The 72,089-nt window shown below is 34.6% G+C and overlaps 1 protein-coding gene across 2 annotated transcripts; it reads left to right on the top strand.

Annotated features, from left to right (window-relative positions):
• Positions 1–41,989: 41,989 nt before the first annotated feature.
• LOC101900493 (rab-3-interacting molecule unc-10) lies at positions 41,990–63,559 on the top strand. Of its 2 annotated transcripts, none has more exons than XM_059129037.1 (5): positions 41,990–43,131; positions 46,445–46,649; positions 59,054–59,179; positions 59,343–59,720; positions 62,573–63,559. In XM_059129037.1, the coding sequence occupies exons 1-5, from the start codon at positions 43,022–43,024 to the stop codon at positions 63,503–63,505; spliced, it is 1,752 nt and encodes a 583-aa protein (XP_058985020.1). In that variant the 5' UTR covers positions 41,990–43,021; the 3' UTR covers positions 63,506–63,559. The 2 variants fall into 2 exon arrangements, with proteins under 2 accessions (XP_058985020.1, XP_058985019.1); XM_059129036.1 differs by having other exon boundaries at positions 41,993–43,131; positions 59,328–59,720; positions 62,573–63,557.
• Positions 63,560–72,089: the final 8,530 nt, after the last annotated feature.

Below are 72,089 nucleotides of genomic sequence, written 5' to 3'. Positions count from 1 at the left end.
ATAAAGCTAAACGAAAGTGAAAGCTAAATCAAGTAGAAACGGAAAAAATCAGCTAGCATATATTAATGTTAAAGGGAGGGGTGTGGAGAGAGGGGGGGTGTGAGGAGGATGGGGGTAGAGCAAGGATAATGTTGGGAAATCCACCACCAGGAGATGAAATTTAGTTATAGACCATGGTTATGGCCATATGTACGAGGTAGTGGTGAATTATGTCGATGTGTGGTGAATTTTCCTCCGAAAAAAAGGGGAGCTCTGGGATACTTAAAGTTAACAGCTCCACCATAAGGTTCAGTAGTCGTTGTCGTGTAGTGGTGTCGCCGTCGTCGTCGTCGTAGAGCGCGTAATAACACAAAAAATACCAACAAAAAAAAAAATATGAAAATCTAAGAACCAACCAAAAAAAAAACCTATAGAACAACAACAAGAAAAAAAATAAAAAAGAAATTCCAGCACAAAAAAGTCACAAAAATTTTCTCAATATTCAAATAACGAAAAAAGTGAAATATTTCCAAAAAAAGAGGATAATTTAAAGAAGTCCGAAATATTGCCATGAAAAAAATGCGAAAAGTCAAGAAAAAATTCCTGTGATACCTGTCAAAGAGATAAAAAATTGAAAATCACAAGGCATTGAGTGAAATGAGTGCGTTCAGTGAAAAAATCTGTATACAATAATGGTCTCGGGCCAATGTGTGAGGAGGCCAGCCAGCCAGCCAGCCAGTCAGTCAGTCAGTCAGCAAGCAAATGTTGTTGTTTTCTGTGAATAACGAAATACACAGATTTTTCCCTCTGCAATAGAATTAATGTATCTCTCGAACCAGAGCCCCCTGCCCCAACCTGCCCTTGTCTCCACCATCAAAGTTTAATAACATATGAAAAATAGTTAGAAAAAGAAAAAAAATGAAATTGAGGGAAATAATTTTAAAAAAATAATAAATAAATAATTTTACAAAAAATTTTCAAAACGACCTCCTCCAAAAAAAAAAAAAATTTGAAGTGAAGAGCTAAAACGAAAAATTGAATATTTCTTTTTCCCTTCCATTTGTATGCAAAAGTTATAAATGTGTGTATAACCATGAACATAAAGAGGAAGAATAATCACTACGAGGAATCTATATGTAAGACAGCAACAACAACATCAGTAAAAGGGCAATTAATTAGAGGAAAACGTAAAAAAACGTATTTGTAAAGCTCCTCGTTTCTCCTTGTTTCGAGTAGTGATAGATAGTGGAATAAAAGAGAGAGTGTGTGTGTGTGTGTGACTGAGTGCGCGCCTAAAAAAGAGAGAAAAAAAAGAGATTACTGTAATTCACCATTTATGTTAAATTAAATTTCCACTCTCTCTCTCTCTCTTCCTATATTTCATAGAGAAAAAAAGGTTATCATATGTTTGGGGCCACAAAGGAAAATCTCCACTGATAACAAAGGAAAAGAGGTGTACAAGCCGTGAGATTAAGAAAAAAAAAAAAACACGATTCACAGATTAAAGTTCAAAAGGAAATTCACCACTACCGACCAACCAACCAACCATCCAACCCAACTGACAACATACCCATAGACCAGACCAGACCTGACCAGAGTATTGCAACAAACAAGTGCTAATCTACACATACACAAGGCAACCTTACGGTGCTCTCTACCGTTAACTCTCTGGCCTCTGTCTCTATGTCTCTCTCATTCAGACATTCACATACACGAAACTTAATAACATACAAATCTCCTGGGCATTGACAGGCCATTCGAACACTGACATTAAGACACAACAAAAAAATGTGCGTGTAGGATCAGGCCAGAACAAAATTGGGCTAAGACAACTAAAGTTGAAAATTCAAAAGAAAAAAAACCAAATAAAAAATAAAAAAAAAACACAAATTCTCAATAAAACAAATATAGTGGCCAAATAAAACAAAAACAACTACAAGACAAATGCAAAATCTTGTAAAAAGTGTAAATAAAATATAAAAAAAAAAAATAATTTATTAAAAATTATGAAAATCATGTAAATTTAAAGAAAATAAATATAAAATAAAAATATTATGTGCCTCTAACCTTAAAAAAAAAAAGTATAAAATAAAAAGAAATATTAAATCAACATTTAATCTCTCTTAAAAAAAATTAAAAAAAAGAAAGAAAAATCGCCAGCAGCTGTAATTTCAGTTTCCACTCGTTGTCCATCAAAAGGCAAAGAAGAAGAAGAAAAAACAACACACAACTCTACGCAACCAACATCTTTTTTGGAGAGATTTTATTCAATAAATTATTAAGCTGTCAACTGTCAAAAAACACAAAAGCCAGCAAAACTTCAAAAACCACCCCTAATTCAATCACAGAAAAAAAGAAACCCTCAACCAAAAAAGGAGATAAAAACGAAATCCAGATAAAAATAAATATTAACTCTTTTTGGATATTGCTCTCTTACTCTCTCTCCATTGATTTCATTAATCTCAACTCTCACATCAAAAAAAAAAAAAAAAAAAAAAAAACAGAAACGAAAAACAAAAAACGAAAGCTTTGGCCTTTATTCTCGAACTCTTCAACTCCAACAACAAAAACAACCACAACAATAATCACATACCTACCAACCAACCAACGCATTAACATACATTGTTGCATGCAACATGTTTTAATTAAAAAAAATAATAATAATAAATATATACGAAATTAAAAAAACAACAATTTCTCCAATTTTCCAACAACAACATAATAATCTGAAATAATTAATAAATAATAACATCTTTCATTTGCTGAATATTTTAATAATAAATTAAAAATATATACATATAGTTAATCGCCAAACATTGCTAGAGAGTCAAATGTCCCTCTAACCCCACTCCGCTCCTTCAGGATTACCATTACTTTTCTTCGGCATCTTAAATTGAATAACAACGAATATTAACACAACGCTCTGTTTTTAGAAAACATTTCCAAAAAAAAGAAAAGTAAACAATACAATATAATTGTAAGTATTGAGAACGCTATGGCGTATACGTAATATATTGTTTAAGTGTAATTCATATTAATCATACGTTAAATGTAATTATTGAATAGGTAGGTGTAGGAACATAATTTTCACCATAGAATCAGAAAAAAATTGAATGAAAAAATTATATCAAACACGTCATGATATATGAATAGAACCGGATGCCTATTTCGGATTTTATGAGAGTTTTGGTTATTTAAATTTTAACCATTTGTGGGGGAGGAAATATAAGGAATGGTCCGATCGCTACCATCTTTATAACAGATTTTACGTTGATGGAAATATTGCGATATGCCAAGTGTGAATGGAATCGGCATAATATATCGGTATGAATATTCAAAATTTTAACACTTTGTGGAGTAGACCGATATTATCCATTTTTGCACCTGAGCTAGTACTGACGCAAATATTAGGATTTTCAAGGTTGGAGCAAACTCGACAAATTGCTTCTCTTTCTGGGCATAACATTTTTATTTATTTATTTATTATTATATGGAGGGTATAATAACTTTGTCATTCCGTTTATAACTCCTCGAAATACTCATGTCAGACCCAACAAAGTATATATATATTCTTGATCAACGTAAAATTCTAAGTCGATTTAGCCATGTCCCTCTGTATGTCTTTCTGTCTGTTGTAATCACGCTATTCGTTCGAAAGAATTGAGATAGAAGGCTAAAATTTTGGACACGTGTTTATGTTTCCAGTAGGCAGGTTAAGTTCGTAAAGGGGCCATGTAGGTCCACGTTTTCATATAGCACCCATATAACGGTACCTCCCGATATTTGGTATTTTGATTATTTTAGCGACATTATTCACCAGAATTGTTTCAAATTTGGTATTTGAGATTCGTAATAGATACTACACCCTAAGACAGAAAATTGTATGTGCAGGTCCACGTCTTCGTATAATTCGGTATTTTGATGATTTTAGCGTTTTTATTCACCGGAATTATTTCAAATTACGTATTTAGAGTTCGTAATGGGAATCACAGTCTGTAACAGAAAATTGTCAGAGCAGGATAAGGACTTCGTAAAGGCCCCATATATCAGTATCTCCCTATATTCGGTATTTCCACGAGTTTAGGTACAATACCCACCGAAATTGTTTAAGACGTCGCATTTGACGTTCGTAATGGATGCTATAGCCTGTGACAGAAAATTGTCTATGCTGGTCCAGGTCTTCGCACAGATCTGATATAACGGTACCTCCCTATATTCGGTGTTTTGATGATTTTAGCAACATTATTCACAGGAATTGTTTCAAATTTGGTATTTGAAGTTCGAAGTGGATACTACAGCCTAAGACAAAAAATTGTCTATGCAGGTCCAGGTCTTCGTATATGCCCCATATATGGGTACCTCCCTATATTCGGTATTTTGACGAGTTTAGGTACAATACCCTCCGAAATTGTTTAAGATGTTGTATTTGATGTTCGAAATAGATACTACAGCCTAAGACAGAAAATTGTCTATGCTGGTCCAGGTCTTCACACAGCTCCGATATAACGGTACCTCCACATATACGATATTTTTATGATTTTAGCTACATTATTCACCGTTTATTTCAAGTTTCGAATTTGAATATAGTAATGGCTTATGACAAACAATGCCTATGTAGGCCCACGTCGTATAGAATCCAATATAACGGCTATAGTCGGTATTTTTAAAATTTTAACAGATTTTTTTAAGGATTTAATTTTTTGAAAATTTCAAAATTCATTCCAAATGGTGGAGGGTATTCCAAGTTCGGCCCGGCCGAACTTACTGCTTTTTAACTTTTTTTTTTTTGAAAATGTCGACTCTTTGTCTTCCATTTTAATAAAAACATTGGGATGTTTGAATAAGAGATATAATTATTCAAAATTTTGACCCTTTTTGGGGGAGGTACTTGATGGAGTAGATCGCACCCAATGTAGCACTAACGCAAATATTAGGATTTGCAAAGTTCGAGCAAAATCGAATTATCGTTTCCCTTTCTATGCAGAAAAAATAGTTTTTTTTGAAAATATCGACCTTTTGTGGGGATGTTACCAGAAGCAATAGACTGATATTGCCCATCTACGAACCCGATATAATTTTGACAGAAATATTACGATGTACCAAGTTTGGACCGAACCGGATTTTCCCGTCGAGAGTTATCGTGAAGACCAGCCAGACAGACGGACGGACGGACGGACATCGCTAAATCGACTCCAAATATCCTGAAACGGACTTGGTCCAAAGAGACCTAGGGTGTAAAACCGTTATTTCGACTAGGCACTTTTTGACGGTATCAAATGATATATACCCCCTCTAGCCATATGGCTGAGGGTATAAAAATGGCGTACATCACATTGGCGCTTGAAATCGTATCAAATTACATCAATTTAAGGGGCGTATAATTAATATATTTAAATAAAACTAGTCAATATTAATCATACGATCGGAAAATGAAATTATTGAAGGTGATCAATGCTTAAAATTCACACAGTTTAGAAAGCGGTTTACCTTCAAAATCTAAATGACCGACCAACAAAAGAATGAATGACTTTATAACTATATAATAAAGCAGAAAGCCCCCTAAAGGTATAAACGCTTTTTGGTCGATTAAGTTTTTGAAATAATGCCATACTGTACTGCAAAAATGTTACATTTGGTTTTTGACTAATGACATTTGTCCTATATTTACGCCCTTTGCCTTGCTGATAGGTATTCAAAACAATTTTATACAAAAGTCGTGGTCAAATTTACCCGTATGCCATTTCGTTTGAAACTCATCGAAATAATAAATTTAGACCTAACAAAGTACATATATACAGGGTGAGATAAAAAACTGCAACAAATTCAATTCAAAATTTTAATTTTTACATTTTTTTTTTTTTTTTTTGAAATTTTAGTGCCAACCTTGCTTTCCAAAATACTCCAGACACAATAGTCCAACGGATTGGTATCCGGAGATTTTGGTGGCCATTGTGCGGTGGAAATGAAGCGAGGAACCTCATTTTGTAGCTATTCTTGGGTGGCGCGTGCTGAGTCCTGTTGGAATGTCCAAGGTCTGCGGCCAAATTTTTGCATGTCCAAAGTCTTAATACACCCTCCAGAATATTTTCGTAATAATATTCGGCATTTATTCCGATGCCATAGTCGATTAATACGGACAGAGATCGACCATCGACTGTTATAACGGCCTACACCATCACCATGGCCGGCGTTTGAGTTCTGGTGGTCAACCAAAGGTGCACATTTTCAGCTGACCTCTTTGCCAAGTAAACACAATCATTTTGTTAGTTTACAAAGTGCTGGACAACGAATATTTTCTCATCGGAGAAAACCAAATTCGGCAGTTCACCGCTTTCGGCGGTGTAAGTTCTTGCACTTTTTGGAATTTCAATGGCTTTTACCCCGGGCTCATTTTTCAATATTTGCCGAATGGAATATTGCGGTATGTTGAGCACGCGAGACCTTTTTCGACCACTGCGACACGGTTTTCGATCAAGTCGCTTCTTTACTTTTCAAACCATTTCTGCTTATGTTGCTGTTTTCTTCCGAAACAACCTAATAGTATAACTAAAACAGTGAGGAGATGGAATAAATCATTGCAATCCGCGTGGTACCTTCCTCACAAAGGTTTAAAAGTTTTCCAAAAATGACCGCACGCAAATTTGAAGCATTCTGGATTTTTTGTCATACCAGAACAGGTTGGCCTATATATTCCATGTTCACACCAAATCTTGTGTTAATAGAAATATTCCGAAGTTTAAAATTTTGACAGAAACGAATGCTTAGAGCGATTTGGTTATTCAAAATTTTGTGCCCTTGTGGCAAGGTACCAGAGGGAGTGGGCCTACAAATTCCATATTCACATCAGATAAAGTACTGAAATATGCAAAGTTTGGAGGAAATCCTCTATTGGTTTTCATTTTATGAAATTTATAATTATTTAAAATGTTGACCCGTTGTGGGGGAGGTACAGAATTGGTCCCATAAGAAAATTTTGGGATTTAACAGGTTTGAAAGGAATGGAACAAGTAATTTGAATTTTATGAGCTTCATGGTTTTTCATAATTTTGACCCGTTGTGCGGGAAGTACCATAAAGGAGTGGTCCGTTCTTCCCGTTCTTCATACCAGATTTTGTGTTGGTGGAAATATTGGGATGTGCGATCTTTAAAAGCAATTGGACTCTTATTTCACATTTTAGAAATTTTATTATTATTCAAAATTTTGACCCCTTGTGGGAGGAGGTACTTGATGGAGGGAGCCGATATTTTCCGTTTTCGCCTCTGGCCTAGTACTGAGAAAAATATTGGGATTTGTAAAGTCTGCACAAAATTGGAAGATCCTTTTTTGTCATAAGGTAAATTATGTCTTCTGAAAATGTTGACCTTTTGGGGGGCAGGTACCAGTAGGAGTGGTTTGATATTGCCCATCTCCGAACTCGATCTAAGTTTAATAATAATATTACTTTGAACCAAGTTTGAACTATATCGTGAGCACCAGACAGACGAACGGATGGACACCTCTAGATCGACTCCAAATATCCCTGAGACCTAGATGGTCCAAAGAGACCTAGAGTCTAAAACCGTTACTTCAATGAGGAACGTTTTAATCATATCACAGAGGGCATAAAATTACAGAAATATCAAATATGTTGCGAATGATTTTAATGCTGAAAAATTTTAGACCAGTCGATGATTTGCAGATTGTCCAAAAATGAAAAAAATATAGTAGATGTCTAATAATTTACATATTTGACTATCATTCTGGCAAGCAAGCAAAATGTTGAGGATCCAAAAAGATGAGATAACAATTTCATTTTGTTTGAAATTCTTTGCCTTTTTAATTTCGATTTAATCTATTTTTGGAATCAAAAGTTCGCATTTCACAAAAAAAAAAAGTTTCTATTCTCAACAATAATCAATGTTCCACTCACAGGTTGTGAACAGATTTACGTTTATACCACCTGCATAAAGCGTTGATTAAGGCAACAAAAACATAGTTCTATACACGAACCCAACCGACACCAACACTTGCAACAAATCTTTTGCTTCTTTTGAAAAAGCATTTCTGAAGTGGAACACTTTAACTATTTTTTTTCGCTCGCTCGCTTTCTCACTCTCTCTCCTCTCTCCTCCTCATATAAAATATTCACTTTGATGAGGCGGCATCTTTTGAAAGCAGGCGAAACGTTTGGAAACCGTTGGCTAAGGTCACTTTAAGCGAAAAACAACAGCAACAACAACAACAAAAAGGAGATGAAATTAAATAAAATATACATTGCATGAGAAATATTTGTTGCTGTTGTTGTTGTTTGTAGCACTTTTTGTTGTTATTTTTTAAATTTACATAAAAACGCACGACAATGCAAAATTGTTGCTATTGTGGCTGTTGTTGTTGTTGTTGTTGTTGTTTTATTAGCACTAGAGTGACTAAATTTGAAAAATTGTTAAACAAAACAAGTAAAAAACATTAAGTTCGGCCGGGCCAAACTTTTAATACCCTCCACCTTAGGGTAAAAGAAACGTTAGAAGAAATGTGGCAAAAACCATTAAAATGCCGAATATCGGGAGGTACCGTTATATGCGGGCTACACCAAAACGTGGACCTATAATTACAATGTTTCGCCACACGAACTAGGACCCATTATGACCCACAAATACCAATTTTTAGACAAATTAGTGAAAAAATGTGGCAAAAACCATCAAAATACCGAATACCGGGAGGTACCGTTATATGGGGGCTATATCAAATCATGGACCCACACATGCAATGTTTCGCCACCGAAGCTGGAACCCATTATGACCAACAAATACCAATTTTTAGACAAATCCGTGAAAAAATGTGGCAAAAAAAAAACTAAAATACCGAATATCGGGAGGTACCTTTATATGGGGGCTATACCACAACGTGGACCTATACATGCAATGTTTTGCCACACGCTCAGGGACCCGTTATGACCTACAAATACCAATTTCCAGACAAATCCGTGAAAAAATGTGGCATAAATCATTAAAATACCGAATATCGGGAGGTACCGTTATATGGGGACTATAACAGAACCTGAACCGATATATCTCATTTTCAATACCAACCATCCTAGACACAATGCAAATAGCTCTGCTAAATTTTGGCGCTTTACGTCAAATATTGTGGGCTGTATCGTAATTTCAACAGACAGACAGACAAACGGACAGACAGACGGACAGACGGACATCGTTAAATCGACTTAGAATTTTATGCTGATTATGAATATATATACTTTATGGGGTCTAAGACGAATATTTAAGGATGTTACAAACGGAATGACAAAGTTAATTTTCACTCCTTTCCAAGGTGGAGGGTATAATAAATGCAATTAAGGGGAGATGGAAGTCTGGGGTATTTTTTGCGTTTTTTGTAAGAGGTTTTTTTGCCAAAAGAAGATCGTAAAAGGGACATCAACTGATCATTGATACGTGGTGTTCTGTCTATAGAAGAGGTCTCCTGTCTCTTGAAGACCTGTGAGAAATTCTCTGTTGATCATCGGTACGTGGTGTTCTGCCTATAGAAGTGGTCTCCTGTCTCTTGAAGACCTGTGAGAAATTCTCTGCCTATGGAATATCTCTAAGATGTCTTCTGTCTATAGAAGATTTATTCTGCATTGAATTTTTCTGTCCATATAATAGCAGTAAAACCTTAACACGTCTACGTTATATAGAAGACCTATGAGAAGGCCTCTTGCCATAAAAGACCTGTAATAGGTCTTATGTCTATAGAAGACCTGTAAGGGGTCTTCGGTGTATGGAAGATTTATAGAAGACTCTGAGGGATATTTTGTCTATAGAAGACCTTTGAGAGGTCTTCTGTCTATTGAGGACATTTGAGAGGTATTTCTGCCTCTTGAGGACTTTTGAAAGGTCTTCTGTCTATAGAAGACTTCTGAGAGGTCTTTCTGTCTATTGAGGACCTCTGAGGGGTCTTTCTGTCTATTGAGGACCTTTCAGAGGTCTTTTGTCTATAGAAGACTTCTGAGAGGTCTTTCTGTCTATTGAAGACCTCTGAGAGGTCTTTTGTCTATAGAAGACTTCTGAGAGGTCTTCTGTCTGTAGAAGATATCTAAGAGTTCTTTTGCCTATGGAAGACTTCTGAGAAGACTTCCGTCTCTAGAAAACCCATGTGAGGTCTTCTGTCTATAGAATACTTCTTTCTGTCTATTGAGGACCTCTGAGAGGTCTTTCTGTCTATTGAGGACCTTTCAGAGGTCTTCTGTCTATAGAGGACCTTTCAGAGGTCTTCTGTCTATAGAGGACTTCTGAGAGATCTCCGGTCTACTGAAGCCATCTGAGAGGTCTTCTGTCTGTAGAAGATATCTAAGAGTTCTTTTGTCTATGGGAGACTTCTGAGAGGACTTCCGTCTCAAGAAAACCCATGTGAGGTCTTCTGTCTATAGAAGATCTCTGAGAGGTCTTCTATCTATCTATTATAGAAGACCTGTAAGAGGTTTTCTGTCTATGGAAGACTTTTGAGAGGTATTTTGTCTATAGAATACCTCTGAGAAGTCTTCTGTTTGTAGAAGACCTCGGAGAAGTCTTCTATCTATAGAAGTTCTCTGAGAGGTCTTTTATCTATAAAAGTCCTCCGAGAGGTCTTCTCTGAGATGTATTCTGTGAGATGTATTCTGTGTATAGAAGACCCCCGAGAGGTCTTCTGTCTTTTGAAGACCTCTGTCTATAAAATATCTCTGAGTGGTCTTCTGTTCTATAGAAGACCTCTGAGTGGTCTTCTGGCTATGGAGGACTTCTTCAAAGACAAAAACCACCTCTTTTTTGACTGACCAGACGAACGGGGAAAAAAATCTTGGTCAGGGGACTGTGGTTATGTTCAGTCTTGATGCGTTGGCGTGTGTTATGGTTGTTTTTTTTGTTTTTTTTGAAAAATCGTACTAAAAGAGTACGAAAAGTACTAAAATGTACTAAAAATTGATTACTTTGTAATGGACTAACGGAATGAGCTAGATTTCTGGCGGAGTAAAAAGGGATTTTGGCTATTCGAACTTTAAGATAACGACAAGTTCTAGAATGGTACTAAACTTCTAAAATGGTACCATTTGGTATTATGCGAACGGATGTAGTTAAATACTCTATATTTAACAAATTTCAGGAAAAAAGGTTGAGAAGTGTGCAAACTGTACTAAATTGTACTAATTTGGAACAATTGAACGAATGAAGCTGGAATTTTGAAATTATGCGTTGGGTTCCCTTTTTGTGCTAGGTTTTTGATGAAGAGTTGGTTTTGTAAATGTATACAACAAGTTCACGAAAAGTACTAAATAGTACCATATTTGGTACAATTTGGTATTGAGTGACATATAGGACTTAAAATGTGTAATTTGGTATTAAAGACGCTGTTCATATGTAGCCTGGACATATGGAGGTGGTTTAGGAAATGTGTGTTATAATTGTACGAAAAGTACTGAATGGTACAAAATTTGTTCTTAGGTAAAAATATGGAGATAAAATTCTGAAATTTTATATATAGCTTACTGATAGTAATTATGTTTGAAAACCACCTCCACGGTTTAGAAATGTGTCCTATATTTATACGAAAAGTACTAAATGGTACTAAATTTGATATTGGATAAAGGGATATGGTTGGAATAAGCAAATTTAATATTGAACTCGCCGTTGGTATCTGATATTGAAATATGGAGGTGGTTTTGGGAATGTGTACTATGATTGTACGAAAAGTTTTAAATGGTACTAAATTTGGTCTTGGGTGAAGGGATAGAGATAAAGTTCTGAAATTTTATATTTAGATTACTGTGAGATTTGGGAGTGGTTTGGAAATATATGTACTACAATTGTACGAAACAGTACTAAATAGTTCTATTTTTTTATTTATTTATTTTTATTTTTTTTTTTTTTTTTTTTTTTTTGGTGAAGGAATGGAGATGAAATTCTGAAATTTGATATTTGGATGACTTATTGTATCTGGAATTGAGATTTGGCAGTGGTTTGAAAATGCGTCCTACATTTAAACGAAAAGTACTAAATGGTACTAAATTTGGTATTGGGTGAAGGGGTAGAGATAAAAATCTGAAATTTATTATTTATATTACTGATGGTATCTGGAATTGAGATTTGGCAGTGGTTTGAAAATGTGTCCTATATTTGTACGAAAAGTACTATATGGTACTAAATTTGGTTTGGGTGAAGGGATAGGCTGGACTCATCAAATTTGATATTGAGGTCTCTATTGGTTTCAGGAATCGCGATATGGAGCTGATTTTAAAATTGAGTACCGAAATTGTGCGAAAAGTACTAAACAGTACTAAATTTAGTCTTGGGTGAAGAGACAGAGATAAAATTCTGAAATTTTGTATTTTGATTACTGACTCTGAGATTTGGCAGTTGTTTGGAAATGTGTCCTATAATTGAACAAAAAGAAATAAATTTGGTTTTGGGTGAAAGGATTGGCCTGGAATCCTGACATTTGCTATTGAGGTCTCTGTTGGTATCACATACCATTGATGTGGTATACACATACCACAAGATATTGAGGTGGTTTTGGAAATATGTTATATAATGGTACGAAAAGTACTAAATGGTACTAAATGTGGTTTTGAGTGAAGGGATGGAGATGAAATTCTGAAATTTGATCATTAAAATACTAATGGTATGTGAGTTTGAAATTTGGGTGTGGTTTGGAAGTGCATACTTAGTTGTTCGAAAAGTCCTAAATAGCAATCAATTTGGTGTTGGGTGAAGGGGTAGGTCAGAAATCCTCGAATTTAATATTGTGCCAACTGTTGGAACCTGGAACAGAGGTATGAAGGTGGTTTTGGGTCAATCGTCGATTTCGATCTATTACAGAAAAGTACAAAATAGTACAAAATTTGGTAAAGGGATGGAAATATAATTTTTAAATTTGAGATTATAAAACTGTTGGTATCTGAGATTGTTTTGAAAATGCGTAACTACAATTGTACAAAAGCCACTTAGTGGTACTAAATTTGATATAGGGTGAAGCGATAAAGCTGGGTTCCTGAAATTTAATATTTAGATCTCTGATGGTATCTGGTGGTTATTTTGAAGTGCGTACTATCATTTTTTGAAAGGTACAAAATGGCCTTAATTTTGGACCACTGTTGGAGGCTAGAATGGGGAGATGTGGATTATTTGGATGTGAATAAATATGCTATTGTGTGAAGGGATGAAGTTAAAATTCTGAATTTAAGTAGTCGTATAAAGCAGTCTTCATACGAGAATTTCAAAAAAAAAAAAAAAAAAAAAAAAACAAAAAAAAAAAAACAATAAAGAAAGTCTTTAAGTCGTGCGGGGCCGACTTTATGATAACCTACACCACTTTGCTAATTACGTAGAGCTCCACATAACAATTAAAAGTTTTTATGGGAGAATTAAATCATACACGCTATGATTATAATTATAATTTAGAGTTCAAAGGACTAAATATCCCGAAGCATTTGTATCTTTTAAATTCGGACTTGTATTGCCCAGTTGGTGCAAAATTAATTTGAAATCGGATAAAGATATATATGGGAGCTATATTCAAATCTGAACTGATCTCAATAAAATTTTGCAAAGATATTTCTGAGCTGTATTTGATATATTTCCCTGAATATCGTTGTTACGGAGTGCATACTACGGCTGTGGGTAACAAATATGACAAATCGGATGAATAATATACATGGAAGCTATAGCTATATCTGAACCGATCTTCACCAAATTTGACATACTAGCTTCTAGACTCAATTCGGTCGTAAGTGCCAAATTCCATCCCATTTGGACAAATATTAGACGTTTGGTGCACACAATAAAAAGTAAATCGGACGAAGTTATATATGGGAGCTATATCCAAATCTGAACCGATCTCGATAAAATTTAGCAAATGTATTTCTGAGCCGTATTTGATATATTTCCCCAAATATTGTTGTTGTAGAGTGCATATTACGGCTGCGGAGGACAAAAATAACAAATCGGATGAACAATATATATGGGAGCTATATCTATATCTGAACCGATTTCGATCAAATTTGGCATACTTATTTTCAGGCCAAATTTGGTTGTATGTGCAAAATTCCATACAATTCGGGCTGATATTACACGTTTGGTGCACAATAAAAGGCAAATCGGACGAAGATATATATGGGAGCTATATCTAAATTTTTACCGATCATCTCCAATTTCAATAGGGTTCGTCCTTGGGCCAAACAAAAGATCTTCGCAAAATTTCATCTGGATCGGGCAATAAATGCGACCTGTACTTTGTTTCCAAAAATACATGGACAGACGGACGGACGGACATGCATAAATCGACTCAGAATGTGATTCTATGCAGATCATCGTTTCCTTCTGCCTGTTACAAACAAATGCACAAAGACACAATACCCTGACCACCTTGTAGTGTAGGGTATAACGAGGAAGAGGTAATAACTTTCCCCTCCCTATTTAGGTTACTTTGCAATGTCAACTTGTAGAACATCCAGACATAGGTCTTCCATTTTTAGCTCCACTTTTATAATATCCTGAATTATTTCCTGTAATTATTTTCTGTATTGCCCAGAGTTAAAACGTCACCTCAACTTCGTACATTAACTTAACTTCCCATCCAACATGTGGGGGGGGGGGGGTGATTGGCCTTTTGTCATTGTTAATAAAGTGTTGAGGGGTTAGGGTGCCGGAAATATATTTACAAATTAAGTTAAACAAAAATTATCATTTGGCAAGTTCAATTATTCGTTTTTTTTTTCAAAAGAGGAAGAGGAAGCACCTCGGATGGGAAATTCAAAAAAGCAGCGTATTTGCATGAAGCTCGGTGAGAACAGCGAACCCCACACCCCACATCTAATGTGGGTGCAAGGTGAACAACAAGTACAATGTACCGTCGTTGTCATTGTACGCACAAACTAAGTTACCCATCAGCCATTTGTATAAAGACTTTGAGAATCAGTTGGAACTGTTGTTGTTGTTGTTATTGCTGTTGTTGTAATTTGGAGCGAAAGGCAACCGTATTGAAGGTTGCATTACTAGCAAAAGGTTATTGCGGTATTTCTTGTTTCAGTTCCACTTTTTCTTTTGTGGCTTTTGGCTTGATGGCTGTTACAAGGGCAAGTAATGTGCTTGGGGGGTGGTGATGGGGAGTGGGAAATTACAATGTAGCATGACAAATCATTTGACATTCTTTTCTTTTTGGTTTGTGAATGGAATGCATGTCAATAAACTGAGGTCAATATAACATTCAAAACGGTGATTATGAACAAAGTCAGTTTCTAGTAGTCAAGGTAAATGTGTATTTGTCTGTATGAGTGTGTGTGTGTGAGCAACACTGTTGATTGGTAGAAGAAGGGAGGGAATTTTAATTGAAACTTCAGAGAGTGCTGCTGAAAAGACTACCGATTTTGAAAACATTAGTATGGAAATAAATATACAGACAATTTTTAGGAGGGCTCTTATTAAAAACGCAAAACGGTCTAAGTACCCTTAGACCAAGAAACGTGGATTTTTTAAAGAATATTTTTTCAAGGACCATCCAACCAATAAAACGTGGATTTTTTAAAGAATATTTTTTCAAGGACCATCCAACCAATAAAACGTGGATTTTTTAAAGAATATTTTTTCAAGGACCATCCAACCAATAAAACGTGGATTTTTTAAGAATATTTTTTCAAGGACCATCCAACCAATAAAACGTGGATTTTTTAAAAGAATATTTTTTCAAGGACCATCCAACCAATAAAACGTGGATTTTTTAAAGAATATTTTTTCAAGGACCATCCAACCAATAAAACGTGGATTTTTTAAAGAATATTTTTCAAGGACCATCCAACCAATAAAACTTGGATTTTTAAAAGAATATTTTTCAAGGACCATCCAACCAATAAAACGTGGATTTTTAAAGAATATTTTTTCAAGGACCATCCAACCAATAAAACGTGGATTTTTTAAAGAATATTTTTTCAAGGACCATCCAACCAATAAAACGTGGATTTTTAAAGAATATTTTTCAAGGACCATCCAACCAATAAAACGTGGATTTTTAAAGAATATTTTTCAAGGACCATCCAACCAATAAAACGTGGATTTTTTAAAGAATATTTTTTCAAGGACCATCCAACCAATAAAACGTGGATTTTTAAAGAATATTTTTTCAAGGACCATCCAACCAATAAAACGTGGATTTTTTAAAGAATATTTTTTCAAGGACCATCCAACCAATAAACGTGGATTTTTTAAAGAATATTTTTTCAAGGACCATCCAACCAATAAAACGTGGATTTTTTAAAGAATATTTTTTCAAGGACCAAAAGACCAAGAAACGTGGATTTTTTTTGCGTTTTTTGCGAATATATTTTTTAATTTTTTTTTTTAATATTTTATTGGGGTATAGGGTACAAGTGTTCGCTACTTCGTCAGTCCACTTTCAAATTTTAAAACCGGTCCAACAGTTTGTGTGAGGCATTTTTATACCCTCCACCATAGTATGGAGGGTATATTAAGTTTGTCATTCCGTTTGTAACACATCGAAATACACATTTTAGACCCCACAAAGTATATATATATTCTTGATCAGCATAAAATTCTATGACGATATAGCGATGTCCGTCCGTCTATCCGTCTGTGGAAATCACTCTAGCTTCCGAACAAATTGAAGTAGATTGATAAAATTTTGCTCAAATGTATGTTATGTCTGCAGAACTTTTGGTATTGAAAATGGGCCATGCAGGTCCACGTTTTGGTATAGCCCCCATATAACGGTACCTCCCGATATTCGGTATTTTGATGATTTTAGCGAATTTATTCACCGGAATTGTTTCAAATTGGGTATTTGAAGTTCGTAATGGATACTACAGCCTAAGACAGAAAATTGTCTGTGCAGGTCTACGTCTTCGCATAGCCCCCATATAACGGTACCTCTCGATATTCGGTATTTTGATGATTTTAGCCACATTTTTCACCGGAACAGTTTCAAATTAGGTATTTAAAGTTCGTAATAGATACTACAGCCTATCACAGAAAATTGTCCGTACAGGTCTACGTCTTCGTATAGCTCTCATATAACGCTACCTCCCGATATTCGATATTTTAATGATTTTAGGGACATTTTTCACCAGAATTGTTTTAAATTTGATATTTGAAGTTGGTAATGGATACTACATCCTACGACAGAAAATTGTCTGTGCAGGTCTACGTCTTCGTATAGCCCTCATATAATGGTACCTCCCGATATTCGGTATTTTGATGATTTTTAGCGAGTTTATTCGCAGGAATTGTTTCAAATTTTGGTATTTAAAGTTCGTAATAAATACTACAGCCTAAGGCAGAAAATTGTTTGTGCAGATCCACGTCTTCGTATAGCTCCCATATAACGGTACTTTCCGATGTTCGGTATTTTGTTCTTATCGACATTATAACTGATTTTGTTAAGTTTCGCATTTGAATATTGTAATAGCTTATGACAAATGTTACCTACGCAGGTTCATGTCGTCGCATAGACCCTAATATAATAGCTACATTCGGCATTTTTAAGATTTTGGAAAGGGTAGATAGGAAATGTTTAAGTCTTCACTGAGGTACACAATGCTCAATGGAACCACATCAATTTTTTCCGTCCAAAACTATTTCAGTGTCTCCATATGTAAACTCCAGAAACCAACCATTAACTCAATATCAAATTTATTGCCCCATTCTTTCACCAAATATCAAATTTATTACCATTTAGTACTTTTCGTACAAATATAGGATGCATTACCAAATCACCGCCAAACACAGGTACCTACAGTAATTATAGAATCAAATATCAGAATTTTATCTCTATCCCTTCACCCAAGGCCAAATTTAGTAATTTCCGTACAATTATGGTACACATTTTCAAAATCTCGTTTCCTGATACCAATAGAGACCTCAATATCAAATTTCAGGATTCCGGTGCTATTCTTTCACCCATACCAAATTTAATATCATTTAGTACTTTTCGTACAAATTAGGATATATTTCCAAACCACTGCCAAATCTCAGAGTCAGTAACCTAAATATAAATTTTCAGAATTATATCTCCGTCCTTTCACGCAAGACCAAATTTAGTACTTTTTAGTACTCCTCGTACAATTATGGTACACATTTTCATATCTCCATATCTCGATTTCCTGATACCAATAGTTACCTCAATATGAAATTTGAGGATTCCAGTCCCATCCTTTCACCCAAAACCAAATTTAGTACTATTTAGTACTTTTCGTACAATTATAGTACACATTTCCAAAATCGGCAATCGAGATATGGAAATTCTCGATACCAACAGAGGCCTCAATATCAAATTTGAGTATTCCAGGCCAGAACAGAACAATTATTGTACGCATTTCCTATACACCTCCAAATTTCGAACTCAGATACCATCAATATTCTAATTAACGAATTTCAGAATTTTATCTCCATCCTTTCACCCAAAACCAAATTTTTTACCATTTAGTACTATTTAGTATTTTTCGTACAAATAGAGGACATATTTTTAGACCACTGCCAAATCTTAGAGACTAAACATAAAATTTCAGAAGTTTATTTCCGTTCCTTCTCCCAAGACCATATAATACCAATAAAGACCTCAATATCAAATTTGAGAATTCCAGTACATCCCTTTACCCAAACTAAATTTAGTATAATTCAGTACTTTTCGTACAAATATAGGACCCATCTCCAAAGCACCATCAAATCTGAAATATAGCTACCAACAGTAATGTATATATCAAATATCAAAATTTTATCTCTATCGCTTCACCCAATACCAAATTTAGTACCACTTAGTACTTTTCGTACAAATATAGGGAGCATTTTCAATTTATCGCCAAATTCCAAACACAGATACCGCCAGTAATTTAAATATCAAATATCAGAATTTTACCTTTATCCCTTCACTCAATACCAAATATAGTACCACTTTGTACGTTTCGTACACTCATAGTACACATTTCCGAAACCAAATCCATATTTACAGGCTACACATGAATAGCGTCCCCAATACCAAATTTAAGATTCCACCAAATATAGTACTACTGAGAACTTTTCATTCACTTGGAGTACACAAGTACCATTCTCGTATGAATTTCAAAAAACGAGCCACATCTGACCTCTTCGGGACACCTAAAATTTCAGGATTATAGCTTCAGCCGCTTCGTCTGGGGGTTGATGAATCGTTTAGTCAGTCAATTACTTTACTCTTTTGTTGGTATAGATTGAAGATATCTTATGAGCTCATATGTCTGGGAGTCCTTCCAAAGGCCTACAAAATGTCCTTTATTTATAAAAAAAAAAAAACTATAACAGCTCCAGAATTTTCTTGAAGCCAACGTTCCTTGTATTCGATTTATGCAAGGCCAAACTGCTTCGGTAACAAACTGTTGAGCTAATTTACCAAAGGTATATGCCCTGATTTTCAATAACACGAGACACCTGTTGTTTTCCGTTTTTTGTTTTTTTCTTTAGCATTTTTGTCACCCTTCTCTGATGATAAATTTTCACATGGCGTCACTTATCAGCAAATTTATTTTATCCAACAACGACCGCTGCCACCTCTTGCTTTGATATAAGTTGTCTGGCCAGCCGCTGCATAGTTCAATGACGATGAGGATGATGATGATGATGCCGATGACAATAGCCGATGAGGTACCAAACAAAGAGACACTAATTACAATGGAATCAATAGAATGGGGTCAATACGTCACAAACGGCAGGACATCAACAGCATCGGCAGACAAACTAATAATTGCAAAAGGGTCGCCGTTTATTTGTGTGTGCGTGTGTATCGATAATGGAAAATACAAGATGCTAGCTATTGCAAAGGGGGTTCCTTTCGGTGTTGAGGGGGACGTTTTACTATAAATGGAAACCAACTGATTGGTATTTCCCGGGCAGACAACTTATATACATTAAATCATTACTGTTTAAAGGACTTTCAAGAAGCCTCGTAGAACACCAATGATAGGGGATCGTTAAATTGGTGACCTTTCGCAAGGTCTCAGTAGATAGAAAGTCTATAAAAGGATTTCTTAAGATATAAGACCTTGAAATATATTTTACAGGTCCTTCCGGAATAGATGAACCACTTATAGATATAAGGATATTCGCAATCCTTCTTAATGAAGATCCTTTCACAGGTCTACTTCCTTCACTTGTAACATATGGAGAGATTATAAGGCCTTCCATCAATAAATCACAAATCTTTCATAGGTCTCACGGAAAACTAGGAATTTGCAGAAGATCTTAAACAGGTACCGATTAGATAGAAGATCAATAATAGGTCTACCATATACAGAAGAGCTTCCACATGTATCTTATGTGTAGGTAAGCTTGAAAAATGTAATTGGTCTTATATATAAAATACCTTTTGTATGTCTCATAAAGAAGGGAGAGTTTTCAAAAGCCTTTACAATATGGAAAACCTTCACAGGAGCTTTAAAGATCTTTCTGGAAGACCTATCCTAAGATAGAAGAACTTTCATATACGGCCACATGATTCTTTTAGAAAAAGAGCGCTCTCTGATAGATTTAATATCTTACACATGTCTCTTAAAGGGAGAACAGCTCTTAGAAGTATCCAATATACAAAAGAACTTTAACAAATTTACATTGATTGAAGGGTTTCCACAGGTCTCCCGTAGGCAGCGCTTTCATAGGTCTGTCGTATATGGTAGAGCCTTCACAGATCATGTAAACATATATAACAGCTTTCAGAGGTCTTTTTTATACTGCAGAGCTTTCATGGCCTCCATTATATAAATGACCTCTAAAAAGGCTTTCAATTCAGATATTATCCATATATAGACAGATTATCCATATATAGAAGAGCTTTCATAGGTCTTCTGTAGATAAAAAGCTTTCTCGTGTAGGATAAACCTTTCACATTTCTTCAAAAGATATTTGAGCTTTTACAGGTCTTCAATATGTATAATATCATTAGTATATAGAGTATATAGAGCTGCCACATCTTTTCTGGGGATACAAAACTAAAGAGCTAATAGAGGTCTTCCACAGGTAAAAGAGCTTTTACATGTCTTCAATATATTGAAGACCTACAATAAGACTTCAATACATAGAAGACATTTAAGAGATATCACATAAATATAAGAGCTTTCATAGGTATTTAATGGATGGAAAAACTTTAACAAGTTTCCTATAAGTAGACGAGAGGTTTCACATTTATCGTCAGTCTCTTTAGGTAGAGGAGAGATCTTCTGTAGAAATAAGCGTTTTCTCATTATAATATAGGAGAAAACCATTCACATGTCTTCACAGGTCTCCATTATATGGAAGATCTTTATTAGGGTTTTTATTTTCTAGACATATTCCCCATAGATAGAAGTGTTTTCATAGGGTTTCAATAGATAGAAAAGCGTTTAAAAGTTTCCTATAAATAGACGAGCTTCCACATGCCTGTTAAAAGTAGAAGAGCTTTCATAGATCTCGTATATTTAGAAGAGCTTTCAGAGGTTTTTCCATTTCTCATATTTTCTAAAGATAGAAAAGCTTTTAAATGCCTCCTATAGATGGAATACCATTTACAAGACTGCTACATAGAGAACAGCTTACAAACGTCTTCTACAGATAGAAGAACTTTTACAGGACTCTTTTAGATTTAACAGCTTTTAGAGGTCTTCTATAGACAGAAAAGCTTTAACATATTTTCTTTAGATGTAAAAGATTTCACAGATCTGCTATAAATATAAGAGCTTACCAAAGTACCTTTTGTATATTAAAGAGCTATTACAAGTCCCTTTTAGATTTAAGAGCTCTCAGAGATCTTCTACAGATATACGAGTTTTTACATGTTTCTTATAGATATGAAAGCTTTCACATATCGCCAAATAACTCAATGTATCAAGAGAAGTTTTTCTCTATAGGTTAAAGAGCTTTCACAGTTCTTTGAAGAGCTTTCACAGGTCTCTTGTATATATAGGAGATTTTTATCCTATGGAAGACTTTTAAGGGTCTTTCAGAGATAGGAGAGTCTTATAGCCCCCCTTTTAGACGCTGATCTCCTACAGATCACACATATTTTAGCTTTAAGTAGTCTTCAGGCATAGTAAAAAGCATTCAACAAGTCTGCTTTTATAAACCTACTTTTACGAGAGGAGCTTTCAAATGTTTCCTATATAAGGCTTTTAAGCCGTCTCCTATAAAAAAGAAGAGCCTTCACAGGTCTGCTATAAAAAGAAATCCTTTCAAGTAGGGCTTTCACAGGGCACATATCCTCTATTCTATCAATAAAATATTTTTTATAAAATATATGCCATTTTACAGATGGAAGGAGAACCTACCACGGGGTTTCCTTTTAAAAATCTCACAGGAAACCTCTCACAGTTCTGCGAAGAATAGAAAGCTTTCATGTTAAGTTAGGCAAATAATTCGCTATCGCCGCAGATGGCAGCAACTTAAATTAAAGACACTACGGTCCATTGTGTTCATCCTTCGTTAGAGTGAGAATAAGTTCTCTGCAGAGACCAATCTGTAAATAATGACGAAGAGCGAAAGCTTTGGAATAAAGAAATATGATAATGTTAAGATATTAAATAATTTTCGATTTTTTTCTCAAAGTATATCTTGGATCGCAGACACAGGTGGTTGGGCTCGTTTGTATTTCAATTCAGCCCCAACTCTTGGTCAAATATTCTGTAACTCTGGTAAACACCTGCAAATGTCCAAATTGTTATGCGTTAGACCTGGAAGATCTCCACTTACTCCATATCCAGGGCTTTAGCTCTCACATTTGTATGTCAGATTATTTTTTCTCTCTTTCCAATTCTCGGACACGAAACCTGTATCCGTAGTCAACTGCTGCAAAGGTCTAAGACGTCTACATAGTAAAACTACCCAACTACTCCATTTTCCGAGCACTACCTTCTACAGTTGTATGTCAGCCTCTTATCTCTCACTCTCTCCTTCTTTCACTCTCTCTCCATTGATTTTCCACAGTATCCTTTCTTTATATACCCTCCACCATAGTATGGAGGGTATATTAAGTTTGTCATTCCGTTTGTAACACCTCGAATTATACATTTAAGACCCCACAAGGTATGTATAATCTTCATCAGTATAAAATTCTATGTCGATTTAGCGAGGTCCGTCCGTCTATCCATCTGTCTGTCTGTTTGTGGAAATCACTCTAGCTTCCGAACGAAATTAAGTATGTTCATAATATTTTACTCAAACGTGTATTATGTCTGCAGGATTTTTGGTATTGAAAATGGGTCATGTAGGTTCACGTTTTGGTATAGCCCCCATATAATGGTACCTCCCGATATTCGGTATTTTGATGATTTTAGCAACACTATTCACCGGAATTGTTTCTAATTTGGTATTTGTAGTTCGTAATAGGTGCTACAGCCTATGACAGACAATTGTCTGTGCAGGTCCAAGTCTTCGTATAGCCCCAATACAACGGTACCCCCCGATATTCGGTATTTTGATGATTTTAGCAACATTATTCACCGGTATTGTTTCAAATTTGGTGTTTGAAGTTCATAATGGATACTACAGCCTTAGACAGAAAATTGTCTGTGCAGGTCTCCGTGTTTGATGGCGTTCTAATGGCGTATAGCAAAGGTTGCCTATGCCGGTCCACGCCGCCGTATAGACCCTAATATAACCGCTACATTCGGTATTTTTAAGATTTTACCGGAAATTTTAAAGGATTTTATTTTTTGGAAAATTCACAAATTCGTACCCTATGGTGGAGAGTATCAAAAGATCGATTCGGGCGAACTTACGGCTATTTTACTTGTTAACATTACATTTTTTTAACAAGGCCTTTATGGACTATTCATCTACGAGTGAAGTTGGTGTTAATTACAATAAACATCTAGACATTCAGAACCTGACCCACATGTATATCTTTTCAAAATAACATTTTCAGAACCTTTTTATACGACCCTAAAACGGCTACATTCGACATTTTTTTAAACAGAATTTGTAACGGATTTATTTTTTTGAAAATTGCTAAATTTGCACCAAATGGTGGAGGGTATTCAAGGTTCGGCCCAGCCGAACTTACAGCTATTTTACTTGTTAACATTACATTTTTAACAAGGCCTCTATTGGCTGTTCGTCTACGAGCTATGCTGCTGTCAACTACAATAGACATCTAAGCATTCAGAACTTAGCTCACCTGTAGATCTTTTCAAAATAACATTTTGAGATCATTTTGAAATATTTTCGTCTAAAATATACATTGAAAACATATTTAGAAGATAAATAGTTCAGATTCAAGGCCTTTGTACACCTCTTCTCCCGATAATATAATCTCATGACAATTTTCACAAGTCCTTGTTCGAAGTGACTTCATCGCCAAATAATTGCAATTTAAAATTTTGTCACATCGCTTCGCTGTTTCATCACGCATCAGTAAAATTTATTCATGACTTCATTTTGTCATAACGTCATACACTCACACACACATGCACACACATATGTAATGAATCTTCTTCCTCTCTTCCCACCGCACCATTGGCGGGCAAGTAAATTGCAATATTTATTAGAGAAATATCCCATATTTCATATGAAACGCCTACGTGAAAGGCAACGGTAGTTATTTACTCATCCAATCGTTTTTTGCTGTATTCTTTGGCTCTTTCGCCCGCTCATACGATGGCAAAAGTCACAATGAATTAGTAAATAAGAGAGTGTGTTGGAGAGTGTATGGGTGTACATGTGTCGTATGCGTATGGATGACACTCATACGCCTCAGTGTCATATTAAAATATTACAACAATCATTGTTGAATGTTGGATGGACGGGATGATACCTACTATACTAAAGAATAATATCAGATGATGGAAAGAGGAGGAGGAGGTGTTGGCTTTTTTTACCACAGGGACCCTGGACAGACATCAATTTATCATATCTTACATTATTATTACTATGTGTCTCTCTCTCTCCCTCTCTGTGTTTGTGTATGTGTATGTGTGTATATGTAAATTGATAACCCTTTTTTAGCATGATGTTTTACCAGGAAAAAAATAATACGAAGAACCATTTCCAGTTCCATACCTCTGCAATGAACCCTGAACAGCCAGCCAGTCAGTCCATCAAACATTCGCAATGAGATGGCACAATTTCCAAACCCCTGAACCTCCAACACAATAACGAAGTGAATGAATGAAAGCAATATTATTATGGAATTTTATATGTGTATGGCTTTTCTATCGAGCAATGAAAATGAAAATAACTACCAGAATGACGACAATGACAATGACGGCGACAACGACTCAAAACGACACCAATGACAATGCTCTTGCTGGAGATAGTGACAGTCAGACAGCATTGGAAAAAAATTATATATTTTTTTTCTGTTTTGTCCCATACGAGATAGATAGAAATTGCGTCATTATTTTGAAATAATAACAAATGATTACAGACACTTACAGCCGGATGTTGATGGGAGGGGGAGGGGGTGTTTTGTGTTTTCGAGTGGGAGGAGAAGTTTTGGTTTGGGTTTTTATATTTTGTTTGTGGTTTTAAATCAATCTTACTCTTGCAGATCTTATCTTAAAATAAGGTTTTCCCCATGCGACTTCAGGTATTTTTAAAGACTTCTGCCGATTTTAGATGTTTTTAAGGGTATCACTTAATTTTTAACCAGTTCCACTTACAACTTCATACTTAACATGGATGGTACAGTGTAATCCTTATATTACGATATGACCCGACATTCAGTTGCAATCTCATACCGATAGTACCAGGGATTTGCAGTCTATCTCTTGATGTCGAACAATTTTCTTGGAATCGGAATTTTAATAGCTCGACATTGGATAATAACATTTTTATACCCTTCACCTTGGAAAGGAGGGTATATTAACTTTGTCATTCCGTTTGTATATTCGTCGTAGACCCCATAAAGTAAATATATTCATAATCAGCATAAAATTCTAAGTCGATTTAACGATGTCCGTCTGTCTGTCCGTCTGTCTGTCTGTTGAAATCAGGATACAGCCCACATTATTTTACGTAGAGCGCCAAAATTTAGCAGAGCAATTTGTATTGTGTCTAAGATGGTTGGTATTGAAAATGAGATATATCGGTCCACGTTTTGGTATTGTCCCCATATAACGGTACCTCCCGATATTCGGTATTTTGATGATTTATCTCACATTTTTTCATGGATTTGTCTGATAATAGGTATTTGTAGGTCATAACGGGTCCCAGTTCGTGTGGCAAAACATTGCATGTATTGGTCCACGCTTTGGTATAGCCCCCATATAAAGGTACCTCCCGATACTCGGTATTTTGTGATTTTTGACACATTTTTTTTCACGAATTTCTCTGAAAATCTGTAGTTGTTGGTCATAATGGGTCCCAGTTCGTGTGGCGAATCATTGTAATTATAGGTCCACGTTTTGGTATAGTCCCCATATAAAGGTACCTCCCGATATTCGGTATTTTGATTATTTTAGCCACATTTCTTCACAGATTTGTCTAAAAATTGGTATTTGTTGGTCATAATGGGTTCCAGCTACTGTGGCGAAATATTGTGTGTAAGGGATCACGATTTGGTATAGCCCCCATATAAAGGTACCTCCCGATATTCGGTATTTTGATGATTTTTGGCACATTTTTTCCCGAATTTCTCTGAAAAGTGGTATTTGTAGGTCATAATTGGTCCCAGTTCGTGTGGCGAAACATTGTATGTATAGGTCCACGTTTTGGTACAGTCCCCATTTAACGGTACCTCCCGATATTCGGTATTTTGATTATCTTTGGCACATTTTTTCCCGAATTTCTCTGAAAAGTGGTATTTGTAGGTCATAATGGGTTCTAGCTCCTTTGGCGAAATATTGCATGCATAGGTCCACGATTTGGTATAGCCCCCATATAAGGGTACCTTCCGATATTCGGCATTTTAATGGTTTTTGCCACATTTCTTCGCGGATTTGTCTAAAAACTGGTATTTGTTGGTCTTAATGGGTTCTATCTCTTTTGGCGAAACATTACATGCATAGGTCCACGTTTTTGTATAGCCCCATATAGCCGTATTTCCCGATATTCGGTATTTTGATGATTTTTGACACATTTTCCCATGAATATGTCTAAAAATTGTTATATGTGGGTCATAATGGGGTCTAATGTTTCCTTTACCCTAAGGTGGAGGGTATTAAAAGTTTGGCCCGGACGAACTTCATGTTTTTTACCTGTTTATTTTATAATTTCTCCAATTCAATTTAAACATATTTGGTATGGCGAACAAGGTAATGTAGAAACTAATCCAAATATATACCAAATATATTCTTAACATCATCCCCGTATCACGAAGTTCTTTTAATGCACCCTTGCACAGAAGAGATCCTTAAAAGGGTACATTCTTATAATAATACTACTTAAGGACAAGGATCTTCTATAAAATATATTTTTGAAAAGGGTTTCAAGGCAGGGGTTTTTTTGTAGGAAGAGTACCTGAAAGCTATTCTTCTTATACAACATGTCAAGCAGAGCTTCCTTTCTTTATGGAAACTTGCTTAAAAATTATCCTTTTTTTGAAAGGTCTTTCAAGCATTTCTTGTTATGAAGTATTCTTAGAAAAGGTCCACAAACCATCTCTCTGAAAGGAAAGATACTTAAGAACACACCTTCGGAAATAAAGGATACTTACATGCAATCTTCCTGGGAAAGGTGGAACTGAGGGCATATTTTCTAGAAAAGAAGGTTCCTTATTATGGGATAGGAGTCTCCTTTCCTTTTAGAACTCCCTTTTTGGATGAAAGGTTCACTTCGCGAAAAAAAGATAGCTTAATAACACCCTTTTTTGGGAAGAGAATCCTTGTAGAACACACCCTCAGAAATAAAGGATACTGAAAGGCAATCTTCCTGGGAAAGGTGAAACTTAGGGCATATTTTCTACAAAAAAGAGGTTCCTTATTCTGGGATAAGAGCCTCCTTTCTTCTAAGAACTCTTTTTTTGGATGAAAAAATTATTGGTACACTTCGCAGAAAACAGATTGCTTAATAACACCTTTTTTGGGAAGTGGATCCTTGTGAGGACGAAAATATTAGAAAGTCTCATAAAATTCAATCATTCTGAATATAGTAAAAACACGAAATTTGAAACAACTCCGGTCTGTAATGTCGCAAAAATCATCAAAATACCAAAAATAAATTTTTCAGAAAAAAAAACAGTAATTCTTGAGGGAGTTCAAGCGTGATAGTGCGATTTCTTTATATTTGCCTGTAAAACCAAAAGTGGCTATCATTTGGGCATTCCAGCATTTAAATATGAATAAATCTTTTGTGTCTTGCACCATCTTTCGTTACTGTGATGACGACAAGAAAGTGGACGGAAGAAAATAACAAAAATAACAATAACATCAGCAGAAATTGTTCGAAAAGTAAAGAAGCGACTTGATTGAAACCCGCGTTGCAGTGGCCGATAAATGGCTCGCGAGCTGAACATATTGCAATATTCCATTCGGCAAATATTGAAAAATCAGCTCGAGGTAAAAACATTGAAATTTCAAAAAGTGCAAGAACTTACAGCGCAACAGAAAGAAAATAGACTCAAAAGAGCTAAAGAGTGGCTTCGCTTGGCCGAAAGTGGTGAACTGCCGAATTTGGTTTTCTCCGATGAGAAAACAACCGTTGTCCAGCAGTTTGTAAACAAATCAAATGATCATGTTTACTTGCCAAAGAGTCAGCTGAAAATGTGCACCTTCGGTTGGCCACCGGAACTCAAGCGCCGGCCATGGTGATGGTGTGGGCCGCCATAACAGCCGATGGTCGCTCTCCGCTCGTATTAATCGAGCGCGGCATCAGAATAAATGCCGAATATTATGGCGAAAATATTCTGGAGGGTGTATTAAAGCCTTGGGCACGCCAATCTTGGACATTCCAACAGAACTCGGACACAGCACGCGCCACCAAAGAATAGTTACAAAATGAGGTTCCTCGTTTCTAATTTCCTTCGCACAATGGCCTCAAAAATCTCTGGATACCAATCCGTTGGTCTATTGTGTCTGGAGGTTGGCACTAAAAAATACCAAAGTGTCGATCACCTCAAGCAAGCGCTTCGCCGGGAATGGGCCAAAATACATTCGGGCATCGTGTTACGGTTTCATTGGCCGTTTGAAGGCCATAATTGGTGCCAAAGGTGACCAATTCGAGCAAATCTAAACTTGTTCTAAAATTTGATGCTATTTTCGACATTTTTCGCTTTCATTCAATAAAATGAAAAATCATGTAAAAAAATGAAGTTCGGCCTGGCCGAACTTTTTATACCCTCAACCTTTTGGAACGAATTTTAAATTTTTCAAAAAATAAAATTCTTAAAAAATTCCGATAAAATTTTAAAAATACCAAATATAGCCGTCTATTGGGGTATATACGACGTGGACCAACATAGGCATTGTTTGTCATAAACTTGAAACTTGAAATTAACAGTGAATAATGTAGCTAAAATCGTCAAAATATCGCATATAGGGAGGTACCGTTATATCGGAGCTGTGCGAAGACCTGCACCTGCATAGACAATTATCTGTCACAGGCTGTAGCATGCATTACGAACTTCAAATACCACATCTCAAACAATTTCGATGGGTATTGTACCTAAACTCGCGAAAATACCGAATATAGGGAGGTACTGATATATGGGGCCTATACGAAGACCTGGACATGCATAGACAATTTTCTGTTACAGACTTTAGTTCCCATTACGAACTCTAAATACGAAATTTGAAACAATTCCGGAGAATAATGACGCTAAAATCATCAAAATACCGAATATCGGTAGGTACCGTTATATGGGGGCTCTACGAAGACGTGGACCTGCACAAACAATGTTCTGTCTTAGGCTATAGTATCCATTTCGAAGATCAAATACCAAATTTGAAACAATTCCGGGGAATAATGTCGCTAAAATCATTAAAATACCGAATATCGGTAGGCACCGTTATATGGGGGCTACATGAAAACGTGGACCTACATGGCCCATTTACGAATTTAACCTGCCTACTAAAAAAATAATCATGTGTGCAACATTTTAGCCTTCTATCTCAATTCCTTGGAAAGATGGCGTGATTATAACAGACAGACGGACAGACAGTGTTAAAGTCGGGCGGGGCCGACTTTATGATACCCTACACCATTTGGTGCACAATTAATTTGAAATCGGATAAAAATATATATGGGAGCTATATCCAAATCGGAAGTGATCTCGATAAAATTTTGCAAAGATATTTCTGAGCTGTATTTGATATATTTCCCTGAATATCGTTGTTACGGAGTGCATATTACGGCTGTGGGTAACAAATACAAAAAATCGGATGAACAATATATATGGGAGCTATATCTGTATCTGAACCGATTTCGATCAAATGTGGCATACTAGCTTCTAGACTCAATTCGGTCGTAAGTGCCAACTTTCATCCCATTTGGGCAAATATTAGACGTTTGGTGCACAATCAAAAGTAAATCGGACGAAGTTATATACGGGAGCTACATCCAAATCTGAACCGATCTCGATAAAATTTAGCAAATGTATTTCTGAGCTGTATTTGATATATTTCTCCAAATATTGTTGTTACAGAGTGCATATTACGGCTGCGGAGGACAAAAATAACAAATCTGATGAACAATATATATGGGAGCTATAGCTATATCTGAACCGATTTCAAACAAATTTGGCATACTTATTTTCAGGTCTAATCTAATCGTATGTGCAAAGTTCCATACTATTCGGACTTATATTACACGTTTGGTGCACAATAAAAGGCAAATCGGACGAAGATATATATGGGAGCTATATCTAAATTTTGACCGATTATCTCCAATTTCAATAGGGTTCGTCCTTGGGCCAAACAAATGATTTGTGCAAAATTTCATCTGGATAGGGCAATAAATGCGAACTGTACTTTGTTTTCAAAAATATATGGACAGACGGACGGACGGACATGCATAAATCGACTCAGAATGTGATTCTATGGATATCCTCAAAAGTAAATATGGGTCTATCTCGCTTCCTTCTCCATATTACAAACAAATGCACAAAGACATAATACCCTTACCACTATGTGGTGTTGGGTATAATTATGGCGTTTGATTTTGTTGCAGCTTTTTTTTATCTCACCCTGTTTATACAATATTGTGTAAAATTATCACATATCTCATATAAAGTGAAGGAGGTATCCAATATAGTCCAATCCTGGTGCGTCGCAATATCTATATCATATTTATTTAAGTCCGATACGAAATGGGCAACATTGGCACATTCCTTCGGAATCTACTCCATAGAGGTTCAAACATTCAAATAATTACAACAGAAGTCCAAATATATTTAAATAGCCGAACATTGGTATTGAGGGTATACATCTGTTGGCAAAACCGTCTGATACTCTTTAATTTGTTTTAGATAATTTTAGTTTACGAAAAGTGAGTTTAAGGTGTAATTTAAATGGAGTAATTCCTGCTGGCTTGAATAAAGCAATCAAATCTAACCCCTATTTTCATTTCATTCACAAAAACCCCTCCCTCCCATATAATTTTCCACTCTATGTATATGGAGATTGCACCAAAATCCAATTCAATGGCCTTTCAGAAACACAAAGATTTACTTTTACCACGCAAATATGGTCATTTGTTTGAAACACAACACCAAAAAAAAAAATGGAATGCCTTCATTAACAGCTGCTGCCACACAGAATTGCTGTTGTTTGTTTTTCATGCTCCTTTGTTCAATTCATTGCCATTCATGATTTTTGTATAGCATGTTTTTGTTTCCACAATTTACGTGCCATGCAAAGTTGTTGTTGTGGTGGTGTTGGTGTTGCTGTTGTTGGCGTACGAAGGCAGTTATCCTTGATTCACATTTGCCCTATTCCTATGGCACTTGTAACACCATAAAGGTAATGCTCCTAACAGCATTACTCGATGGGAGTGAACTTACCACAACAAAGGGAGGGAGATAACAGAACTGTTAACAGATGCAAGAGAATTTTACATTTTCTGAGAGAGTGAGTGCAAGAGAGTGAGAGGATAGAGAAATCGTCACGACTTTGGTGGTTTCTCATGAGTGTCTTTATTGGGGGATAGTGGTGAATTTGTGAAGTGTTATTCTCTCTGCCAAGTTTTCTCTCTCTCTCCTATAATGGGAGCTTTTTCGTTTCACTGCCATATTTTGAATCGTGTATGTGTATGAGAGTATGTATGCTTTTGTGTGTGTTTTTTTTTCTTTTCTACTCTGTATTAAAGTTCACTTTTCATATCCTTCAACATATTTGACACATAAATAATAAACATGTGATTTCCATTTTTCAAAGGTCCTTTTGATAAGAAACGTTCATTCGTTCATTGTTTCTTTCTTTCATTGCTTTTTTGTTTGGTTTTGTCAAATCTGCAATGAAAGCTGACTTTTCAGTCTTCCATTTTGTCTCAGTATTTATTATTTATTTCGGGCTTTTTGTGCGTGCCTTCTTTTTGTGAATATCTTTTCTTGGATTTCTTTTGTATCATTTTGATATTGTTCGTTCGTTTTTTTTTGCTATGCTACTGCTGTTTAATTGCAATTCTTGCCGGAAACGGATGTGACCTAATTCGGAGGCAAGTGTTAATTTCCTTCAAAAAAAACCGTTCCTCATGTAGTCTTCTTCTTTCCCATGTTGGGCACCATATTCGATCGAAGGAAATAATGACAAGATGAGATTAATGTTCATTTGCCTAATGGTATTTTAAATGGGTGAGTGTGTCTGTGCGTTTGTCAAGTGTTGGGGGTGAAGCAGCAGACGAGTAGCATATCTGTGACATGTCCTTGAACTGAGCGTACAATAATGAAAGTAGTAATGTTGGATATTCCATACGAAACACAGTTGATGAGAGCATTTTTTATGCTACCAGAGTCGTTTAATATATATGCTAGTCAAACGCAATAATTTTTTTTTTTAATTTTATTGAATGAAGGCATAAATGTCGGAAATAGCATCAAATTTTAGAATAAGTTTTGATTTGTTTGAATTGGTCAAGTTTGGCACGAATTGTCGCTTTCAAACTGCCAATGAAACCGCCACACGCTGCCAAATGTGCTCTGCGGTATTTTTGCCCATTTGGCCCAACTCTTCAGCTCTTTTGAGTCTATTTTCTTTCTGTTGCGGTGTAAGTTCTTGCACTTTTTGGAATTTCAATGGCTTTACCCCGAGCTCATGTTTCAATATTTGCCGAATGGAATATTGCAATATTTTCAGCTCACGAGTCATTTTTCGGCCACTGCGACGTAGGTTTCGATCAAGTCGCTACTTTACTTTTCGAACCATTTCTGTTGATGTTGCGGTTTTCTTCCTTGACGTCGGGCTACGCTAGCAGTATCACGGGCGATGGTACGAGACACAAAAGTTTTATTCGTATTTAAATGATGAAGTGCTCTAACGAAAGAAATCACACTATCACGCTTGAATTCCATCACGAATAACTTTTGTTCTTTAAAATTCGCACCAAAATGCTTTTGTACGCAATAAACAATACAATGAGCTGTCACTGGTATAATTTTAACAGCTGTCGGACGAGTGGCTTAAAAATGATAGCAGTCTGAAGTTAGTTGCAGTTTTTTCATCTCACTCTGTATTTTTAAGCCGCCATATTTAATATTTATGCTAGCAAGTGTCTGCTACTTCGTCACCGTGAAGTCCATCGGAATAAAAAAGCGGATATTAGTCGAGTTCAGACATAATCATTTTTTTTTTCTCTCCGATTTCGAACTCTACGCCTCTGCTTGTGTTACTGTTAGGAACTTTTTGTGCCATCATACATAGCCTACAGCAGGAATATATCATCTGATTCGTCCGAAATGTGGCGCATCGAAATACGAGTTTCAGATCCTGGGTCTATTTATACGAAATCTATCTTTCTCTAGGGAAATATCCGATTTGGGACATGTTTAGTACAATTTAATATTTTTATGAAACGTAGATCGAGTTCGGTCTTTCTTAAGTATAAGAGTAATAATATTTAAAGAAAAAGGGGGTATCCTATTTCGTTCAAACTTTGCATATCCTTATTTTGGATTAAGCCTTGGGTCAAATGAGAAAATATATATAATCGCTCACTTCTTCTAGTGATAAATCCAAAACTGAACCGATCTTGATGATTCAGAGGTATTTCTGGAGTATATATGATGTCTTTTACCAAATATCATTATTGTAGATAGCATATAACGTTTATGAGGGAGTTAATCACTAAATCGAATGAAACATATATATGGGACTCATAGCTATATCTGTATCGATTTCCACCAAATTTGGAGTAGTTATTGCAAGGCTGAATTCGATGGGATGTGCTGACATCATATTGGGACGAATATTACACATATAACGCACAATTAAATTTACATCGGGCGAAGATAAATATGGAAGCTATATCTAAATTTGGATCGATTATAACCTTCCTGGGCCAAACAAATGATTTGGTGAAATTTTCATCTCAATCGGACACTAAATGCAGCCTGCATTTTGTTCATAAAAATTCATGGACAGACAGACGGATATCCATGATGAGGATCTTCAAAAGTAACAATGGGGTTTCCTTCTCCATTGCGAATTCTAAATACCAAATTTTAAACAATCCCGGCAAAAACTCTGACACAAATCATTAAAATACAGAAAATCTGGTTACGGTACAGTTATATACGGTTACCCATAGCAAAATTTGGACCTGCAAGTTCCTGCAAGGATGTTTCCTAAATACTGGGAATATATACTCCCAATTTACATAATTCGATTTGAAATTGTGAACAAAACGCCCAAAACAACCTTGAATCTTCCCTTTTTCAATATCAAAAATTCTGCAGACCTAAAACACATCTGAGTAAATGTTTATCGATCTACTTCATTTTGTTCGGAAGCTGAAGTGATTTTCACAGACGGATAGACAGAAAGAAAGGCGGACGGACATATTTGAATCGACATAGAATTTTATGCTGATCAAGAATATATAACTTTGTGAGGTATAAAATGTATTTTTTCAAGGTGTTGCAATGGAATGATGAACTTAATATCCCCTTCATACGATGATGGTCTTTTAGGATGAATTTTGAATTGATTAAGATTTTAACTTTGTTTGAGCAAACTTCCTACCAAATATTAACATTGTATGACTAACAGCACAATATTTAGTGCCTCTTACCCTCTTGGTACAACTTCGAAAACACTCACTTTCATTCAAGATTCGCACCAACAGTGTTTATATGCGAAAGTCTACATTTCTACTCAAAAAAAAAAAATGTCATGCACCCATATCTAATGGCTGGACACTCAAATCGAACTTAATACAAAAATGAACGATTCTACTTCTTTTCCTACAATATATATCGAATTTAGTACCACTTAGTACTTTTCTTACAGAATATACTCTGAATTTCTATGATACCTCCTTATCGAAGATACAGTGATCAAAACTCACAACTTTTTTGTATCTCCTCAAAATACTCATGTCAGGCTAAAATTTTACACACATGTTTATTATTCCAGTAGGTTCGTAAATGGGCCATGTAGGTCCAACGTCTTCATATAGCCCCCATATAACGGTACCTCCCAATATTCGGTATTTCGATGATTTTAGCGACATTATTAACCGGAATGGTTTCAAATTTGGTATTTGAAGTTCGTAATAGATACTACTGTCTGTGACATAAAATTGTCTGTGCAGGTCCACGTCTTCGTATAGGCCCCATATATCAGTACCTCCCTATATTCGGTATTTTGACGATACCCACCGAAATTGTTTGAGATGTCGTATTTGAAGTTCGTAATGGATGCTACAGCCTGTGACAGGAAATTATCTATGCTGGTCCAGGTCTTCGCAGAGCTCCGATATAACGGTACCTCCCAATATTCGGTATTTTGACGATTTTAGGTACAATACTCACCGAAATTGTTTGAGATTTCGTATTTGAAGTTCGTAATGGATGCTACAGGCTGTGACAGAAAATTGTCTATGCAGGTCAAGGTCTTCGTATAGGCCCCATATATCAGTACCTCCCTATATCCGGTATTTTGACGATTTTCGGTACAATACCCACCGAAATTGTTTGAGATGTCGTATTTGAAGTTCGTAATGGATGCTACAGCCTGTGACAGAAAATTATCTATGCTGGTCCAGGTCTTCGCACAGCTCCGATATAACGGTACCTCCCTGTATACGATATTTTGATGATTTTAGCTACATTTTCACCGATTCTTTTTTCAAGTTTCGCATTTGAATATGGTAATGGCTTATGACAAACAATGCCTATGTAGGTCCACGTCGTATAGACCCAAATATAACGGCTATATTCGGTATTTTTAAGATTTTAACAGAATTTTGTAACGGATTTTATTTTTCGAAAATTTCCAAATGGTGGAGGGTATTCAAAGTTCGGCTTGGACGAACTTACTGCTTTTTAACTCGTTTTTACTAAGAATCTGCTCTGAAAATCATAATATATTCCTATCAGGATTTGAACCGTTGACCTTCTGTTCACCAAAAAGAAAATGTTCGGCATTGCACATCGCATGGCAATGCAATATCCAAAAACATATTTTCGTTTTGCCAACCTTTCTTAACCTGGTGATGTGAATTTAATATACGTATACTTAATATGGACATACAACAGACCTGACTGACTGCCTGCATTCCTTCCTTCCTTGCTGCACAACTCTCTGACATATGTGTGTGTGTAGCACACACCGAAAAATATTTTCATGCCACACACACACACACCACAATGTTGCAATGCAGTTTTATTTATTATTTATGCATGAACTGGCAGGCAAGTACATGAGAGTAAGTTGCTGCTGCTGCAAAAAAAAAAAAAACTATGAAAATAAAAACAACCAAGAAAACGATGCCAACAACAACTCAAGAAACTATATGGCGTACAACAAGAACAACAGCATTCTATGCATAGCTAATATGAAAGCAATTTGCTTCATGTTTTACTTGTCATTCCCCAAGCTGGTGTTCAGCACTGCCTTGTTGTGGTACTGCTCCCACTGATGTTGCCTTCCTTGCCACAGCAGAAGAGCGATGGGAAGAAAAAAGGTCAATTACCCACAGTTTAAATTTCTAAGTTTGTGCGGCACCCCAAACCAGCCATTTCCTACCCACTAACCCGCTTTTTTTCTTTTTAGCCACAGCATTTTGTTTCTAAGTTCGCATCGCTTGGTCATAATTTTGCATGTTTGGCTTATTATGGGCTGGCTGGGTTGACTGCTGTTCCGTGACCGAAGACTCGATAGCTCTGTGAGCACACCAAGAAGAAGGGGAAGAAGAAGAAGAAGACGAACATAAAGTAGCAGTGCCATGGCAATCCACCAGAGTATTGTCCTGGGTATCATAAATATCGATTGACATCTTCGGGCTGGTAGTGGCATCATTTTTGCCAACTGTAGCCATCAGCTTCAGCTGATGCAGCTGATCTTATTCGTCATTTGGCTTCTTTTTTTTTTTTTTGTTATTGCTTCGTTATTGGGAACCACCATCAATTTTGATTCTTTTTTTCTCCTTGTCCTCTTCTTTGTCCACATGAATTATTTGATTCCACGAGTTTCTTGTGATTCTTAAGAATTTTGTGTAATTTTCTTGTCTTTTGTGTTTCCTCAAGAGAGCGGAAGAGAGAGAGAGGGGTCGAGAGCGCGAAAGACAACAGTTTAATTATGCATCAAATAAAAATGAAACGCATCCGCTTTTTTTTGTCTCTGCTGAGCAGAGTATAAAAGGACTTTTGTATGAAAAGCTGACAAAGTGGATAGTTTCTTTATGAGTTGTTGTTTTTTATTTTTGTTGTTGTTCGTTTTTTTATGGTGTGAAAAGAGAGTGTTGCCTTAAGATGTGGTAATTATAGTGTGCAACTTTAAAGGATTTCTTATGAATTTTTTCTGAAACCGTTTCGAAAAAGTGGGCTAATTTTGCGTCTCAACTATGGAGCACATTTTAGAGCTTTCTTGAATCTGAAGTTATATTATACATTTATATATATTTATACAAAAGCTGCGTTTTTTTCTGGAAATTAGCTTAGTCCAATGGTCATCCAAAATGCTCGACTTCTTCCCTGTCCGTAACTCTCTCCTCATGCAAAGTTTCGTGTTCATTGGTTTTCAATTGGGATCTGCATAGCAGGAACATTTTACATTTTTTGGTCTGTTTTATCACCTTTAATTCTGACCCAAACTCTATCCCCAATGCTAAATTTCTTGAGAATCGGACAATAATTGTAAGTCATAAATGAAAAAAAATCTCATGCAATAAAAATTATGGCAAAAAATATAAAATAAGAAAAAATAATAACTTTTTCATTAACACATTTTCACGTGGCAAAAGACAATTCTGAATTTGTGAGAATTATCAAAATCCGTATAGCCCTTCTTGATTTATAAGTGGTCTAACTAACATCCCCTTCATTGATATATGATATTGTATATATTTTGCTATTTATGCGATATTTTGGATATAGACATCAATGTAACGGTCAGAAGTGACATTTTCGTACATTTGGGATTTCGCCAGGATTAAAAATATTCGCGGTCCAGTGGAAATTTTAGTATTTTTTTTTTTTTACAAAAACGTTAATGTAGGCTTCTAATAAGCCCTAAATTCTAGCCTCATGCTGAATTTCGCTTTGATTGGTCTATAATTGCGACCTGTAGAGCAACTGTAAGATCAGGAAATTTTTCTGTATTTGGTCCAAATATTAAAAATATTATGCCATCATCCCCAAAACAATAGGCTTATATTCTGAGCCTAGTCATTCCAGATCTACATTTTAAATTTCGTGAGGATCGTTCCATAATTATGACCTGTAGAGTAATTACAAATTAACATTGACGGAAGGACGGACACACATAACTAGATCGACTCATCCGCAAAATCGAACTAGGTTCACAATATGGTATATAGATAATCACATCTTCAGAAGCTGAGTCGATTTAGCTTTGTAGGCTCGTTATCACTATGTGGTCTGAATAGAAAACCATACTTTTTGAAGATTTCCCTACAAAATTTATTGAATGAAATGGACTAAAAACCGAATCATTTCCTTATTTAGTATTTGCTTCACAGCTCATAGTTATTAACCAATCTACACGGAATTTTGTGAAAGCTCAGATTCTCGTAGTTCACGTATTCGTATAGCCCCCATATAACGGAACCTACCGATATTCTGTATTTTAATTATTTTTGCGACATTATTTCGTAATTATATATCTTAATGGGTACTACGGCCTATAACAAAAAATTACATATGCAGGACAACGTTTTTCATTTAAGGGGTATTTTTCGGAATTTTTTGAAAATCTTCTAGGTCCTTTCAGTTGGTGGAGAGTTATGGCTTGGTCGTTTCCTCCGTTATAAATAAAGCTTCAAACAAGTAAAAAAACATTAAGTTCGGCCGGGCCAAACTTTTAATACCCTCCACCTTAGGGTAAAAGAAACATTAGAAGAAATGTGGCAAAAACCATTAAAATGCCGAATATCGGGAGGTACCGTTATATGGGGGCTACACTAAAACGTGGACCTATAATTACAATGTTTCGCAACACGAACTAGGACCCATCATGACCCACAAATACCAATTTTTAGACAAATCAGTGAAAAAATGTGGCAAAAACCATCAAAATACCGAATATCGGGAGGTACCGTTATATGGGGGCTATACCGAATCATGGACCCATACATGCAATGTTTCGCCACCGGAGCTGGAACCCATTATGACCAACAAACACCAATTTTCAGACAAATCCGTGGAAAAATGTGGCATAAATCAACAAAATACCGAATATCGGGAGGTACCGTTATATGGGGACTACACCAGAACGTGGACCGATATATCTCATTTTCAATACCAACCATCCTAGACACAATGCAAATAGCTCTGCTAAATTTTGGCGCTCTACGTCAAATAGTGTGGGCTGTATCGTGATTTCAACAGACAGACAGACGGACATCGTTAAATGAACTTTATTTTATGCTGATTATGAATATATATACTTTATGGGGTCTAAGACGAATATTTAAGAATGTTACAAACGAAATTACAAAGTTAATATACCCTCCTTTCCAAGGTGGAGGGTATAAAAAAAGAACTAATTTGACTACCTACCGATTTCCGGAATGATAAATTTGAAACTTACTATATAATGTCTTTTATTGTTACCTAAAATGCAATACAGAGCACAGGAAGCTTTTCTCGGTTTTGTTTGTTTACACCCTTTGACAAAAAAAACTGAAACAATTCCACAACTCATCTTTGAAGACAAGGTGCATATCACTTCCATCCCTTGGTGTCAAAATATGACATTTAAATTGGAAATTATGTATTAATTACAACCTTAAAAATCAGAAGAATTTGTTTTTTTTAAACAGTCCAATAACTGGAGGGATTTTTTATTTTTAAGCCAAAATGTATCTAATAAATTAACGACTGTATACCTTAGGTCTTTTAGGACGAAATCTGTTTCAGGAGATTTTGAGTCATCAACAATTGTTACGTGGTAATATTCTTATCATTACCTCTTGTACCTCCCCACTAAAGTAAAAACTAATAATATCATAATTTACATCATAAAAAACAAAGAGAATATCCCAGATCAAGAACATTAAAAAAATATATTTTTTATGTATGTTCTGCTAAAGCATTTTCCAAAAAAATCGACTTTTCATCATTTTTTAAGAACCAGATAATTGAAATGTTCTTTGCAATTCAGCATGTAAATGTTCTTTATTTCCCTCCATCGTTTGGAAATATGGGAATGTGGAGAGTTACAGTTAAATTGGGGCCTACAAAGACGTGGACCTGCATAGGGGGTATATATGGGCTTTACGATATGGCCCATCTTCGAACTTGGCCTACAGACAATAGACTGATCTGTGCAAAATTATAGCTGCCTATCTTTATTCGTTTTTACTCTAGTGTGATTACAACGGAAGGACAAACGGACAGGGCTATTTTTTTGGTGATCAAGAATATATATACTTTGTTATTTCTAAAGTTATTATTTGGATGAGTTACAAACGGAATGTTGATCTTTATATACCCTCCACACTGTGTATGGTGGAGGGTATAAACAAGTTTTTTATAGACCATATATTTCATAAATGTATTTCCATAACTATAAAAATTCAGGTATAATCTGGAAATGTGTTTCAAAAAAAAAAAAAAGTTAAAAATATTTTATTGCACCATATCGTGGTTTTGGGTTTTTAAATGTATTGTTTAGTAATTTTTTAGATCGAGAAGTTTTTCATTGCTCTTGCGTGGGAGTTTTGGCGGGCTTTTAATTTTTTTTTTTTTTTAATTTTGCGAAAAAAAAAAAATCAAGGAATCGAATTCTACATAACTAATTTAACTTTTCCTCCTTCTTCTCTTTTCAGATTTACCGCAACTGCAACTACATTATTTAATATTTTAAAATAAACATTTGCATACAAAAAAAAAACATACAACTTTTTTTTCCCAAATGCAAACTGCAATGAGCAACAACAACAAAAAAATATTAAACGAAACTCAAATACAATAACTAAACAAAAGGAGTTAAACAAACAACAGAAAAAAAAAACATCATAAAATCCTTCAGGCAACAAACATAACAGCAACCACAACTTCATTTCGAATCCCACAGCATTCATTCACACAGCGCGTTCTGTAAATATGGAAATGGCAAGCGAACAAATTCAACGAAAACAAATTTAATTAAAACAAAAAATTAAAAATTAATAACAATAAATTATCAAACAATACAAAGGCCACAAAACAAACACACACACACCCATAAAAATAATAATAATAATATTTTTCTAATAAAATAAAAAAGAAAAAAAACTCTGAATAAAAAAAATTCCATAAATTTAGTCTGTGATTAAACTGAATTCGAATTAAAATTTAATTAAACATATTGAAAATAATAATAATACAAGAAAAAAAAAAGGATTTAAAAAATAATAACAATACAACTAAAACTCAATATATTGGACAAAAAAAAAAAACAAATTGAAAAAAAATTTAATAAAATCTATTAAAAAATTAATAACTATATACAGATTTATAAATAACAAAAAAAGGAGAAACTATACATTACCAAAAATAAAAAATAATAAATAAATAAAAAAAACTAGTTTAAATTTAAACAAAAATTAAAAGCTTTAAATACAACATTAAAAAAATATTATTTATTTAATATTAAAAATATTAAAGAAAAAAATTATACTAAACCAAAATAAATTCTTCCATTATTATTTAAATAAATTAAAAACCACAAAACAAAAAATATATATATACATATAAAAATAAGCCAAGTTATATGGAAAGAAAGGAACATACGATTTCATAAAAAAACAAGAACAACAACTAACCAATAATCTAACGCACTAAAAAAAAAACAACAACAAAAATATATTCTTTTTTTATAAACCAAAATAAAAAAAACAAAAATTCCCAAAAATTAAATCCACTAATCAACGAAGTAACTAAAGGAGGAAACATTTTAGTTAAATAATTAAAACAAAAAATAAACATATATTTATTTTTCCAAGAAAAGCTTTAAGCCTTACCGAAAAAAAAAATCAACCAGAAAAATATATAACAAAAACAACTATTAAAAAAATAAATAAATTCTAGTTATTCCGAATAATGCAACAAAACCAAAGCATCAAAAAATATACGTAATTAACCAAAAGGAAAGAGCAACCCCCCTCTCCATTTGCCATTTGCAAAAATAAGAAATCCATAAAATATAATTTTTTTCTCAAATTACATCACACACGCATACATAACCACATACATGTATATGAAACCGAGTCCAACAAAATGTCCTTAACAACTACAACCACAACAACCAGAACAATAATAATATTTGGCTGATAGTTAAACAAAAAAATTATCATCAGTTATTGAGAAGTGTAGAGAGAGAGAAGAAAAAAATAAATCATAAATTAAAGCATACCAAAACAACAACAACATTCCATTTATAGATTTTGGAATAATAGCAAATACAAATAACAACAACAGCAACAACAACAAAACACATACATTACATTAATCCTGAAGACATATTGACCAGCAGCAGCATTTCGATTCGCCAAAATGGATGACATGCCAGATTTGTCACATCTCACGCCTCACGAACGCATGCAAATCGAAAACGTTCTGAGGCGCCAGAAACAGGAGGAGGAACAGCAAAATGAAATTATGCGGTGAGTAAAATTTAAACAATAAAATAATTCGAGAGAAATATTGGCACAATGACAATGACGTCATTGGGGAGATCGTAAATCAAGTTTCAATATTTTATGCAAAATTAGGCATTACATATTTTGTAGAGGGAATTCGAAACATTTTAGTTGAAATTCGTAATATTTCATTAAATTCCATTTGAAATTCAAGTTTTGAAAGATTTCCAATTTTAGTTCGTTACTTTTGTCACTCATCCCACTTTTGATTCAAATTTCTACTTTTAGAAACTCGAATTATAAATTTCTAAATTGTAATTTGAAAATTGCAAAAAAAAAATCAAAAATCTTTTCGAATTTTGTTTTTTTTTTCGAATTTCAAGTGGAATAATTCAAATTGATGTGTAAAACATTTTAAGTATTCGAATTACAAATTAATAAATTTGATTTTCAATAGAAATATTTCAAATTAAAATTGAAATATTTCGAATTAAAACTGAAATAAAAATCCACAACCATTGGTAGGATTTTCAAAATCTAAAAAAAATGGTTGAAAAATACCGGCCAAATGAAAACCATTATATGGGGGATATACTAAGACGAGAACCTGCATAAGTCATTTTTTATACCCTCCACCACAGTATGGAGGATATATCAAGTTTGTCATGCCGTTTGTAACATCTCCAAATATACATTTTAGAGCCCAAAAAGAATATATGTATTTTTGACCAGCATAAAATTCTATGTCGATTTAGCGATGTCCTTCCGCTCTAGCTTCCGAACGAAATGAAGTAGGTTTATTAAATTTTACTCAAATGTATTTTATGTCTACAGGACTTTTATTATTGTGCCATGTTGGCCCAGGTTTTGGTATAGCCCCCATACAATGGTATCTCCCTATTCTCGGTATTTTGGTGATTTTAGCGATTTTGGTGTTTTGAAGTTCAATGTGGATACTACAGCCTAAGAAAGAAAATTATCTGTGCACGTCTACGTCTTCGTATAGCCCCCATATAACGATACCTCCCGATATTCGGTACTTTTTTGATTTTAGCGATATTATTCACCGGAACTGTTTCAAATTTGGTATTTGAAGTTCGTAATGCACGAACAGAAAATTGTCTGTGCAGGTCCACGTTTTGGCATAGCCCTCATGTAGTGCTACATCATTCACCGATTTTTTGTTTCAAGTTTCGCATTTAAATATTGTAATGGCTTATGGCAAAAGTTGCTTATGCAGGTCCACGTCGTTGTATACATCCTAATATAACGGCTACATTCGGTATTTTTAAGATTTTAACAAAGTTTTTAACGGATTTTTTTTTTTTTGAAAATTGCCAAATTCTTTCCAAATTGGTGGAGGGTATTCAAAGTTCGGCCGGGCCTACAGCCTTTCACTTTTTTTATCATACCATATGGCTACAGAGGGTATATTTCATTTGATACGATAAAAACGTGCCTCATCGAAATATCAGTTATATGTTTTATATTATTTTTAGGCCAAATTTCGGGTTGGGCAAAAATAAGGCAAAATTAAAAATAAATAAAATATATACCTACATTGCAAATTCTAATGTTTGCATCAGTGCTAGATCAGGTGCGCAAATGGATAATATCGGGTCAAAATTTTGAAAATCCGATTCCATTAAGATTTGGTAAATTTCCATCAACACAAGATCCGTTATAAAGATGGTAGAAATCGGAACATTTCTTCTGGTACCTCCCCCATAAACAAACAAAACGCCCAAAGAAAGCAAAATATTCTTCGAATTCACTTCAAATTTCACAATGAAATGTCAATATTTAAGGAGTTCTGGCCATTTTAAAATACCCTATTTTTCCTCCTTAAACGTCTGAATGAAGAAATATGCTCAGATCCCCGAAAGTCTATATTTAAGGAGTTCTGGCCATTTTAAAATACCCTATTTTTCCTCCTTAAACGTCTGAATGAAAAAATATGCTCAGATCCCCGAAAGTCTATATTTAAGGAGTTATGGCCATTTTAAAATACCCTATTTTCCCCCTTTAAAAATCTCAATGAAAAAATATGCTAAGAACCCCAATGTCTATCAATTTTTGTACCCTCCACCATTCTATGGAGGGTATATTAGGTTTGTCATTCTGTTTGTAACTATTCGGAATATTACGCTGATCCAGAACATATATACTTTGTAGAGTCTATTATTGTAGTTTTTTTTTTTATCTCACCTTGCATATATTCTGCATCAGCGTAACATTCTTTGACGATTTAGCGATTAAGTCTGCGTGTCTGTCCGTCCGTCTGTTGTAATAACGCTATCTTTTGAACGAATTGTGATAGATAGGTAAAATTTTGTACACATGTGTATTTTGCCAGAAGGCAATGTCGGTCCACGTTTTCGTATAGCTTCCATATAACGGTACCTCCCGAATTCGGTATTTTGATGATTTTAGCGACATTATTCACCCGAATTGTATCAAATTTCGTATTCAAAGTTTGTAATGGGTATAACAGTCTATGCCTAAAAAAATTTCGTATGCAGGTTCACATTTTCCTATAGCCCCCATGAAAGGGTACCTCCCGATGTGATTTAAGCTACATTATTCACCCAATTTTTTTTTTTAAATTTCGTATTCGAAGTTTGTAATGGATACTACAGCCTATGCCTAAGAATTTACAGGTCCACGTCTTCGTATAGCCCCTATATAACGGTACTTCCCGATATTCGGTATTTTGATGATTTTAGCGACTTAATTCACCCAAATTGTTTCGAATTTCGTATTCGATGTTTGTAATGGGTACTACAGCCTCCCGGTGTTTGGCATTTTGATGATTACAGGCTATGCAAAAAATTACTTATGCAAGTCCACGTCTTTGTGTAGACCCCGTATAGTGGTATAACGGTATTTTTCGTATTTTTTTTAATAGTTCAAGTTCCTTCCTAATGGTGGAGGATATTACAAGTTTGGCCCGACAGAACTTAGTTGCTTTCTTACCTTTTAAAAATATATATTCCTATATATATTTTAATTCCGATAAATACAATTTAATGGCTTTTTTCTATGTATTTTATTGTTTTTAGTAATTTTTAATTAATGGGTTTTATATTTAATATTTTTAAGGCATCGCCATAACCATGTTTCTGGTATATTTTCAATGATTTCAAAAAAATGATTTATTTGCTTTATTTTCTAGGACCTGCCATAATTCATGGCCATACATTTTTAAAAAAATATTTTTTCTTGGCTTTGTCCGCAATTTTTTGGGTCAGCAACCTTAGATTTTATTTGACAATTTTATTTATTTATTTAATTTAATTTTTTTTTAAATTTTCATTCTTTATTTTTCTATTTTTAGACGAAAACAAGATGAGGTCATGTCACTGGAAATGCAAATCCGACAGCGTTCCGAACAGCAAAAGAAAGCTGGTATCGAACTTGAGGCAACGTGTCATATTTGTCTGAAGACTAAGTTTGCTGATGGTGTTGGACATATCTGTCACTACTGCAATACCCGATGCTGTGCCCGGTGCGGTGGCAAAGTGACACTGCGCAGCAATAAGGTAAGTACGACATGAAACAAACTAATAGCAGATTTGACTATGGGAAAAGTTTGGTGACACTAATGGGTTAATGTTGAAATAGAAATCTAGTAGAACTTGTGTATGTGTATTTTAGTGGCCAAAATTCGGAAAAAAGTGATGTAAACCTCAACTATTTTAATAGGATGTAATACTTCTCATATCACACACAATTGTTCGCTGTTCTTATTAATGGCTTATTACTTATATTTTTAAGGTCTTTTCAAAATAATTTTTTATCTTTCGATGTTTTCTGCCATTGAGTCTTGTCGTTGGCAAGAAAATGAGTTGTCCTTCGCCAGGACTTATATGTGGCAGTAGGCTATTTCGTTGACTTCTGAGATGGAGATGGAACATAAAATTATATGGTGGATTTTTTGCCCTGCATTTACAGTGCGTGCGAGTGTGTGTGTGTGCGTGCTTGTGCCTCAATTATGCCCGATGTGGGCTAGTCTCTGTGCTGTGTGTTGTTTTAAAATAACCTTCAGGATATTTTTTTTTGTGTGCCATTGTTGTTTACAACGAAGCACAAAAAAATACATTCGAACTTACTTGCCCACTTACAATATGCATATCTATATATACATACACATCCATACATTATAAGAATATGTTTGTGTGTGTGCGTTCTATTTTGTATAGAAATAAATAAGGCTAAGAGTAACCGAAAGAAGGCCCAGCAACAGCAATGCCAAGAAATTCCACAATAGAGATAATTGGAGGAGATAAAGTTACGCAGTTAACAATTTTTCAAAATAGCCCAACAGCCGGAATAAAAACAAAAACCAAACAAGAAGCTGCACACATACACACACAGCAGCCACAAACAAAACTGGTAATCATACCAGGCTATCTCGAGGATTTGCTCGAGTCTCGAGTTAGGATATTTGGCGTCAACTCGAACATATTTCAAATTTTTGTTCAGTGCGTACAAGTCACATGCCAAAGAAATCAGTATTCGACTTAAGTGTCTGCCCACCATACATACAAACATACATACACACATACATATTTTCAATTTACATAACAAATAGATATATTACTGGGTTAGGTTGCTTTTGTTGTAATTACTTTAAATCCTGAATTTTTTTGGGTGAAAATAACAATTCAAGCGGAGAGTTGAAAAAATCGAAAACACTCAGTAGTGAAGAGCAGTGAAATAACTGACCGATAATCAAAGACCAGACGAAACTGCTAAGGCTAGGATCTTGAAATTTTGCACGAAGGTCAGACATGGTGTGTGAGTCAGGCGTATTATAATTTTTTGAAGTTTTTGGAAATTTTTCGTACTAAAAGAGTAGGAAGAGTACTAAAATGTGCCAAAAATGGAATCCCTTGTATTGGACAACAAATAAAAAAGCTGTAAGTTCGGCCGGGCCCAACATTAAATGCCCTCCACCATTTGGAACGAATTTGGCAATTCCCAAAAACAATAAAATCCTTTAAAAAATCTGTTAAAACCTTAAAAACCGAATGTAGCTGTTATATTAGCGTCTATACGACGACATGGACCTGCATGGGCAACTTTTCTCCTAAGTCATTACAATATTAAAATGCAAAACTTAAAAAAAAACAAGTTAAAAAGCAGTAAGTTCGGCCGGGCCGAGCTTTTAATACCCTCCACCATTTGCAACGAATTTGGAAATTTTCAAAAAATAAAATCCTTAAAAAATTCAGTTAAAATTTTAAAAATACCGAATATAGCCGTTATTTTGGGGTCTATACGACGTGGACATACATAGGCATTGTTGGTCATAAGCCATTACCATATTCAAATTCGAAACTTGAAATAAACGGTGAACAATGTAGCTAAAATCATCAAAATACCGAATATAGGGAGGTACCGTTATATGGAAGCTATACGAAGACCTGGACCCGCACAGACAATTTTCTGTCACAGACTGTAGTTCCCATAACGAACTTCAAATACCAATTTTAAAACAATTCCGGTGAATAATGTCGCTAAAATCATCAAAATACCGAATATAGGGAGGTACCGTTATATGGGGGCTATACGAAGACGTGGACCTGCACGGATAATTTTCCGTCTTAGGGTGTAGTATCCATTTTGAACTTCAAATACCAAATTTAAAACAATTCCCGTGAATAATGTCACTAAAATCATCAAAATACCGAATATAGGGAGGTACCGTTATATGGGGGCTATATGAAAACGTGGACCTACATGGCCCATTTACGAACTTAACCTGCCTACTGGAAAAATAAACATGTGTGCAAAATTTTAGCCACCTATCTCAATTCATTCGAAAGATAGCGTGATTACAACAGACAGACAGACAGACGGACAGACAGACGGACAGACAGACAGACAGACGGACATCGCTCAATCGACTTAGAATTTCACGCTGATCAAGAATATATATACTTTGTTGGGTCTGATATGAGTATTTCGAGGAGTTACAAACGGAATGACAATGTTAATATACCCTCCATAGTATGGTGGAGGGTATAAAAACCGGTGAACAATGTCTCTAAAATCATTAAAATACCGAATATCGGGAGGTACCGTTATATGGGGGCTTTACGAAGAGGTGGACCTACACAGAAATTTTGTTGTCTTAGGCTGTAGTATCCGCTTCGAACTTCAAATATCAAATTTGAAACAATTCCGGTGAATAATGTCGCTAAAATAATCAAAATACCGAATATAGGGGGAGATACTGATATATGTAGGCTCTACGAAGACGTGGACCTGCACAGAAAATTGTTTGTCTTAGGCTGTAGTATCCATTACGAACTTCAAATACCAAATTTGAAACAATTCTGGTGAAAAAATGTCCATAAAATCATTAAAATACCGAATATCGGCTATACGAAGACGTGGACCTACACAGACAATTTTCTGCCTTAGGTTGTGGTAGCCATTACGAACTTCAAATACCAAATTTGAAACCATTCCGATGAATAATGTCGCTAAAGTAATCAAAATACCGAATATAGGGGGAGATACCGTTAAATGGGGGCTTACGAAGACATGGACCCGCACAGACAATTTTGTGTTTCAGACTGTAGTATCCATTACGAACTTCAGATACCAAATTTTAAACAATTCTGATGAATAATGTAGCTAAAATAATGAAAATACCGAATATAGATACTGTTATATGGGGGCTATACGAAGACGTGGACCTACACTGACAATTTTCTGCTTTAGGCTGTAGTATCCACTACGAACTTCAAATACCAAATTTGGAACAATTCCGGTGAATAATGTCGCTAAAATCATCAAAATACCGAATATAGGGGGAGGTACTGTTATATAGGGGCTCTATGAAGACGTGGACCTGCACAGTCAATTTTCTGTCTTAGGCTGTAGTAGCCATTACGAACTTCAAATACCAAATTTGAAACAATTCCGATGAATAATGTCGATAAAATAATAATAATAATAAAATAATACCGAATATCGGGAGGTACCGTTATATGGGAGCCATACCAAAACGTGAACCTACTTGAACCATTTTCAATACCAAAAATCCTGCAGACATTATATACATTTGAGTAAAATTTTATCAATCTACTTCCATTCGTTCGGAAGCTAGATTGATTTCCACTGACGGATACACGGCCGGACATCCCTAATCCACATAAAATTTTATGCCGATCAAGAATATATATACTTTGTGGGATGTAACAATTTGTATTATGTGAACTGATGAGAATTTAGGTTGGAAAGAACGTTTGATATATAAAGGTGGTGTTCGAAATGTACTAAATGGACCAGTTTGATTTAGGGTGAACGGATGAAGCTGGCATTTTGAAATTTTGTATTGGGGACCCTGTGGGTGGAAGGTTTGTCATAAAGAGGTGGTTTTGGAAATGTGTCCCACAAGTGTTCGAAAAGTACTAAATAGTACTATATTTTATACAATTTGGTAATGGGTGAACAGACAGTGCTTGAAATCTGAAATTTCATATTAGGGTCGCCGTTCAAGTTTAGCCTGGACATGGTTTCGAAAATATGTACTATAGTTGTCAAAAAGTACTAAATGGTACTAAATTTGGTATTAGGTTAAGGGATTGGACTGGAATGTGGGTGAACAGATAGTGCTTGAAATCTGGAATTAGGTTTTAGCGTCGCTCTTCATATGTATATGGGACATATAAAGGCATTTTTGGAAACATGTACTATAATTATACGAAAAGTACTAGATAATACTAAAGTTGGTGTTGGGTGAAGAGTTGGAATTCTGAAATTTGATATTGAGGTCACTGTTGGTTTCTAGTGTTTCAATACAGAGACGTTGAAATAGATTTTGAACAGAAAAATTGGAGGTGGGTCAATTGTGCAATGGTACTATAATGGTGAGAAAAGTACTAAATGGTATTAAATTTGTTCTTGGGTGAAGGGATAGAGATACAATTCTGTTTGTGTTTGAGAATTGGCAGTGGTTTGGAAGTGTGTCCTGTATTTTTACGAAAAGTGCCATATGGTACTCAATTTGCTATTGGCTGAAGGAATAGGGCTGGAATCCTTAGATTTGATATTGAGGTCTCTCTTAATATCAGAAATTTATATATTGGTTTTGGAAATATGTACTATAATTGTACAAAAATTACTAAATGGTACTAAATTTGTTATTGGTCAAAGGATTGGCCTGGAATCCTCAAATTTAATATTGAACTCTCTGTTGGTATCTGGAATTGAGATATGGAGATGTTTTTGGAAATGTGTACTATAATTGTACGAAAAGTGCTAAATATTACTAAATTTGGTTTTCTGTGAAGGAATGAAATAAAATTCTGAAATTTAATATTTAGACTACCGACAGTATCTGTATTTGAGATTTGGCAGTCGTTGGAAAATGTGTCCTATATTTGTACGAAAAGTACTAAATGGTACTAAATTGGGCATTTGGTGGAAGGTTTGGATTGGAATCCTCAAATTTGATATTTAGGTCTTTATTGGTATTGGAAATCGAGATATGGAGTTGGTTTTGGAAATGTGTACCTTAATTTTATTAAAACTACTAAATGTTAAAATAAATGGTGGATAGAGATAAAATTCTGAAATTTGATATTTAGACTACTGACGGTAAATTGCTTGAGATTTGACAGTAATTTGGAAATGCGACCAATATTTATACGAAAAGTACTTAATTTTACTAAATTTGGTATTGAGTGAAAAAATTGATCTGGAATCCTAAAATTTGATATTGAAGTCTCTGTTGGTATCAAAAATCGATATATGGAGGTGGTTTTTAAAATTTGTACTATAATTTTACGAAAAGTCCTAAGTGGTAAAAATGTAGGAATTGGGTGAATGGATTGACCTGGAATCCTCAAATTTGATATTGAGGAACTTACATATGGAGGATGTCGGGAATTTAGATATGGAGGCGGTTTTGGAAGTATGTACTATAATTGTACTAAATAGTGCTAAATTTGGTACTAGGTGAAGGAATGGATGTGAAGTCCTGAAATTTGGTTTGTATGTGTTTGTTGGCATCTGGTGTTGAGATCTGACGGTGGTTTTGGAAATGTGTACTACAATTGTACGAAAAGTACTAAATTTGGATCACTGTTGGTGTCTAGGATGGAAATGTAGAATCAGTAAATATTTTCCTTTTTTTGTCAACATTGATGCGATTTTTTTCTTCATATAAAAAGGAAATAGAGACTTATTTTCTTTTGTGAGTTAGAATGAAATTCGATGCCGAATAATTTTGTCTTTGACATCTTTCTTCTAATACGATGCTTTGTGGGAGAATCTGACATATACCCGCATGATGTACAGCTTTACCCCAAAAATGTGTTGTTAATATTTATCAGTTCCTAGCCTTTGGGTAAGATTTAGACTTTTGTCTACTATTTTTAGCTCTATTTTAATAATCTGCTGGATTTTTCAAGTAATTTAAGAAAAATTAAATTTGTCGCACAGTGTAAATATTTGGAATTATTGGAACTATACTTGGGGTGTTTTGAGAGTAAGTTTGACCCTTTCAGAGTTAAATCCACATAATTATACCATAGCTTCAAATCACTTCAAAAAAATTGTAATTTTATTTCATAACCCACCCAAGTCATTCACCAAACCACCGAAAAACTTAACACATTCTTCTTTTGTTTTACCAACTTTTGATTGAACACCTTAGCAATGAAATTCCAAAAAAAAAAAAAACAATACGAATAGATAAATTTCAATTCAATATCAACACATCTAAAATTCATTTGCAATTTCAGCTTCATTTCTTATTTCAGCTACTTCGACTTCTGCCTCTACTTGCTCTGCGTTCCATTTTTTGGCTCAGATCTGCTGAAAAGGCCAATTTTCAATGAGGTTTCTCAACATTTCCATAAAATTGGCATTGATATTTAAATAAAAATTGGACCATAAAATCGAATGAGGTGGGGAGGCATGGATGGGGCTATTTGACATGGACTGAAATAATATTGGTTTGGGAGTATGAACTTTTGTTCTCTACTTGACAACAACAACAACAACAGCAGCAACATGAATACACATTGAAATTAGGTCATTTGCTATCAAAGAGCCAAAAACGGTTGTTGTAGTTCAGTTTCTTCTTCTTCCTCAATTTTTCCCTCTGCCCGTCTCCTTTTCTTCTCCTTCATCATCATCATCAGCATCGTCATCTTTTTAACAACAATGAGAATTCAATATTGTTCTGTGTCGAAGGAAATGAGATAAGAAATTGAATGATGAACAAAATATTATGGGCTCATTTCGTTTCGTCCGTTTGGCTCGTTGGTTTTTTTCCGATTTTCTTTTTTTCTTGGCAACATTAACAATGCAATATTGAAAATATTTACATGACCTATCGATGTTGTCGTTGCTGTTGTTGTTTTTGTAGTTGGTAGCTATAATTAACCCGATGAAAATGAAATGAAAAATCTATGGATGGAAATGTTTTAAATCATTAAATTGTTTATTGAAGCAGAAATGACTGAATGTTGAAAATAGCCACAGAAAATAGTTCAATAATATTTTTTGAAAGACGTCTGAGCTAAGTAAAGACTTCTAAAGGATCTTAAATCAAGGAGCTTTTGGTTGATTTTTCAAAAGGGTTTCATGAAAACTGCTGTAAAAAAGTCCATTATTGTGGGATTCAATCGAAGGAATATCGTCGATTTTGAAGAAATACTATAAAATTTTCTAGAAATCAATCAACTTTTGTCGTAAAAAATAAAAAATCCATAAATATTAGCCTTTGATACAAAGGATTAAATATAAATCAAGAAAATTCACATACATTGTAAATTGGGCTAATTAGCTAATCCTATATTATTTCTCAGATTTTCCATGAAAAATGGAAAAACTGGTGGGTCTTGAATAAAATATTCTTAAAAATCGCGTTCGTTTGCAAGCTGTTCCCTGAAAAAAAATCTTATTAAAAATCCACGAATATCTATAAAATTATCCTTCATAAAATATCCAAAAGTTAACGATTATTGGTCAAGTGGTCCTTGAAAAATTACACTTTTAAAATTTTAAAATTTTTGGTTTTATGGTCCCTAAAAAAATTCCTAAACCATCCAAGTAGTCCTTGAAAAAAATTTTTAAAAAATCTACAAATATTTCTCAGATAGCCTTTGAAAAGTACCCTTGCCAAAATTAAAATGCATTGAACTGTTGGTTTAAAAGAAAGCAATCCACTACGAACCTTGGGAATATATCCTTACAGAATCCACAATAATTTGTCAGACTGTCCTTCAATTATCCAAGATTATATGTCTGATGGTCCTTGAAGAACAATCTTTAAAATTAACGACAATTGGTCAAGTTGCCCTAAAAAAAGTATTTTAAAAACCACTCAGAAAATAGTCCAAAATATATGCGTCAGATGGGCCTTGATAAATATTTTTAAACTTAAAACAAGTAAGAAAGCTGAAAGTTCGACCAGGCCGAATTGCAATTTTCAAAAAAAAAAAAAATAAAATACGTTAAAAATTCTGTTAAATTCTTAAAAATGCCGAATATAGCTGTTATATTTACGAAACTTGAAAAAAAAAAATATCGGCGAATAATGTCGTTAAAATCATCATATATGGGGGCTATACGAAGACGTGGACAGACAATTTTCTGTCATAGGCTGTAGTATCTATTATGAACCTCTTATACCAAATTTGAAACAATTCTGGTAAATAATGTCACTAAAATCACCAAAATACCGAATATCGGGAGCTACCGTTATATGGGGGCTATATGAAGACGTGGACCTACACACACAATTTTCTGTCTTAGGCTGCAGTATCCATTACGAACTTTAAATACCAAATTTGAAACAATTCCGGTGAATAGTGATGCTAGAACCATCAATATACCGAATATCGGGAGGTACTGTTATATGGGGGTTATACGAAGGCGTGGACCCGCATTTCTGACATAGGCTGTAGTATCCATTACGAACTTCAAGTACCAAATTTGAAACAATTCCGTCGAATAATGTCGCTAATATTATCAAAATACCGAATATCGGGAGGTACTGTTATATGGGGGCTATACCAATACGTAGACCTACATGACCCATGTTTAATACCAAAAATAATGCAGACACAATATACATTTGAGTAAAATTTTACCAACCTAATTCATTTCGTTCGAAAAGTAAAGTGATTTCCACAGACGGACAGACATAGAATTTTATGCTGATACGGAATATATATATTTTGTGGGGTCTAAAATATATATTTCGAGGAGTTACAAACGAAAAGACAAACTTAGTATACCCTCCATTCTATGGTGGAGAGTATAACAAGTCAAATAGCATCAGTCGATTTTGCCGACAGATGTGTACCCCCAGCCTTGACTTATGAATATTCAAACTCTTCACTTTTAATGGGGAAGGTTCCGTAGCACTTGGCCAGCATTGACCAATTCGTACCTGACCTAAGATTGATAAAAGTAATACAATGTGACAGATTTGGACTATATCGACTACTTCCTGTACTTTATATGAGACATGTGCAAATGTTTGGAAAATGTGGAAATGTGCGTGAGGTAACATATATAACGGACCGAAAAATTCCATTTAATCTAATACGTATAAAAATATTGGTATGTGCAAAATTGAAACGAAATCGAACATTTATATCCAAGTTTATAGGAAATCATAAATTCCGATAAATGACATATTCATATCAGATTTCTAGTTAAGAGAAATCTAGAGATATAACAAGTTGTATAGAATCGCCGACTTGATTCGCAAGTTATGACAGATAAAAGTATTGAAAATCGTGACCCTTTGTGGTGAGGTACCAGAAGGGGTTGACAGGTGTATATCATCTTCACAACAGATCTTGTGTTCGCAAAAATGTTTGTATGTGTGAAATTTGAATAGAGTTGGATGCTTATTTCGTGTTTTGTGACCGTTTTCCTTTTTAAAAATGTCGAACACTTTGTTCAGAAGGAGTTCCCCGATATACCACATTTTCACAGTAGATCTTGTGTTAGTAAAAATAATGACATGTGTGACATTTGAAGAGAACCGGATGCTAATTTCGGATATTATGATCGTTTATTCGAAATTTTGACCGTTTGTTGGGGACGTATCAGAAGGAATGGTCTCATCTTTATAACAGATCTTGTCGTAATAAAATACTAAGATATGCCAGGTATGAATTGAATCGGATGACAATTTCGCGTTTTATGAGCTTCATGGATCTTCTAAATTGTAATCCTTGGTGGGGCAGATACCTGAAGGAGACGACCGATATATTCCGTCTTCACAGCAGATCTTGTGGTAGTAGAAATGATGGGATATGTGAAATATAAGTATCGAACTGGATGCTTATTTCGGATTTTATAATCGTTTTGATTATTCAAAACTTTCACCCTTTGTAGGGGACGTACCAGAAGGAGTATTCCGATCTCAACCATCATTATAAAATGTCTTGTGTTGATGGAAATATTCAGATGTGCCAATTGTAAATGAGATCGGATATTAATTCACGTTCTATGAGCTTCAGGGATATTCAAAGTTTTGACCCTCTGTGGGTGAAAATCCATCTTTACATCAGACCGTGAGTTAAAAAAAATATTGTGATGTGTGTTATTTGAAGATAATATGGCTTTCGAATCACATTTTATAAGATTTATCATTATTCAAAATGTTGATCCTTTGTGGGGGAGGTACTTGATGGTGTGGACCGATATTGTCCATTTTCGCACCTAACCTAGCACTAATATAAGGATTTGCAAAGTTGGAGCAAAATCGAATTATTGATGCTCTTTCTGGGCAAAAAAAAAAAAAAAATTGAAAATTTCGACCTTTTGTGGGGGGGGGGGTTTGTTACTAGAAGGAGTGGACTGATTTATTCCGTCTTGGCACCAGACCGTGGGTTAATAAAATTATTGGGACTCCTAAATCAAATTTTATAACAGTTGTAATTATTCAAAATTTTGGTCCTTTGTGACGTAGCACTGACGCAATTATTAGGATTTGCAAAGTTGGAGCAAAATCAGATTATATTTTCTCTTTCTGTACAGAAAATATATTTTTTTCAAAATTTCGACCAGTTGTGGGGGAGCTACTCGATCTCCGAACTCGATCTAAGTTTGACAAAAATATTACGATTTACCAAGTTTGAACCAAATCGGATACTCCCTTCGAGAGTTATCGTGCTCACCAGCCAGACAGACAAACGGACGGACAGACATCGCTAAATCGACTCCAAATATCCTGAAACGGATTTGTTGCAAAGAGACCTAGCGTCTAAAGCCGTTATTTCGATGAGGCACTTTTTGGTCATATCAAATGATATATCCTCTCTAGCCATATGGCTGAGGGTATAAAAATAACCACTTTAGGGCCTTGAGAGTCCTGGAAAAGATATTTTAAATGTTTCGAAAATGACATAGATATCCTGTTCAGGAATGTTCTTTAGAGTAGGTCTCGATTATGTCATCTGTAGTACTTGGATAATATTTAAAAAAATCTGCAAATATGGTTGTTTTTTTTTTTTAATTGAAGAATTTAATGGTTGAAAAATTATATGTCCTAATTTTGTTATTAAAGAATATTCTTCTTAAAATCGTCCTAATTATACCTTTATAAACTCTGCATTCAGGAATATGTTCCTAGAAGTCCACGAAAATGTAGCCCTGAAGAAAAAAAATATAAAAAATTTTTGGTTAGAATGTTATTCTTTAAAAAAATCATATTTTATATCATGAACTCCTTCCAAAAAGATTCTTTAAAACTACCACGAGTTCTGAACCAATAAAACAGCGAGGATCCATTAGGCCTTCTACGGTAAAAAAATACTATTTAAAAAAAAAAGCCTACGACTGTTGTCTTTGAAAATTATCATCACAAGAATCCTCAGGGTCGGAATATAGATCAAAGATATCTTAAAAATATAATTTCATAACCTACGAATTTAGTCTTCAACGAAAACAGGATTATTGCTGGGGGAAGGTTTTTGAAAAAAAAAATATTTCAAAAAATTACTTGACTACTTTTTCGGTAATCTGGTATGTTTTAACAATTCAAAATTATATATCTGAAAGTCCTTGAAAAATATATATTTTTCCAAACTGACCTGATTTTGGACATGAGAGTACTTCCCGTTTTTCTTAACAAAAATCATGACTTTAGGTCTTTAATAAACCTGAAGAGAGACCTTAAGGATTGATCCCATAAAGTCTACAATTATAACTCAAAGAGTCTTGAAAAAAAAAAACATTACTTTAAAAATTAAATCCATTAAATTCTCAGAAAATCCGCAAATATCATCAGCCCCATCTTCCATTTCCCAATCAAATAACCAGTTATTCTCAAAATTTCAATTTATTGGCTTGAATTCAATTCATTCGCTCAACTGGTCATAACTCTTTCATGGGATTTTTAATTGTTTTTCGTTTTTTTTCTCGCAGTGGATATTTTCTCTTTCTCTCTCTCTCTGGGGTCGTTAAAATAGTTCACACATCTTAGTCAACGTTTTGTTTTAAATTGCCTGCTATCTTCATGGGACCAAACACGCTTACAACCTACCTCCCTCCCATCCTCCCATACGTTAACCCCTTCCCCCTCATGTCAAACAATTTGGCATTATGTCAAACCCTGAAAGAACGAAACTCAATATCCACTCAACTAAAGTCCTTTAAATCAATTGCTTGGCCCATTGTCATTGCCCGACATATCGCCTGGCAGTTGGATCCTGTTGGCATTCATCAACCGGGGGTTTTGGGTTGGCTTTGCAGCAGAAGGAGCAGAAACAGCAGCATTTAAATGAATTGAAATCGAAACTAACCCAAAAGCAAGTCATTGAACTTTTGCCAATTGTTTTGTCGTTTTGCTGTTGTTTGTATTAATTTGTTACCCGTTGTTTCCGTTTCCGTTTGCCCAACTCCAAGTGTATATGTGTGTGTTTTTACATTTATGTGTCACTTTGTTCCATTTCAGGTCATTTGGGTTTGCATATTGTGCCGTAAAAAACAGGAGCTCCTATCCAAGACCGGTCAGTGGATCAATAAGGCCACCATACAACAGGATGGCTTTATACGTCGCAATGAACCGGATGGCAGCAGTGTAAGTACAACAATTTTATTGGTGACTTCCTTCAGAAGGGGAAAAAACAAAAACAACAACAACAATGCCTAATTCAGGACACGACCATTAATTTATGCAAAATCCTTGTGTCTTTGTTTCTTCCTTCCTTCCATTTTGATTGTTTTAGGACATTTCCCAACAGGCTGTGGTCGATCCTCACGATGCGCTCGACAAACGACCAAAACTCGAGCGTACCCGTAGTGCCGCCGAAAAGGAAAATCTACCGCTACAACGTTCGGGTAGCATGCTGAAACGACAATATTCACAACAAGAACAAACAACGAATCAAAGGGATATGATGGGTCCCAATATGGGCATGGACATCATGAGTCCGGGCCAAAGGCAACGTATGCAACCAATGACGCCACAACATATGCAACAACAGCATCAGCAGCAGCAACAACAGATGTCACAACAAGGCCAATATAATAGGGGCCAGCAAGGTCATTATGGTGGAGGTAGTGGTGGGAGCGGGCCAGGAATGCACCATCAAAAGGACGAAGATCCAAGATTATACCAAGTAAGTCCTTGCTAAAATATTTCTTAAAAATCCACGTTAATTTTGGTTCTTGATTTTTTTTTTAAATTCACGTTTATTTTAGTTCTTGATTGTTTTTTTAAATTCACGTTTATTTTGGTCCTGTTAACAATAATTTTAAAAAATCCACGTTTCTGTTGGTCCTTGCAAAAATATTTTTTTAAAACATCCACGTTTATTTTTATCCTTGAAAAAATATTTTTTAAAATATCCACGTTTATTTTTATCCTGGAAAAAAATATTTTTTAAAATATCCACGTTTTCTTTGGTCCTGGTAAATATAATTTTAAAAATCCACATTTATTTTTATCCTTAAAAAATATTTTTTAAAAATCCACGTTCATTTTTATCTTTGAAAAAATATTTTTTAAAAATCCACGTTTATTTTTGTCCTTAAAAAATATTTTTTTAAAAAATCCTCGATTTATTTTGTCCTCGAAAAATATTTTTTTTTTTTAAATTCACATTTCGGTTGGTCCTGGAAAAATATTTTTATACTATTCAATTTTGTTTTGTTCCTTTAAAGCGATATTTTTTAAAAAAGATCGCCTTTCGGTTGGTCAGTAAAGGAACATTTTTTACACGATCTACGTTTCTGTTGGTCCCTGAACATATATTTTTTTAAATCTATGTTTCTGTTGGTCCCTGAAAAAATATTTTTTTAAAGATCCGAGATTCTGTCGGTTCTTGCAAAAATATTTTTTAAAAATCCAGGTTTCTGATCCTTAAAAAAATATTTTTTTAAATCCATGTTTTTTCTGGTCCTGGAAAAAATATTTTTTAAGAATCCAGGTTTCTTATCCTTAAAAACATATTTTTTTATATCCATGTTTCTTTCTGGTCCTTGAAAAAATATTTTTTAAAAATCCACGTTTATTTTGGTCTTTAAAAAAATATTTATTTTTAAAAATCCACGTTTCTGATCCCTAAAGAAATATTTTTTTTAATGCAAGTTCTTTTCTGGTCCTTAGAAAAATATTTTTTTTAAATCAAAGTTCTTTTCTTTTCTGTCCTTGAAAAAATATTTTTCCAAAAATCTACATTTTTGATCCTTAAAAAAATATTTTTTTAAATCCAAGTTTTTTTTCTGATCCCTGAAAAAAATATTTTTTCCAATCCATGTTTTTTTCCTAATCCCTGAAAAAAAATATTTTTTAAAAATCTACTTTTCTGATCGTTGAAAAAATATTTTTTTAAATCCACGTTTTTTCTGGTCCTTGAAAAAATATTTTTTAAAAATCCAAGATATTTTATGTTCCTTAAAAATTTTTTTTTTAAATCCAAGATATTTTCTGGTCCTTAAAAAATATATTTTTTTAAAAATCCACATTTACGTTGGTCCTTGAAAAAATATAAAATCCGTATTTTATTTGATCCTTGAAAAATATTTTTCAAAAATACACATTTAATTTGATCCTTGAAAAAATATTTTTTAAAAATCCACATATAATTTGGTCCTTGAAAAAATATTTTTTAACAATCCAAGTTTATTTTTTTCTTGAAAAAATATTTTTTAAAAATTCACATATAATTTGGTCCTTAAAAAAATATTTTTTAACAATCCAAGTTTATTTTTTTCTTGAAAAAATATTTTTTAAAAAAATCCACGTTTATTTTTTTCGTGAAAAAATATTTTTTAAAAATATCCACGTTTAATTTGGTCCTTGAAACAATATTTTTTAAAAAAATTCACGTTTAATTTGATTCTTAAAAAATATTTTTTTAAAAAATCCACGTTTCATTTGATTCTTAAAAAATATTTTTTTAAAAAATCCGCGTTTCGTTTGATTCTTAAAAAAATATTTTTTTAAAAAATCCCCGTTTCATTTGATTCTTAAAAAAATATTTTTTTTTTTAAATCCTCGTTTCATTTGATTCTTAAAAAAATATTTTTTTTAAAAAATCCACATTTCATTTGATTCTTAAAAAAATATTTTTTTAAAAAATCCACGTTTCATTTGATTCTTAAAAAATATTTTTTAAAAAATCCACTTTTCGTTTGATTCTTAAAAAAATATCTTTTAAAAAATCCACGATTCATTTGATTTTTAAAAAATATTTTTTAATCTACGTTCTGTTTGTCCTTGAAAAAAATATTTTTTTTATAAATCCAGGTTTTGGTTGGTTCTTAAAAAATATTTTTTTATAAATCCAGGTTTTGGTTGGTTCTTAAAAAATATTTTTTTACAAATCCAGGTTTTGGTTGGTCCTTAAAAAAAATATTTTAAAAAAATCCACGTTTCTGTTGGTCATTGAAAAAAAATATTTTTTAAAAATCCAAAAAAGTTATTTTAAAAATACGCGCTGAAAAAATATTGTTTTAAAAATCAACGTTTATTTTTAATTTTTAAATATTTTTTTTCTAATTGTTTTTTAATTTTTTTAAAATGTTTTTTGGTCCTAAAAAATATTTTTTTTAAGGATATGTTCCTTTTGGTACTTAAGACAATAGTTTTAAAAATTCACGTTTATTTTTAATTTTTAAATATTGTTTTTATAATTGTTTTTTAATTTTTTTAAAAAGTTTTTTGGTCCTAAAAAATATTTTTTTTAAAGATATGTTCCTTTTGATACTTAAGACAATAGTTTTAAAAATCCACGTTTATTTATAATTTTTAAATATTTTTTTAATTTGTTTTTTATTTTTTTAAATATTTTTTTGTCCTAAAAAATAGTTTTTTAAAAAAATATACGTTCCTCTTAGTCCTTAAAACAATAGTTTTAAAAAATCCACGTTATTATAGTCCATTAGTTGTTGCTCTTTATACATATATTATTTTTTAATTATTTTGTTAATTTAATATATTTTTATTTAATTTTTTTATGTTTTTTAGGGAGAAATTGATGGTCTCATGAAACAACATCCGCATTTGGCACACCCCAGTCAGCGACAGCAACAACAGTACCAATACCAACAGCAGCAGCAACAACAACAACATCAGCAGCAACAACAACAATATCGCATGCAACAGCAATCACAACAACAGCAGCAGCAACAACATCAAATGCGTGGACAACAGCAACAAGGCCCAACAAATACTTCCTCCGTTACCTATGCAACACTACAACATCCACAACAGCAACAACAACAAAGGCTTCCAACATCATCTGCAGCACAACAACATCACCAGCAGCATCAACAACAGCAACATCATCAAACCCATCCACATCATTACAGTGGTGTTGGATCCTCCTCACAACTCTCAGCTGCTGGCCATCATCAAACACCGGCATCGTCCGCTGCCATTTCCTCTAACGCCGCCCTTGTCTCCGTCTCGACCTCTGCAACATCCTCTCAGGGTTATCAAAAGCCTCCGCCAATACAACGTAATCTAACCATAAGCGGTGGACATGCCATGGATCCATCGACCTATAATGCTCGCCGCCATCTAAACGTTAGTCAGTATGCCGCTCAACAGCAGCGAAGTTTTAGTAGCTACGAAGATGAAATACAGCAGCAACACTCGCAATATCCAGCGACGTCGGGGTTGTCATCATATGACTTAGAGGGTAAGTTCGATCGTTGTACCATTCGAATTGGATTGAATTGTGTATTTGTTTACCCAACCCCCACGTACCCTTATCGTGATCACCACAAAACAAACAAAATGTACACCTGTATCCTTTTTTTTTTTTTTTGGTTTTGTGTTGAAATTTTGTTTTTCTTAAGTTATTGCTCTCAAAAGTGTGTATGCATATTCTCTCTTTCAAATATGATGACCTACCTCTCTTACTATCTGTCTCTCTATAAATATATGGCTAACTAACTGTATTAACAACAAATGATCCCTGATAACAAACACTCCATTACTTTTTGTTGTTTTAATTTGGTATGAGAGAGTATATCTCTCAGAATTTTAATTTGATTTTGATTTGAGAGAAAATTTCTCTCAGATTTTTTATTTGATTTTGATCTCCTCTCCATACTCCAAACACAAACAAATCTTAAATGTAATGAAAATCCATAAAGTGTTAGTACGACAACACTTTAAATCATGCTTCAATATTTTCTAAAGGAGTTTTTTAAAAAATTTTAAATATTAAATATGTTTTTGTTGTTGTGTAAACTATTTATGAATTAACGTAACATAATAACATATTTGTTGGGAATTTTATAAATATTGAAATTATTAATGTCTTAACTGATTTAAGTTAAATTTAAGATTTTGTAGGATTTTAATTTTTTTCCCTTTCCTTTGCGATTTTCGTTTTTCCTCGAATAGAATAAGAAATGTTATTAATATGTATTTTTCTCAACTAAAAGTATTTTATGTAATAGGTATTAAAAATAAGTTATTAACTAAGATATCATTTTTATAAATTATAATACATATAGTCTTTGGTAAAATTAATATTTAATAACCGTTAATTTTCCATAATCTATTTCTATATCAAGACGATATTAGGTATTTAAAATAACTTTTTCTAATATTCGTTAACCTTAGTCGAACATAAACGAAGTCCAAAATATGCCGAAGAGTTCAGCAAGAGATGATACAGTTTTACATTTTTTTTTTTATTTTTCTACTTTTATAACAATTGTTTTTGGGAATCTCTCCCTAAAACAACATAACTTATAGCAGTTTTTTTTTAATTCTGATAAGACACAAAACAAGTTCGGAAGTATTAGTCGGATTTTCAGAAAGCTTTGTATTATTGGAACAACGATATGGAAAAATATATTTTATGAAAAAAATCACAAAAATTTAGTCATTAAAAAATATTGAACTGAATTATTTGGAAATTAAAATATATAATTTCAAAAACTCGAGATAAATACCATTAAAAACCTATGCGATTATTTTTTTCCTTTAAAATATAACTTTTCAAAAATCTATAAAAATTTTGTATTGTGCTTAAAATTTAAAAAATCCTTGATTTAGTCCTTGAAGAAATATCATTAAAAAAATCCATAAATATAGCCAAGTCAAAGAGTCCGAGGAAAGGTGCTTAGGTACGTTAGGATGTCTTTTATCGAACTTCCTCTCTTAATTCAGTTTTTGCCCAAACTCATTTAATCAACCTCGGGCACGTCCTTGGGACACTTGCCAACAAACCTATTACATTTTTCTTCCTTACTTTTTTGGAAGAATTAATTTCTTTTAAGAGAATTAATTTCTCTTCCCTTCGTCTAACATCACTAGAGGGTCCCGTCTCGAGTGCTGTGGCTTTTTGAAATTATGTTCAATTTAGTTATTTCAAATGTATTATTTACAAAAATCCACCTACATTTAATCCTTTAATAAAATTAAGAATTATCAGTCGGGTTTTTCCAGAGGTGTGGAACCTTATGGTGGAGGTACATCTTATGTATTGAAAATTGTGAACCTTTGTGGTGGAGGTACCAGAAGGGGAGGGTCGATATATATCATATTCACACTAGATCATGTTTTGGAAGAATTATTGGAATGTGCGAATTTTAGAAAGAATTAGAGAGCAATTTTCTTATTCGAAATTTTGAGACTTTTTTAGGGAGGTTCCACAAGAAGTATGCCAATATATAATATCTTCACACCAGATCTTGTGATAGCAAAAATATTGGAATGTGTTTAAGTTCGGCCGGGCCAAACTTCGAATATACCCCACCAGTTGGAACGAATTTGGCCATTTTCAAAAAATTAAATCCGTTTAAATCTTAAAAATACCAAATGTAGCCATTGTATTAGGGTCTATGCGACGACTTGGGCCTGCATAGGTAACTTTTGTCATAAGCCATTACATTATTCAAATGGGAAACTTGAAAAAAATTCGGTGAATAATATAGGTAAAATCATCAAAATACCGAATATCGGGGGGTACCGTTATATCGGGCCTATAGGGAGATGTGGACCTGCACAGAAAATTTTCTGTCATATGCTGTAGTATCCATTACGAACTTCAATTACCAAATTTGAAACAATTTCGGTGAATAATGTCGCTTAAATCATCAAAATACCGAATATCGGGAGGTACCGTTATAAGGGGGCTATACGACGACGTGGACCTACATGGTCCATTTTTAATACCAAATGTACTACAGACATAATATAAATTTGAGTAAAATTTATTTATCTTCTTTCGAATTTCCTCAGGTACCTTAGCTTTAATCTAAACTCTCTAAATCCATCCATCTTTTATGTCCTTGGCATTCCTGCCAACAAATTTGTTGCAGTATGGTGTCTTAATGGAGTTGTCCTCCAAGAATTTCTCAGGAAATCTTTCCTGGCTCAAAACTCGGCCATCACACTCCTTTAGAAATTTGGACAATAACTCTTTCTACCTCTGTATAGCACATAGGGTAGGATAGTTTATAATATTTGTAATCACAATTGAAATTGGAGACCTTTCAGTCTATCATCTTCATCCTGAGAGAAAAAGAAAGAAGGAATAAAAGTTGAGAGAGATGAAAATTGATATATCTTTGTAGAGAAGTAAAAAGAATGGTGAAAAGCGTCGAATAGAGTTTTGGTATAAGTTTGCGAAGTTATGGATGATAAAGGGATCAAAAGTTGAATGTTCCCCCATAGCTCGTAGCTTTTCCCTTGCGTCGTAAATGGTGTTCGATCATTTAATTTTCTTTCTCATCCTCACACTGCTTGTAGTATTCGACGTTAGAGTTGGCACATATGTCGCCCCATCCAATGCTTCTGTCTTATGTCTACCCTTTACTGCGGAATCGCTGTCGGTGTTCATGGTCGAAGTCGTTTAATCACTTTTTGATTGTTTGTATGGTTTGGATTTGGTACAATTTCTTTTATTTATCCATATAATGCTATCGAACCATTAGTACGATAGTGAGTGCCCTGTTTTCATTGAGGCTTCCAGGTGTTAAAAGAACGCCTCCAGGGTCAGGTACAAATCCATTTTGTTCTATTTAGTTTGTATACCCTCCACCGTAGTATGGAGGGCATATTAAGTTTGTCATTCCGCTTGTAACACCTCGAAATATACATTTTAGACCCCACAAAGTATATATATATTCTTGATCAGCATAAAATTCTGTGTCGATTTAGAGATGCCCGTCTGTGGAAATCACTCTAGCTTCCGAACGAAATTGAGTAGGTTGCTAAATCTTACTTAAATATTTATTATGTCTGCAGGACTTTTGGTATTGAAAATGGGCCTATAACTCCACGTTTTGGAAGAGCCCCCATATAATGGTACTTTCCTATTTTCGGCATTTTGGCGATTATAGGTACAATATTCACCGGAATTATTTTAAATCTGGTATTTGAAGTTCGTAATGGATACTTCAGCACTTGACAGAAAATTGTCGTCTGCGTACAGTCCCCATATAACGTTACTTTTCTATATTCGGTATTTTGGCGATTATGGGTACAATATTCACCGGAATTTCGTATTTGAAGTTCGTTACGGGTACTACAGTCTGTGACATAAAATTGACTATGCAGGTGCAGATCTTCGTATAGCCCCTCTTATAGCGATGCCTTCTATATTCGGTATTTTGATGATTTTAGCAAAATTATTCACCGGAATTGTTTCACAACTTCGTATTTGAATATTATTATGGCCTATGACAAAAATTGCCTATGCACGTCTTTGCATAGACCACAAAATAACGACAACTCACTACATTCTGTATTTTTAAGATTTTAACAGAAATTAATTAATTTTTGACGGATTAATTTTTTAGAGAATTTCCAAATTCGTTTTAAATAGTGGAGGGTATTCAGGGAATTTATTTTATTTATTTTTTTGGTTTTTGAAAATTTTCAAATTCGTTCCAAATTGTGGAGGGTATTCGACCCGGTCCAAATTGCTGCTTTTTCATTTGTTTAGTACAACAAATGAACGATTTTTGAAAAGTAAGCTTAGTATCACATTTCAGAATTCTCTCGTTAAATGTGCAATATTTAGTACGAATAATTGCTAACACCATCTTACCTAAGTTCTCGAGTCAATAGTGACCCACATGCGAAATTTGAAGCGTCTAACATTTTAAGTATTGAATTATGGTCTTAAACACACATTTTTGGTACTTTGCAGTACCTTTTTAATACAAATTTCCAGAAACGGTACCTTATCTAATGTATTGCGTAAATGGTGACCTATAAGTGCAATGTGAAGATTCTATCACCTAAAATGACCACGAGGAGCTATCTACATATGGAATTTTGAGATTTTAAACATTGCTCATTCTTCTAGCCGTTGCTAAGACAATCAGTTTCAAATTTGGTATTTAAAGTTCGTAATGGGTACTACAACCTATGACAGAAAATTGTCTATGCAGGTCCACGCATTCGTATAGCCCTCATATAAGTATTGAAGTATTTTTCAAGTTCCTTTCAAATGGTGAAGGTTATTATAAAATTCGGTCCGACATAACTTTGTTGCTTTTTTACCTCTTCTTAACTAAATTCATTCATTTCACTAAATTCTCCACAGGGGCGGTTAGCCTAGTTTCAATCTTCCAATTAAAAAATCTCATAAAATTGTTTAACACTTGTCACATAACAAATTATAATTTATTCAATAAAATAAAATACAAACAAAAGTTACGAATGGATGTTATCGCCAAGCAATTTTAACCCACCCCTAAATCTCTTCTCCCCCCTACAAGCAACAACAAAAGGCTAAAAACGGCCATTGATGGATATTTGTAAAATTGCTTATTTATGTATTTGTGTCCATGTGTGTGTGTGTGTGTGTTTATATGGACATGTAATTTAAACTATTGTTGCCTCTGACCTGAAAACACAATTTGGCAAACAAGACACACAAAACAAAAAAAAAAAACAGCAACAAAAACGACGACACAAACAACATTGACGATGAAATAAAAGTACAACAACCAAACTTATAACAGCTAAACAATAAAAAAAAGTGGCGATAGAGAAAGTTGGACAACACATTCAAATACCCAAATGACACACACTCAAGCGAACACAAGCACAAACACACACATACACGAATACTTAGCTACGAGATACATATAGATGCATTTACAAGCCATAAGGGAAATAGTGTGGATGGGCAGAAAAAGGCTTGTGGCAAGGAACTGCTAAAAACCATTACACAGCGACACAGTGTTGCGAGAGCGGAGAAAAATCTTAAATTTTGGGGAAATTTTTGGAAAATCTACTGAGGCCACTGTTTTTAATTTTTTTAATACAATCAAGCCAAAGTATAAATGGCAAAAAAAAACTCTCTCCAAATTTCGAAACAACTCCTCTGGTAGTGGATTTAGGGTCAGGGCTGTTTTTTTGTTTCGCTGCCTTGGACAAATGGAGCAAACGGCCATTGGACGAGTGAACCAACTTTAAGATTAAGTTTGTAACACCTCACTCTGCAACCCCCTCAGCCTAACACACCATCACCATTTTACGGCAATGGCTATCGGTTTACATGCAACATTACTTTTGGCACACAGCTCAGAAGCGAACGTAGTGTTTTCCTTATACATCCTTTTTTTTTTGGTCCGAATTTTCTCTTTTTCTTGTTGTTTTCCTATCGCTGCCATATTTTTCCGCATGTGCTACTGCTTTTATTATTAGATTTTTCTTCTCGCATACAGAGAAATGTGACAGGAGAAAAAAGGAGGTGGTGTGGAGAAGAGGTTGATGGTGTTTTCCTCGTCGTCATTGGAGTTTCCTTTTTGAGGTTATGTATGTTTTTCCTTCATGCTTGCTCAGTGGCTTCTAAGAAGTGCGCCAAATGTCCGCTCTGTGTGAGCTTCTGTGTAACAACATTCGCTATTTGCAACTTTAAACTGAAGTATGTTTCCGTCAAGATTTATGATCCTAATTAGGGAAATAAAAAGAAGTGTTACAAACCGTTTTGAAACAAATATGTTGCGAAGTTAGAGAGGGAGTATTGTGAGATGGACGGACATGCGGTGGAAAAAGAGGGCAGTAGAAAGCCAGAAGGTAAAGTACTAGAAGTCAGTGACTTGTTTCGAGGTCTCTTATGGACGGAAAATCCTTTAGCTTTTATGGCCCAAATTTATTTTCAATTTTTCAGATTCCCAAGGCCTCAAGGCGATATATTAAGATTTACTGGACCTCCAGCAAGACTTCTAGAACTGCAGCTTGTCTATCAGGGCTCCATGGTACTCCAGGTCGATTTTTAATATTTCCTGGGGCCGCCAGCTCATCTTTAAAAGTCAGTGCCTTGTTTCGAGGTCTCTTGTGGACAGAAAATCCTTTAGCTTTTATGGCCCAGATTTATTTTCAATTTTTTTATGGTCAGATTCCCAAGGCCTCAAGGCGATATATTAAGACCTACTAGCCCTCCAGCAAGACTTCCTGGCCTGCAGCTTGTCTATCGGGGCTCCATGGCACTCCAGGTCGATTTTTAATATTTTCTGGGCCGTCAGCTTATCTTTAAAGAGTAACTACGCTAACTACAGCTCCTGGGCTTCCAACTCGCCTATAAAGACTCCCTTAGCCTCCAGTGACTTATTTTGAGGTCTTTAATGGAACCTTAGCTTTTTTAAGGCCTATGTAAGGCCTTTCGCATGTCTTCTTTGACCAGAAGTCCCGACACAACCTTGTATGACAGATAGGCCTGTAGTAGGTTGTCTAAGTTAATTATTTTTTCAGGTTCCCTAAGGTTGGAATTTTTTCCAGTCTTTCAAGATTCAAGGGCCTTTGACAGTTAAACGTCTTCTTCTTTGTCTAGAGGATCAAGTCAGTAACTCGTTTCGAGGTCTTTTGTGGGCAGAGAAATTCATAGATTTAAAGGCTCAAATATATTTTCAAGTCCATTAAGACTTACTGGACCTCCACTAAGACTACCTGGCCTGCAGTTTGTCTATCGAGACTCCATGGGACTCCAGGTCGATTTTTCCTGGGGCCGCCAGCTCATCTTTAAAAACTAACTATGATTCCTGCTAGTCAATCTACAGGTCCTGGGCTTCCAGCTCGCCTTTAAAGGCTCCCTTAGCCTCCAGTGACTTTTTTCGAGGACTTTAATGGAAGCTTCGATTTTTTAGTTCAAATATATTTACAAGCTTTTCTTCTAAGTTTTGGAGAACTTCCGCATGTATTCTATGGCCAGAAGTTATTACACAGTCTTGTAAGGCAGATAGGCCTATTGTAGATTGTCTAAGTTTGGGAGACATTTTATAGAAATCCTGGCTTGCAATTTTCAGGTTTTCTAAGGTTGGAAGACCTTTTACCAGTTCTCTAGTCTTCTTCTTTGACTAGAGGAACAAGTCGAGGTCTTTTGTGGGCAGAGAAATTCATAGATTTAAAGGCTCAAATATATTTTTAAGTCTTTTTTCTTTGGTCAGATTCCCAAGGCCTCAAGCCGGTCCATTAAGACTTACTGGACCTCCACTAAGACTACCTGGCCTGCAGTTTGTCTATCGAAGCTCCATGGAACTCCAGGTCGATTTTAAATACTCCCTAGGCCACGAATTCCTCTATAAAGACTAACTAGGATTCCTGCTAGTCTATCTACAGCTCCTGGGCTTCCAGCTCGCCTATAAAGGCTCCCTTAGCCTCCAGTGACTAATTTCGAGCTCCTTAATGGACTCTTAGCTTTTTTTGGTTTAAAAGCAGTTTGCAGTTTGTCTATCGAGACTCCATGAGACTCGAGGTCGATTTTTAAAGACTAACTAGGCTTCCAGCTCGCCTATAAAGACTTCCTTGGAATCCAGTGACTTATTTTGAGGCCTCCAATGGACTCTTAGCTTTTTTGGTTCAAAGATATTTACAAGCTTTTCTTCTATGTTTTGGAGAACTTCCGCATGTCTTCTTTGGTCAGAAGGCCTTACACAGCCTTATATTGGAAGACCTTTTACCAGTCTTTTAAGATCCAAAAGCATTTGATAGTTAAAGGTCTTCTTCTTTGGCTAGAGCAACAAGTCAGTGACTTGTTTTGAGGTCTTTTGCGGCCAGAGAAATTCATAGATTTCAAGGCTCAAATATATTTTTAAGTTTTTTTTCTATGGTCAGATTTTCAAGTCCTCGAGCCGGTCCATTAAGACTTACTGGACCTCCACTAAGACTACCTGGTCTGCAGTTTATCTATCGAGACTCCATAGGCTCCAGGTCAATTTTTATTACTTCCTGGGACCGTCAGCTCATCTTTAAAGACTAACTAGGATTCCTGCTAGTCTATCTACAGGTCCTGGGCTCGCCCATAAAGAGGCTCCCTTAGCCTCCAGTGACTAATTTTGAGGTCTTTAATGGAACCTTAGCTTTTTTAGTTCAAATATATTTTCAAGTTTTCTTCTATGTTTTGGAGACCTTCCACATGTCTTCTATGGCCAGAAGGCCTTACACAGCCTTATTTGCAGATATGCCTATTGTAGGTTGTCTAAGTTTGGGAGACATTTTATAGGAATCCTGGGTTGCTTCTTGGTCTTCTTCTTTGGCTAGAGCAACAAGTCAGTGACTTGTTTTT

This window comes from Musca domestica, unplaced genomic scaffold (genome assembly GCF_030504385.1).
Source record: "Musca domestica strain aabys unplaced genomic scaffold, Musca_domestica.polishedcontigs.V.1.1 59, whole genome shotgun sequence".
NCBI classification, from domain to species: Eukaryota; Metazoa; Arthropoda; class Insecta; order Diptera; family Muscidae; genus Musca; species Musca domestica.
Note: the sequence above shows the minus strand (reverse complement) of the source record. Positions and strands in the feature narration are given on the sequence as shown.

Bases quoted from the DNA above. Each gene is read 5' to 3' on its own strand.
- LOC101900493 (XM_059129036.1), top strand. From the start codon at position 43,022: ATGGATGACATGCCAGATTTGTCACATCTCACGCCTCACGAACGCATG. The intron at 43,132-46,444 runs GTGAGTAAAATT...TTCTATTTTTAG, and splicing joins CAGCAAAATGAAATTATGCG to ACGAAAACAAGATGAGGTCA. The intron at 59,721-62,572 runs GTAAGTCCTTGC...TATGTTTTTTAG, and splicing joins AAGATCCAAGATTATACCAA to GGAGAAATTGATGGTCTCAT.